Genomic DNA, 72,089 nt, shown 5'->3' with positions numbered 1-72,089 from the left:
TGATTCCGAACCTCCCGGCAAAAAGGCCGAGACTACTAACCAAACAAACCTTTTAGCTGTGGAAGGCACAACTATAGAGCTAACGAGCCAGAGTCAAAACCATCTACAGTGACGATAAATCAACTGCGCAAAACCTGCCAGGGAGTAACCCAAGACTCGCTACGTGGTCAGAGATGACCATCACTCAAACTTTCTCACAAGACAATCTAGAGAAAACACCGACCCAATCTAAAAGTCCCAAACGAGGAAAGAGTATTTCGTCCCAACTTTCGACAGCACATTGTTTGCAGCCAATGTACTTGCAAAAGAAGAGCAAAATATTCTAAGATCCACTACCAACAATAAGCTGGAAGCACGACACAATGAAGTATCAAGCCACCTGATACCTCTTTACTGAACCAAAAGTTCACAACCAAAACCGTCGAATCATTCACTTTGCAAGTCGACATTCGAAATCAGATCAACCCTGAACCGACTCACTACGAGTCCCTTAGCTTTCAGCATCCAAAAGTTGCTAGCGACACTAAGCCGCGAACCGCACAAACTAAGGCTTTAGGAAACGGTTTCTTTAACCGATTTTCACACCACAACCAAACTATACCTAAAGCTCCGAGAACTCCGACAATACCCTGGAGTATCTCGAGTCAAGACGAACCCTACTAAACCATCTACTATCCCACAACACACCAATTTAGGTGTTAGGATAACCGCATACGGTGTATGTATTAATAGAGACTTGACACCAAAACTGTGTCAACCCAGTTCTAGTACACGTCAGTTTGACGTATGAACTAGTTAAAGGTCAAAAGATCTGCACCAACGATTCCACCAGCAAACAAGAAGGAGGGGCAGGCATCACAACCCTACCCAAAATCTGAGAAAGCAACACCAATGTTGCAGTCGCCTAGATAGTCACTAATAACACCTTGGGCTACACCCTAGTAGCCCCACTGAAGTCGCGACCGTATCTGATCTTACTGTTGTCTCTATAGAGATGCTCGCAGTAGCTCTCGTGCTCCATGTATGGAGAGTTGCCTGGGCGCCGGCAGTTAAGACAATCGCCTAGGCCCAAAAATCACTTGGCCCTTCAAGGCCCCACCTGACAGGAGTGGCTATCCCTGGTAAACGTCACCCCGCCACTCGATGTCCGTACAGGTACACCGCCACTACTCCCGACCGAGACTCGAGTTTGTGCGAATCGTAGCACATACCGAAAACCACCATGCACCTCGAGATTATCAAACTCGACTAACACACCGGGACTCAAGCCCAAACCCCGCACTCACGTGCCTATACACCGTAAGTCTTCCTAAGGGTCAACCTAACCAATGGTTCAGTTTGTTTATTTTTCAAAACAAACTGTGAGTGGTGTCGTGGTAATAACTTGGCTCTGATATCACTTTAATCTGTCACACCCCGAAGTCCCTTTGGATTTAAAAGCCAATGCAGAAGTGCCCAATTTTTTTTTTTGAAAACCTTGACCCCAGAGTATGTCAAATCTGCCACAAATATAAGAAATTCACTGTTCACACGGACAGAGTCTCCCTGTATTTGCACGACGTTGCACAAGTACAAGATACAACCACAACAGTATGAACATTCACATACATACACCACATCACATTTACCATTCATTCCATCACAGATATTCATAAATCCACATCTATTAGTTTAAAATATTTCCTACCCGGAAACTAGTTTTGAAACATTAAGCTACCGTTTGGTTCGGGGTTAAGAAAAAACTAGTTATTTCAAGGATAGGGTTTAGTTCAGGGTTAAAATGGGGTTTGAGTATTTTTGTGTTTGGTTGAGAATTGGAGTTAGTCTAGGATTAAAGAAAATAGTATTTGGTTGGAATAGGTGGGATAAGAAGAATAGTGGGTAAAATAGTATTTTGTTTGGTTGGAGTAGTGGGGTGGGGTGGGGTTAGCTGGGGTTAGCTAACCCCACTCCAAATGGGCTATCCCGGGTTAGCCCATTTGGGGTGAGGTTAGCTAACCCCACCCCCCTAATCATGTTTGGGAATAAAACTGGGGTTAAGGGGTGGGATTATCCCACCCCTTAACCCCGAACCAAATACAAGCTAAGAGTCATGAAAACCAAGAAAAAATCTTTTGAAACCGTTCTCCACACGGAAACCTTTTTCTTTTAAAACACGCTACCACCAGAGATAGAAAACCGTTTAATAATCTCACATGAAAACCACAAATACTTTAGTTAACTTCACAAATTCATGTATATCCAATTAAAACAAAAGCAACTGAACTATAGAATATCTAAGTAGTTATCATGAGGAAATAGATTAGAAATTAACCGTAAATCACAGGGCCGAAATACTCTACGACCACTAATCACGCGCCTCACGTACCGTCTCAACTCGGACCAGCAATGTCACCTGAAAGAGGGGTGGGGGTGAGAACATGTACACATGTCTCTCCTCCCAATGGGTACCGCAAGCTGACGAAGGCGAGGAGTACTCACCGGCAGAAAGAGATCATCAATGTCATAAGTAGATATCACCAATACAGTAGCTATAATACCGGAAGGAAAAGGAATAGTAATAGAACATGTAACTACCACTACTGTAAAGTAGAACAGAATGCATACATGGATAACATAACTACAGTAGCAATGATGCAAGGGTAAATAACAACACAGAGGAATATAACTAATCGCTACTGTAATAGAGAACAAAGTGCAAGTATGCATCAGCTGGACATACGAGAAGTCCAAGATATACCCAATCCCTGTGGCCTATCATGAAGACTTGGCCTAAGCTCGCCAATAGGTCTCAAGGACCGCAAATCAAGTACCACTCCGGAGGGACACATCAACCCGCATCCAAAGTCTCTAACTCTGTCTAAGCATGACGTATATCAAGTTTGGGGGTGAGAACTCAGGATGGCGAACTCTGTCTATGAACACCTCACCTCCCACTGGGCTGGCAACTGAAGTACCCAGGTTAGTAACCCTGTTTAACACTCCTTCAGTGCCGTACAAGCTATAGTTAACTAATGCTAAAGCATATCAGGTATGAACACGAATGTCACAGACTGTGAAGTCAACTAAAATGTATACACAAGAACTAACCAATAGGTCACAAGAATGTCACGTCATGCATCGATACAACCTAGATCTAGCCGTCCTAGCCAACAATCCTACCCATCAGGGCACACCGACCTCATAGGTCATCAAACGACAAGAGTCACGAAACCGACCGACTAGGTCATCCGTCGGCAACTAGCCGACAATCCCACCTCTCAGGTTATACCGACCCCAAGCGTCATCAAGTAGTCCAACCGACCAAGTAGGTCACAATACCAGATGCAATGAACCGACCAAAAAGGTCATAATACGAGATACAAGAAACCGACCGACTAGGTAACAGATCTCACATAAAAACACAAAGCCACTCTACTTCTAAATCATGATGCTAAGTATGTAAAAAAGCCAAGTAGAGCTAAACGATATAGTATAGGTGCTAGGCTCAACACATAGTATGCAAGGTAATAAAAGGAAAGGGATAGAGAGGGTGTCACCGAGCTTGCACCACTGTACCGATTTCGGGTCGAAGTACCCACCTGTACGAATGCAGTGCCTGTCTTTCGACTGTGGAAGAGCATCAATCGGACCTACGGAGAGTCCACCGGATTAGAATTCACCCACATAAATGAAACACTAACTCACAATCCCACCTGTAAACCCACGGGAATCGGTTTCCCAAAACCGATTACCGTAACACGCCGGAAGTCCCGTAAATCGCACCGAAACTCCGCCGGGACCCACGAAATGTTCCGGGACTCACCAACTCGTGCCAAGAGTCACTCACTACCACCCAACACTATAATTAAGATGTCCTGGCAGCAAACACGAATACTCACATCGAAACGATTATCATTGGATAACCGTTCCAATCTAGGTTCCCGGAAGTGTCAATTTTGACACCGGAACCCACCGTCGCTCATCTGTCATTTTCGAACCCTCGAAATGACACAAGTGATCAGCGAATAAGGCTCAGCGACAACGTAAATTATAGTGAGGCACCGTCGGAAGAAATACGAACCGAAATCGCGTTCCGTCGGCGGATTTCGCCGAAAAACGTAACGGAAATCAACATTCGATTTCCGAAAAGGCTTGGGACCTTGGACAACCAGTCCAGAGGTCATTCGCAGCCCACACGCACTGCCCACAGCACCCGTGAAGTGCACAATTGCACAAAAACCCTTACTATTGTATAAATTTATTTCATGTGATTTACTAGGTTTTATGGGTCGATACAGCAAACCGAGCGCTTTCGAGGTCGGTCGAGACATGTACTGACAGGTCTCGACGTGCAGAAGGTCGTGCTCACAATTCAGAGCATGGCCGTCCACTGTGGGATGCGCGGGAGCGACTCGAAGTTCAACAAACACTGTGCGCTGAAATTAAAATGCTTGTAATTCCCCAATCCGAGGCCCATTGACCCCAAATGAGATGAGCACTGTGATCAGAACTGATCGACGATCACCGTGCTCACCTCTGGAGGCATCGGAACAGCCTCGGGGCGCCAGCATTGCGACCTAAACCGTAAACAGTGCACAAAACGACATAATAAAGCTTACCGGGCCAAGGGGAGTTAGGGCATGGCCGGCGGCGGCCTAGCGGCGGGCGCACCGACGGCAGGCGGGCGCGGGCGACATAGGGAGGCCAGGGCCGGCGTCGGCCGGCGGCGGCGGGCATTGATGCCCTAGCCGCAAGCACAACCAGGGGCATAGCTCAAATCCGGCCGGCAAGAGGCTCCGGCGGCGGGAGCGCCAGCTACAGTCGGGTGCTGCCAGCCTAGGGAAGGCGATGCACGGGTCAACCGACGACGGAGGGTGGCGGCGGCTGAGCCGGAGCAACTAAAGCCCGCGCAGGCTCGACTCGGGCTCAGCTGCCCGCAGCGGCAACAGCGGCGGCCGGGGAGCTACGAGGTGACGATAACCAGTCGCCGGAGGCCGAGGGAAGGCGACACGACTGACGGAAGGTGGCGGCGGCGCGCAGAGATGGTGCGGGCCCAAGCTCGGCACAATCCTGCACCGAGTGGCTGCAGGGAGACAAGGCGGCGGCCGGGGGCCCACGAGAACGGCGGCGTCGGCGGTGAGGGGTCGTCGGAGGCCCAGGAGGGTGGCGCGGCCAACCTCAAAGCGGCAGCAACTTGCGGCCGCGAGCTGGCTCAAGCTCAGCCATAGTTGCCCGCGGGTGGCCGCAGATGGCCCAGGCGGCGCTGGCGGCGCACGCGGACGGCAGGGGCCGGCGGGGACGGCGCCGAAGGTCGGGTCTCGGTCGAGGGAAGGGGCCTGACTCCTGTGGTTGGTTTTCCGGTGTCGACGGCCAAGATAGTGAAGAGAAAGGTGGAGGGAGACAATGTAGGCCATCTCCGGTGGCCGGAGAAGCTCGCCGGCGGCCGGGGTGCGCACGGTAAGTTACAGGGAGGTGGTGGAGGCTGCTGGGGGCGCAGCTAAGGTAGCTGGTCAGCTAGGGGTTAGGGTTTTATGCATGAAACCCTAACACCTAAATATATATAAGGTGTAATTTTTGCAGAAAAGTCCTCCAGAGCTGCATATTTACACTCTAGCCCCCCACAGCACGAGTATTTTGCGCATACACACCTCGATGTTCGAAATCGCGCAAACAGTACATAAAATATTGGGCTTTTCGCAGATTTTTCATTTTGCCAATTTCGACCCTTCAACGAACATTATGTGATTCCCGGAGATCCATCCGTCGGATTTTCGATCGGATCGTGCCAGCACGTTCAGCACAACTGGGGCATCGAATCTACAATTTTGTTTCGCCAGATAAGGTCATCAATTTGCGACGGAATCCATCCCCTCTCTAATTACCAAAAATCCCTTTTTGCGATAAAATCTCTTTTTCTCGAAAACCGTGCATCAGAATCCAAATCCGTCAGTGCCATTGGGTTTAGGACAGTTGAACCATTGAAAACAAGCTATTGGATCATTATAACCAGTGTCCAATACACACCAGAAGCCATCTCCACTGATTGGCCTCTCTGAAAATCTGGAGTTACTATTCACTTTAAGTGATTAGTACAGGTCGCGTAACTTCTTCATCCTAACTCGTTTTCTCTTGAAACTTAACGAGTGCTTATATATTAAATTACATACAAAAACATCGTCAACAAAGGTTTTATCTGCACAACAAAAATCTCAATCCTCACACAGGCTCTCATGCTGATAACTGTTGTGGGTAGAGCATGACTCCCTCACAAGGTCGATTAAGGCTAATGAGATGAGTCTCACATCACCTACTACTTGTGAGTTTGAGCCTGACGAGGATATCGGGACTTAAAGGGGGGAGAATGTGAGACCCCAAGTAGTCATATATATAAGATATAATAGGGCTAAAACTCTTAATCCGATTATAGCATTTTTTGCGATGGCTATGCCTAAGAGGTTAAGAGAGTTAAGCGTGCCAGGGCCATAGTAGGCCTAGGATGGGTGAACCCCTGGGAAGTGGAGCATCACATAATGGTTGTCAGTTCGATAGATAATTGATGCATACACTACAATGATAATCTGACTTAAGCATTAGTAGCGTAGTGGCATTGTAGCTGTATATTTCTTTCCACCTTTATTACTTTTACTCCTTTACTTACCTAGTATTTCTTTTAGTATCGTAGACTTAGTGGGCAGGCCATTAGCATCAGTGATGGTACCCACTGAGGACTACTCGTTTATAGTAGTTCTCACACCCGGTGTTACTCCTTTTTCTTGCAGAGCCTTCTATTCCCGCTACTGCTACTGATCGCGGTAAGGGAGCCGTGAGTTAGATCCCTACCCTTTGGCGAGTTATACTAGTAGAGTACCTTTTTGGAGACAGTTTTGGTTACAGACATCGTATATATAGATGTATATATTTTATATTTTAGAATTGCTAGAGATGATGTTTGTAGGTATGGATTTTCTTGCCATTGTGCTCTGAATCTTATGTATATACAGTGGACTATATTCTAATTTTAGTAATTTCTTTACAGCTTGGTTACATGCTTATAGTAGCTATTGTATTCTGTACAGGTATTTCTATCACTTTGTATATACAAGGCTTCCTATGTATGCGACAGATCTGTTGGCGAGCACGGGTTAGGCTGAACCCCAAGGCATGACACTAAATGCAAAAAAAAGCCCTGTGAATAAACTAGACTTTATTGTAAGTTATGTGAGTTGCTTGATTAAATTGATCGTTTGATTGGATTTTATAAACGGTCGATTTGTGACTTATTAATTGTGGATTTACAATTTTTAGTTGTGGATCGGCTTGTGGTTTATGGCAAAATGTATTATAGTATACCAAATTTCGATGTACTATACTGAACTTTGGCCAAATTGGACGAATTACAGTTGCAAGATGATTTGAACATATTTAGAAATGAGTTTTGAGGGTTTCAGAATGATTAGAAGTGAAGTAGGACTCCAAGAAGCGGAAATAAAAAATTTTGAAAATTTCATATCTAAGGTGCTGGGCTTTCAGGGTCTAGACCTTTACTTGAGGATCCGAATCTTGACATGGACCAGAGTATCAAAGTCTATACCTTAATGGAGGATCAATACCCTGGCTGCAAAATTCTAAAACTGCTTACAGGGTCCGGACCTTGCTTCAGGATCTGAACCCCCAAGGTCCGGACTCTCCGCTCGCAGAATATGTGTTTTGGGGGTGTTTTCGTAATTTCAGCTGAACCCATTTAAAAAGGACCTCAGCCTTTTTCCTCATTTTTAGGTCTTTATAGATATACTCTATTTTGTGTAATTGTAGAGAACAATGTAACGACAGGATAATGAAAATGTAAAGCTCATTTTGGATTGTATTTTGGAAAGAAATACTCATCTATGTAAATAAATAAAACATGTGATGTAATAGAAATAGTATTTACTTTTATTTCTTGATACTTTTCTTATGCAATCCATGTATTCAATTCCTGTCTGGAATGTGTCGTGTATATATGCTTGTGACGCTGTAATATATCGAATCCCCGTATCGTAATGCCAACTTTGGTCGAATTGATCAAAGTATGGTATAAAGGCGATAGGCAAAGTTCCCGTATAGCCTTGAAGGCATTGGGATAGTTAGAAGAGAGTTTCAGGAGTATTTGAGTGTTTTCGGCACAAACCAAGGCGGAAATGGAATCCGAAGTATTAAGTCTGCTGGAACAGCAGAATTTGTATTGAGTACCGGAATCAGGAATGGAGTACCGGTACCCAATACAAGTGCAAAAATACCAGCTCTCGGGTTGAGGTACTGAGATGGGAGTACCGGTACTGGAAGGCCGTGTACCGGTACTAGAGGTCGCGTATCGGTACTCAGTATAAAACCCAAATGACCTGCTCTTGGGTTGAGGTACCAGATAGCGGGTACCGTACTGTGGGGCTCGCATACCAATATGCCAGTTCGAGTACCGGTACTCAGCTCCGCGAAGTGCAAAAACTAAATGGTTGCAAATAGCAAAAGGTGGAGGGTCTAATTGCAATTGTTGGAACCTATAAATAGACCCCAATGCATTCTCTCTCTCTTTTCATGAGAAAACACTCTCATTCTCATATTTTCCTCAACTCCTCTCCTTCTCTCTCTAGAATCTCTCCAACAATGATACTTTGGAGAAGATTTAAATGGTGGATTGGAGCTTTTGGAGGAAAAGAAGCTCAAGAATAAGGAAGGGCTTGTGGTGCAAAGTGGTTAAGGTGAGTCTTTTTGCAAGTATGACTTAGGGTTTGGTTTTATTACCCTAAAATACATGTTTTTGGGATTATTGAGATATGAGAACTTAGTGTAGTCCATGAATCCCTAAGAGAATTTGATATTCTTGGTGTATGTAAACCCTAGGGCCAAAATTAGGGTTTTGTAGGAATGAGGTCTATGATGAAATTGATCTCTTGTATTCCTAATTGAAGGATAATTCGACGCGTTGGGCAACTCGGATTGGAGTTTCTACAGGCCTACGGCATCCTATTGAGGAAAAACGTCATTTTGCTATCGTTAGTATTGGGTCGAGTTAAATCGGCGATGATAAATGGCGGGACTTGGGTTCTCGCACCTTGGCATCACTATGAGGTGGGTGGTGCTATCCGAAATAGTTGGATTTCTCTTTATGTCTAAGTCACCATATTGATCATGTATGTATTTGTATAGAATTCATGCATTATAGGGTTAAATGGTAATATATCGGAACTTCTTGCATGTTTCTAAAGTAAAGTTATACTTGAATTGAGAATGGAACATCAGACACATGAGAACCCTATAGATGTATGAACCAAGATGTGAACCTTGAAAATGTAGTAAACATGGTGACATTATGACTAAATGAGTTGAGTAGCACCTTGAGGCATTGAATGCTAGAGAATGGTACACTTGAGAGTTATGACATTAGTTGACATGGTATCCTCATGGTTAGAGGATTGGATCATACTCACATATAGTCTGATATGCTTGAGGGTGGTCGCTCCACCTCAAGCGGTGAGCTCCGGAGTTGTCACACTTAGGCGGTAGCGGAATTCTCCCCAACAGACGGTCCCATCGGGTTGTAGCGGAATTCTTCCTGACAAAAAGAAATTTGGTTTGGTGAGTTGGGCTTAACCTATGGGTTAGCCAAGATGATTGGGTTATGGCAATGAAAATGATATGCATCATGAGCATAATGATATATTGTTTCAGTTTCATGTTACAGGCATAGTAGCTGTATTAGTTTTGAGTTATATATATCTATCTTTTCTACTTATGCCTGTTTAGACCTAGTGGGAAAGTCGGCGAGGTAGGCGGACGAACCCACTGGGAACTTCTTGTAGTTCTCACCCACCATTTTGCAGATCCTAGCGCGAGTGAAGCGGTCGAGGATCGCGGCAAGAGCATAGCACCCTAGGTAGAGGATCTCCTGGCATTAGTTGTACCCCTCCATTGTCATCTTTTGTATTTGATGAAAGAACTTGTAAAAATGTATCTTGGGAGATGAACAATGTATGTAATGACAAATGGAAAGGGATGTATTTTGGTTAATGTAATCAGAGCTCAATTGTATGGTTGTAATAGATAGAAATTTACTTTCACTTGCTCTTGTATACTTGCCCTCGTGCAAGTCACGTATATTAATGTTTTCTTAGGCACACTCCTTATACATGCTGTTGTTGTGGTTGAGCCTTGGACGGACAGGGAAAGCTCTATCCATTCGGCGGTTTGTGTGCGCGCCCGAACCGACCAAATAGGAGGTCCCGGGGCGTGACAGATGCCTTGGATGGATAGGAAAAACTCGGTCGGTTCAGGGGGAGAATCTATGACTTGTGGCAGAAGATAAATCAATTGGTCCAAGTAGTATATGCCACTAATAGGATGTTACAGATAGATTTAAGGCATGTTTTATTCTCAGCTGAGGGTGTTCATGTTGGCGGCCGACAATATAAAACCAAGTGAGGGGAATAAGCGCTCTTGTGTAACTTTCGCCGCGAATAGATTGCGGTCTTTTTCACATTTTGAGGTCTTTATAGATGTACCCCATTTTGTATAATGTAATTGTAGGGAACAATATAAAGACGGGATAAAGAAAATGTAAGGCTCATTTTGAATTGTATTTTGAGAAGGAAAACTTATGTATGTAAATGAATGAAATATGTGATGTACCAGAAGCAGTATTTACTTTTATTTTACTTTTCTTATGCAATCCATGTATTCAATTTCTGTTTAGAATATATTGTATATACATGCTTGTGACGTCTTGGACGGATAGGAAAAACTCTGTCTGTTCGATAGGTCTGGTGCACAAGCCCGATGAGTGCTTCCGCTATGTGCTCGGGGCGCGACATGTTTTCTACCGCATGTGGTAGCCGATTTTCAAAAAATGAGTTTTCGTATGGAAAATAGTTTTCAAAATGGTTATCTGGATTTATTGCATATCCTAGGTTTTTTAAAATAAAGTTTTTAGATGGAAAATACTTTCAAATAATAGATTGTTTGGCGTGTTGTGCATTCACATCATCTTTGCTACTTAAAGCATGCATCATCCTTAAGGATGATTAGCTGAATAAGCATATGCACATGTTCGCTGTTTGCTAGTTTGTCAGTGGAGTTAATTGTCATGTTGTAACTGATGGTACTCTGCAAATACAGAGGAGACTCTGTCCGTGTGCATAGAGGAATCTCTATATTTGTAATAGATCTGTCAGTCCTGTGGGCAAGGTTGTATTAAAAAAAATTTGGCATTTTTCGATGAAGCTATTTTCAAATTAGGCTTTTTTTGGAAAAGACTTTACAATACAAGCCCCGAGGCGTGACATGGGGACCTTATGACACGGCATCTTTGTCAAGTGCGCAATATTCCTAATCATTGTTGATAACTGCAGTCAAGAGACTGGCACTTTGAATAAAGGAAAAATATGAAACGTGCAGACTATTAATAAAGTTCTTTAATATGGTTAAAACTCAATTTGGGTGTGTAATTAAGGCAATTAAATCGGATAATGGTCGGGAAGTTATTTTGGGTTCAATATGGCAATGTTGCTTAGATAAGGGAATAATACACCAAACATCGTGCACTGACACTATGCAATAAAATAGGAGATTAGAACATAAGCACTAGCATATCCTAAATACAACGAGAGTCTTGCACTTTGAAGCAAGACTATCTACTGTGCTTTGAGTCGAGTGAATCCTAACGACTGTTTATCTCATTAATTACACTCCAACATGACTGTTTTATGGGAAAACACTTTATGAGGTACTCTTCAGGCAAAAATCCAATTATGATCATATTCATTTTTAGGCCCATATGACTTTCATAGTAGTGGGTCCGCAATAAATTTCACGAAAGGACTTGGAAGTGTCTCTTCATCAATTATCTTTATGCCCCGAAAGGATAGAAACTACATAAACTCGACACACAAGAAGTTTTTGTCTTGAGAGAAATAATTTTCAATGAAGGAAACTTTGTAGAATTTGAGGCCAATAGCGGAAGATAGTTTGATCTTGTTGCTAGCATTTGGAGAAGCCAATGCACTCAACCCAAGCCCAGTGCTTAGCACTCATGGATGCTCAATCTCTGCGAATAGGCCAGTACCTCAGCTAGACCCAGTTCCTCCTGTTGGGTCCATTGCAACCAAGCTCAATAAGGTACCAATAGTTTACAAGCCCAATACAAACCAGGCCAATAACCGAAGGAGCCCAGCTAAATAAATGACATTAGACAGGGAAGTAAGCCCGAGGCCTATGATGGGCTGAATTTGATAGAGACCTAGACCTCGCGGCCTAGAATAATGCACAAAACACTGGCCCACTTACGAGCCTATGCATGCCATGCCAGCAAGCCCAAAGATTCCTCATGCATGACACTCGGCTCCCGGGCAGCTTTAGGTTTGCCATCTTATTGAAAACTTTTTCTATTATGATAAATTGTCTAGATCTCACAAAACAATTTAGCAGCTCTTGATTAAAATGTCGAGAGCTAAGAAATTTCTTTCAGTTGATGAAAGATCCTAGATAGCGGGATGCTATGGCCCAAGATACAAAGGCTCTCAAAGACAACAGTATGTGGACTATGGAAGGTCTCTTATCAAATAAGAAACCCATCGGTCACAAATAGGTATACAAGGTGAAACACAAGGCCAATGGCAATATGGAGCATAATAAGGCTCGCGTTATCGTAGAGCACTCATACCGAGGGAATCAACTTTCATAAGACATTTGCATCGGTTGCTAAATTGGTGAGTGTATGTTGCCTTCTGATTGCCTCGATTTTCAAGAAGTGGAAAATTTATCAAATGGGCATACACAACATGTTTCTACATAGTAATCTCGAAAAGAAATATACCCAAATATTCCATCATGTCATGGGACATGGCAAAGCTTGCCATCTTCGAAAGTAACCTTACAGTATCCGCCAAACCTCTATAAAATGGTTTGAGAAGCTCACTTCTGCCTTGCATGACTATAGGTTCATTCAATTAGGGACTGACCGTTCCTTATTCAAAACAGTAAGGAGACCACTTTCATGACCATTCTAGTCTTTGTTGATGACTTAATATTGGTATGTAATGATTTGGGTGAGTGTCAGAGTTTTAAGGCTTATTTGGTCGCACGATTTCATTTCAAGGACCTCGGTCCTTTAAATATTTTTTCGGTATTGAGATCATGTGCAACCCGTGTTAGAAAATTACGTATGGTAAAAACGCAGCGGAAAAAGAAATCAAACAAATTTGATTTTGAAAACTCTCGAGATCCAATCTCACAAACCATGCAATATATTAGAATCCCTCATGTTCTTTAAGATTAAAGGAGAAAAGCAAGATCAAATCTTTACCTTTTTCGCGGATAGATATTCACCTCAACTTGATGATCGTGGAATCGGGTTCTCTTGAAGCCGCACACGCGTCCGGCCTCTATAGGTATCCACACGAGGTTCTTGGTTTGATCGATATCCTCACCGGGGTACTAGCTCCCTTGCAAAGGATGTCTTTTTGCTTGAATATGGAAGAAAGAAGAGAAGAGAGATGACGGCTAGGGTTTTTTAAAAGCTCCAGTATTATTATATAGAGAATATAATCCTCTTTTTAATAATATAATAACCATTAAGGATAAGTACAAATCTAGATTTAATTTTATCCTTTCCTTAATTAGTTAGATCGATCAAATCCTAATTTGATTCGACTTGAACTTTATATTAATTTGATCATATCAAATTAATAATGCAACATTTGCACATAAATCCTCTTATAATTTACTAACTATTAGTAAGTCCTCTCTTGTAACATTTACACCTTAATATCACTAATTTGTAATAATTACAAATTAGTCCAATTATCAACATATTGACAATTAGGTCCTCCGACGATTCAATAATTGCGATCTAGCTATCCGATCAATCACAACCTCTTATGTGTGTGACCCCATAGGTTCTATTATATCTGGTAGTGAGATATATTTTGATCACTATCAACAATATCACTGAAACTCCTTTCAGTGGATCGAAACAATTCCAACTCAGCCCAATGAGAATTATTGATCATCTAGATAATTCTCATGAGTCTCACAATCCACCAGTGACGCCTAGCAGCATGTAGTGGCATTCCAGTAGAATGGAATAATGAACCTCTTGTGCAGTTACCGTGTGATACAATCCTTCTATCATGAGTCCCGACTAGACGGAGGTATGGAATAACTCGTCAAACCCCATCGTCTGTCATATGTTAAATTTATTCGACTCGAGTTTCTAATATCGGAAACCCTTTTCCACTATTTATTCTGTCCTGGCCAAGGTCTTCTAAACTCGGTCTCATAAATCACATAGGACTAACACCCCTATCTACCAAGGGAGATAGATTCCATCTGAGTGCGCACCCTATTCCTACAATGAACCTTCTGCAGCCAACATGCACCGCAAGGACCCGAATGGCTAGAGACCAAGTGTATGTACAGTCAAACTACAGTAACCTCATTGTGAATAGCCGAGGCACCGCAGGTCAAAGGACCAGTCACACTACTGCAACATTGAGTAAGTCACTGACGAGTTGAGTAGACATCCAAGTGACTTCTCGCGTTGGTCACGCTTGGTACCCTTATTCTCTAACAACCACATGCATATTCGCTTCAGTGTCCCCACACTGTCGACTCGAGACTCGTCTACCCAAAAAGGGAAGCGACCTATACACCAATCTCACCGGATCAATCACCATCCCCGTGATGATCCATTGATCAGGAGCATTTAGGAATTAACCACCAATGACACATGTCTCAAATTCTCAACACTTGAGAATATATGTCATCATCTTATTAATTCCTTGGACGATTCATGGACACATACACAACATGAATAGAAATAAAAAACCAAAGTTATTCATAATATTTAAAAGTCAAATACAAATTTATGTCCTAGAAAGAATACATGTGTCGGCCTGGTTGGCTTCTAGGGCATACATCTAACAACCCGTTGGGATTATTCTTGTCTCCGCGAATATACACTGGATATATTCACCGTATGTAGCGTGCTCAGAGCTAGACCATCACTATTTCCTATTGAGCAAAAGCATTGTTTATCAACAGACTTCGATAACCCTATATCCTTCCAGGATAGTATCAACACCTGGTAGGACGTTTGATTTATTTGACCATCACATGACCGGAACTCTACTAAGTCCATATTCTGTCTCAATTCATGCAAGATCCCCAACAGTTGCACTGGGATGTAGCAATGCAAGTCCTTTGATACCTCAAGCGAAGTCCAGGGTAGGGATTCTTACTTAGTATGCCGACATCTTTGCCATTGATTGCATATTATGACTCAGATTTGGCTGGTTGCTCGACGACATGTTGTTTTGTCACCAAATACTTTGTCATGCTTGGAGTTTGTCCCATTTCTTGGAAGTCCAAAAGTAGACCACTATATCTAGGTCGTCAGCAGAAGTGGAGTATAGGTCCACGACAGCCACCACTAATGAGCTCTTATGCTTGCGTAGTCTTTTACGATCTCTCATAATCAATTATGCTCAGCCCATGCTGCTCTTCTGTGATAATCAAGCGGCACTCCATATTGCTGATGATCCCGTCTTTTATGAGCGAATGAAACACATCAAAATAGATTGTCATTTCATAAGCAATCACCTAAATCTTTACGACATCGTCACAGCTTATGTGCTGAAACCAAACTCCAGTTGGCTGACGTGTCCACAAAGGCCCTAGGATGTGTTCTTACATGACAAGTTGGGCATGATTGACATCCATGCCCCAACTTGAGGGGGAGTATTAGATGAGTTGTTAAGTTTGGGACCCAGCTATAAATATGGAATTAGTTGGGTGTGAGTTGTGTGATATATCTTATAGAGAGATTTTAGGGATTTCTACCAATTGTGCTTCTTAAAATCAGTCAACATGGTCTACATATGCTGATCTTGACCACTAAAGAATGCATCCTATTTTCAAATTTTATATATAGCATTCGCTAAATATGGACAAGATATTTCAAGGGCTTGGGAAATTGCTGTGTGCCATTCATTCCAGGTAAATCTATCATTCAAAATACTGGAGGACGAATTTGGAGATGCAAAATCTGAGGTAGGGAACTCCTGTTAGAAGATAAGGAATAGGAGGCCATCAACATCATCTACCATCCAAGTTTCCTACCACAAATGATGCGCTTCTTCATCTACCTTCCAAGTTTCCGACCGCACATGCGCATCTTCATCTACTTTCTGAGTTTCCGACCACACAAATGCGCTTCTCTCATCCTATCATCTGAATCCTCGTACGCTTGCCCTCCCTCTGATCAAGCACGTGCGGAGGAGAATTATTATTCTAGCACTATTGGACGGCCAAAAGAGCCAGATCTCTTCGTAACAAATAATAACCTATCCACCTCGTTTTATGTCCCTACGCTTATACTCTTCCAATTCAAATGCCGAGCAGATATAAATGCCATGCCTTATATTGCAGAACACAAATTAACACCTTCATAAAGGAATTTTCAGAAAACCTAATGAATATTTCTCATGCCAATGGTTATGTGATAATACAGAATGCAAAAAGGCTGCATACTGAGTTCCCATTGAATAAGTAGAAAATGAGGGTCCTACTAGTAAAGTACATGTAATACAGAAAAACACTTTCCATGCTACGCAGACGCAGTGTCTAATTTGTCTGGCTTTTAATACCGCTTATATGACTCTAACACCAACAAGTATTTATTTAGAAAATAAGAAATGTGGAGCTCTAGCTGTCGCATAAAATTTGAATCAGGTCTCCTGAATACAAAAGCTCCAACTTGACTGGGAAGTTGTTACAGTACATCAAAATCATAAATTTAGAAAAACATATCAAAAATAGCTTCCTCGAACAAACAACCCAACTCAAATAACACTTTTGCCCGAGGAGCAGTACGACCAAACAAGGACCCATGCGCTGCCCTTAACTTATAGGGTTAGCAAAAATGAGTCTGGCACAATAAATAAACAGTGACATCATCCCACACATAAAAATCAACACAAAAGCAAGCTGAATAAAATATAGCAGGTACAAAAAGGATTTAATACCACACTCTCAGTTATTTCATTTTTTTTCTAAAATTTGTCTGAAAGCATTAAAAACTCTTCTAGAGTAGCGGAAGATAATGTCTGGTGCAAGCACCAGTAGTGGTCATCAATAAAAATAGGGTTACCTTCACAAATCATAGAGAGGAAATAGAAAGGAGAAAAATCCATTAAGAGGTAGCCTTTGTTACAGGCGAAATGCTGGCTGCTTCTTCCCGTACAACGTTACTACAAGCAGGGCACGTGAAAGGCTCAGCAATGTATGTAATCCAGAAAGGGGAATGGTTATAAACTACTCCACCTTATAGGCTTTTGGCAGCTTCGATGACCTTCTCCGCAGTTAAACCGAATTCCTTGTATATCCTCCCAGCAGGAGCGCTTGCGCCGAACCGGTCGATGCCAATTGCCTTTCCCTTGCTCCCAACAAACTTCTCCCACCCAAGAGTTGCCCCCGCTTCAATGCTAACCCTAGCAGTCACAGCAGCTGGGAACACGCTTTCTTTGTACTCCTCCGATTGCTCATTAAACAGCTCCCAGCAAACCAAAGACACAACACGCACCGTCTTCCCCTCCTTCCTCAGTTCATCTGCAGCCTTAGCAGCAATTTCAAGCTCAGAACCGGTCCCAATCAGTATAAGATCGGGCTTGTTACCGGTTGAGTTGTCTGAAATGATGTATCCTCCCTTCTCAACTCCTTCAATCGAAGAACCCGCAAGCTGCGGAAGCTTCTGACGAGAGAGCGCCAAGATCGACGGCCTCTTCCTGTTGAGGACTGCAACCTTGTATGCCCCAGCAGTCTCATTCCCATCAGCGGGTCGGAGCATTAGGATATTGGGCATGGCCCGGAAACTAATGAGATGCTCAATGGGCTGATGCGTTGGACCATCTTCTCCGAGCCCGATGGAGTCGTGGGTCATGACATAGATGACGCCGGCCTCGCAGAGGGCAGATATGCGGATGGCAGCCCGCATGTAGTCCGTGAAGACAAAGAAGGTGGCACAATATGGGATAAGGCCTGGGCTGTGGAGGGCAATGCCATTGCAAATGGCGCCCATCCCATGCTCGCGCACTCCAAACCGTAGGTTCCGTTCTTCAGGCGTGTCCTTCTGGAAGTCACCAAACATCTTCAACAGTGTCATGTTGGAGGAAGCAAGATCAGCACTGCCACCAATAAGGCCGGGGAGGACTTTGGCCAGGGCATTTAAGCACTGCTGCGAGAGGTTCCTTGTAGCATCTGCCGAGCTCTCAGGGGTGTATTTCTGAGCAGAAGATGAATCCATGGTAATGAATATATCTCAACTACATGCATCTTTGAATGATGAAACTAGAAGCTGTGCCTCTACTTCAAATGAGATGATAATGTAGCCACCAATAAAGTTCTTACCGACAAGGAATCCACCATATTCAGTAAATCAGCAATTTCACCCCATTACCTCAAATGCTCCAATTTTTTGAGATAATCTTACACGCACTACTGGTATTTCTAACTATGATAATTATGCACAATATCAATTTATTGAGCTAATGGAACGAAGTTGTAGTGAAAAGATTTCATGAAGCCGAACAGGATGGACATGGTAGCTTCTTAGAACTATTGAGATTTAACTAACTAAAGAGAGTCCAACTCTTTAGCTCCTTAAAACTACAACAATTAACATATTATATAGCTCACATATGAACATAGGTGGAAATGATACGGTCAAATGAATAGCTATGAAGCACGAATACTTCAAATTTCATGTCGTGCCCGTATCGGATACGTATCGGATACCGATACGCGCCCGATATGCGCCCGATACGTGTCCGATACGGGAATTAAGTATCCGGCATTTTTAAAAAATAAAAAAATATCGGATACGGCTCGGATACGTGAGGGATACGGGGGGATACGGGGGGATACGTTTTTAGTCTAAAATAATCGAAACTTAAATTTTTTTTAAAAGCTCATGTCCAAACCTATTGGAAAGAAGGAAAAGAGTGAGAAAAACGCCAATCTCTGTTCAATTTATCATTTCATCTATCTTTTTGCTCTTGAATGGTAGGAGGCGCTCCCTCTCGTTCTATCTTCACACAGCATTTACACTCTTTCATCTAATTTGTCAACCTAGCATTAAGCAACAAAGGCTATAGAAAATATAATTTTTTTTCTTCTCTATTAAATTGTTAGCATATTTTTTTATTACTATTTTAATAATAGAACTAACAAAACAGACATATATATTGAATAGCTAATTATCTAGTTTGTGCGACTACATATCTATTGTTATCATTTGATCAAGTTGGATGATAGTTGGTTTGATACTTTTTGAATTATTATTTTATATAATTGATTATCTTTTTTTATGAACATATGTAGAACAATTATACAAGTTAATGCATATTAGAATATATTCCTTAATATAGTCCAAATATTTTGATTGTTCTCAATATATCATTACATATAATTAATATATATTTAAATATATTTAAAATAATATTTTATTTAAGTATGTCCCGCATATAGTATTCTAGAAGTTTTAGGAAATGCAGTATCACCGTATCCGTATCGTGTCGTATCCGTATCTGTGCAACATAGATGAATACTTACAGGAAGAGCATCAGCCCATCCAGCAGGCAATTCCCCCGAAATGATAGTCTTTAAATCTGCCGCATCCTCTGGGTACTTCTTTTCATACTCGCCAAATTTGGCATTCCACTCAGCCTCGAGAGCTGCGCCTTCTGGGACATGGCGACTCCAGTGACTGGAAAAAGCAAGAATTAGTGAGCTATTAGTTCTGTATAGCTCAATTTGACAGTGTTATTAAGGTGGGCAAACCAAATTAGGCATACCTTTTGACATCTTCAGGCACATGGAAAGGTTCATACGGCCATCCAAGGTTCTTCCTCGTTGCATCAACTTCCTTCGCACCCAAAGCACTTCCGTGCACACTGTATGTGTTTGCCTTGTTCGGAGACCCATAGCCAATGGTAGTGGTCACCTAAAAAGAAAAGCAATCAGTAAACAAGATTTTAGTAAGAAGAACACAGCATTATCCTATGATTAGATATAAGCATGACAATGAACATACCTTGATCAATGTGGGCTTATCTTTGACAGCCTTTGCTTCCTTGATAGCCGCACGGATATCATCGTATCCTGTGTTTCCATCCTTCACCCAGATAGTGTGCCACCCAAGAGCTTCAAATCGGGCACTCACATCTTCAGTAAAAGCAATCTCTGTGTCTCCATCAATGGAGATGTGATTGTCGTCATAGAAGGCAATCAGTTTCCCAAGACCCAAGTGACCAGCCAGAGAGCAAGCTTCATTTGAGATGCCCTCCATTTGGCAACCATCCCCTACTATGACATACCTACACCAATCGCTCTATCATTAAGAAGCAAGCATAAATTTTATAGATGTACACACAACGTCGACGACAAGGGAGCAAAAAAAATGTACGTGTAATGGTCGACAATCTCATTATCAGGCTTATTGAAACGGGCAGCAAGATGTCTCTCAGCAAGCGCCAAGCCAACAGCATTTGCAATACCCTGACCAAGAGGGCCTACAGAAAAAAACAAGCTAAGGCTTTAGTTTTCTTAATGGAAAAATAGGAAGTAACTTGTATCAGCTTAATCTCAGGAACTAACCGGTAGTAACTTCAACTCCAGGTGTTTCAAAGTTCTCGGGGTGGCCGGGAGTCCTGCTTCCCCATTGTCGAAAGGCCCTCAAGTCTTCATCCTGTTAAAATCCCACAGGAAGGATCAGAAGCTCGATGATGAAAGAGGAGCTTAGGATTCAGATATTCGTTTTATCATTACTGAACCATCAAAACTCTACGTAGGTAATAGCAAATGAAAGCGTAATTGTTCCGGAAACAAGTATATAACGGACAGAGGTAAGTAAACAGGGTCATCACAAAATATTAACACGATGGCTCGGGCGCATGGGCTAGCTCAGACGAACCATGCCACACAGGAGAGTTAACAGACTAACAAAGGAGAATGTATATACGTCGCTAAAATGGCAGATGTGAGAATTCAACTAAACATCTCCCGGAACGGAAAACTGAGGAAGCTTAGGACTAGCGTTAACTTCGACACCATGTTATGCAGATTGAGGGGATGAGATGGAAGAAGTAGCAGCTGCAGCAGTACGGCAGCGACGAGACAGAGGTAGAGATGCAGTGACGAGACAGAGATAGAGATAGAGATAAATGGATGGACAGAAGGGATGGGGGTGGGGGGGACCTTGATGCTGTCGTAGCCGGCGAGGTGGAGGAGGGCGTACTGGAGCATACAGCCGTGGCCGGCGGAGAGGACGAAGCGGTCGCGGTTGAACCAGTAGGGGTTCTTGGGGTTGTAACGCATGACCTCGTCGTAGAGGATGTGGCCCATGGGGGCGCAGCCCATGGGGAGGCCCGGGTGCCCCGAGTTGGCCTTCTCCACCGCGTCGATCGCCAGGAACCGGATCGTGTTCACTGACTTCTCCAGCACCTCTTCCGTCGCTCCAACTTTCTGCCCCACCGTCTCCACCGCGGCCGCCCGCACCCCAACACGCCTCCTCGGACGCGGCGGAGGCGGCGAGGCGGCGTTCAGGCGGCGGGCGGGCGAGGTGAGGGCGCGGCCGCCGAGTGAGCTGAGGCGGAAGGCGGCGGGGAGGGCGAGGCGGTCGGACGGGGTGGAGCCATGGGGGGCGCCGTGGGCGGCGACGGCGCGGCCCACCAGGGCCTGCGCAGCGGCGACGGACGACGACGCGGCCATTTCTTCTTTTTTATGTTTACGTGTTCAGAGTCGCCGACGACTTCGTTGCTGCTCCTGGTGGCGCTGGTGTTGTATTTCTCTCTTTCTCTCTCTCTCTCGCTCACCCACCCGCTCGGTAGGTGGGATCTAGAGGCGGGGGGGAGGTGGGAGTCTCCTTTTTCTTGGGTCTACTACTATAATAGGTAAGCAGAGAAAGGAAGAGACAGCCAATGGGGTTGATTGATGACAGGAGACGAGCTTTAGACCGTGAGTTCGGACCTGGGGGGATGAGGATAGGATCGGCTGCCTTCGGATTAGGTAGGTGGAATCCCGGCCGCTGGATGTGGGTAAGGAATGACTGCCTCTTGTTTATTTGACGATTGCTTTCTGTTGTCATGAGTGATGGATTCTGTGGTTCTTCCTCCACATCACCATTGTTTTCACACACAAAAAAAAACACAAAACACTATTATTTGTATAACTACTTACCGGAACAAATTTAATACTCTATTTATTTTAAAATTTATGAACTTGTTGGATTTTATAATTAAAAAAGGATTGGTAAGACTCTTTGAAAAATAATTACTTTTAGATGGGCAGAGTTTTAGATTTAGCATTGCTCTTTGTATTACCAAAATAGAGATAATTGGCTATATACCTCTCATACGTTTGGAAATATCCGATGTACCCTTAATTTTTTTTTCTTTCTAAAATACTCCTCATATGTTCCACCGTTATTGCAAAATACGTTATCTTCTGTTAAGTTAATCCGGATTAAACGTGAGTTAAAAAAAATTAAAATACCAATTTTACCCTTAACTTAAGGGCAAATAAGAAAGGTTGGTGACGGTAGAGGATATATTAGAAAAGACCAAAAGTTAAAATACTTTTTATACCCCTGACTTTAAGGGCAAATAAGAAAGAAAGTGATGGTGGAAGAATATATTTGAAAAGGCAAAATAGTAATTTTATAGAGCTAACAGAGTTACTTAACAGATTTTAACTCTAAGGGTATATTAGAAATAAGTTGGAACGTAGGAAGGGTATTTTCAATATTAGCCTTCTAAGATTGGTAAATCGGAAAGTCCGAAACTTTTCAAGGGTATATAAGCAATTGCCCCCAAGAAAATAATATCTGGGTAACTTGAAGGGCTTTTTTTATATTTTTCATTTTGTTTGCCAAGAAATGGAATATTTAGAACTAGAATTGGCGGAATTTTTTTTTTAAAAAAAAAGATAGCATACTACCCGCTTCATTTATTTCATTTAAAAATAAATTTAGTTGAAAATGTGAATCAACTAGAATTCAAATTTGAGTCTCGGATACCAACCACCAAACATTTTTGCCAATTGCGCTAAGGACGGTCGGTAATTGGTGGAATTATTGTCTTGGATTTTGCAAGGGTGATGCATGATTATACCGGGCTGGAATTTTTTGCCGACTAATCCTATAAAGATGTGTAATTGTAAAAGCGAAGCGTCCAAAATTTTTATTTTTTGTCATGTGGGACTATGCAAGCATCGGTAAACTAGTTACCACTTTACGGAAACCATAAATGGTGCACCGCTTTCAATTAAAAGTTTCTATAAGCTCATGAAAGCACAAAAACTGTATTTCATTCACCACTTCCGTTTAAGATTTTATTTTTCTAAGTCAGTCTTCAAATTTTGCCAAAATGGTAGAAAAATGTCATAGGGGTGAATCATTGACCTTATAGAAAAACGGCGAATGCTTATAACCTTACAAAAAATAGTGAATCATTCAACACTTTATTAATGAAGAATGTCATTCACTACTTTCTTTAATACTTATTTTTTATTTCTTAAGTACCCCCTAACCATGCAATCAAAAAATATCCTACAACATTATAATCACTATAATAAATTCTTAAATTTACATAATAATTAGAACAAATAAAATTTTTTGTTAAATTTTAGTTTATATTTATAGTTATCTAAATTGAAGATAAATTCTAATCTGATTAGAATAATATATAATTTAGATTTAATTTGGCTTATATGGAGTGTAAATAAAAGTCTAGTTCAATTATATTGAAGTTAGACTCTACATTGAAGCTATGTACTATATAAATCCAACGGCCTCGTTAGAAGAGGTCAAGCCATGCTCTAATTAATTGTGGAGCTTTTTTTTGCAAATAGCCCCCTCACAAATTTTTTTTTTTTAAATAGCCCTATCCAAAATTTATTTGCAAAAATGGTCCTGGCCCTGCCACGCAAGCGCCACGTCAACGCCACATGGGCGGGACTGGGGCAAGATGTTTAAGTTGAACACGGTGAACCATTCACCGTGTTCAAACACGGTGAATAGTTCACCGTGTCCAATGTATCATACAGACCCAAGTCTGGGTGTCTATAATACATAGGACACGGTGAATGGTTCACCGTGTCCAATACGCGGTGAACTGTTCACCGCGTTTAGACACGATGAACCATTCACCGTGTCCTATATTAATACCCCAACTAAGTCTCGAGTATTTGTATTGGACACGGTGAATNCCGTTAGTTAAGAAATGCCGGTGTTTATATAGCACCATGTAATAACAAGAGCTATTTTAAAGGTAGGGTTACCTATATCTTTCTTTGTGTTAGCGGTCTATATCTCAAGATTTCATTATATTATTTTACATGTTTTTACAATTTGAATTCTGTATGGTGTAAAGATTGTATGTTGTTTTCTCTCCCATTCTCTACGATAATGGTAACATGTTCGTGCCAGCCGCGCTGATGAAACGGTTAATTCTCGATTCCTAACTGGACACTGTTTCTGTGGCTCTTGTTAGTCACTCTCGTGAGACACTCCCCCCAAACGTATCACTCTCCGGAGTGTTTCCGAAGAGTGACATTCTTCGGAGACACTCTGAGTGTCTCCGAAGAGTGTCTCTCTTCGGTGACACTCCCCCCCCCCAAACACTCATTCTCCGGAGTGTTTCCGAAGAGTGACACTCTTCGGAGACACTCTGAGTGTCTCCGAAGAGTGTCACTCTTCGGTGTCACTCCCCCCCCCGTGTCACTCTTACTCGCTTCTCTCTCCCAATCTATCTCTTCACCCCACTCTGAGAGTCTCCCAATCGTGTCGCTGCTGCTGCGGCCGCTGCCGGCCCTCCCGGTGTCTCTCTCTCTGTGTCACTCCCCCCTAACGTGTCACTCTCCTGAGACACTCCCCCCTAACGTGTCACTCTCCTGAGACACTCCCCCCTAACGTGTCACTCTCCTGAGACACTCCCCCCTAACGTGTCACTCTCCTGAGACACTCCCCCCTAACGTGTCACTCTCCTGAGACACTCCCCCCTAACGTGTCACTCTCCTGAGACACTCCCCCCTAACGTGTCACTCTCCTGAGACACTCCCCCCTAACGTGTCACTCTCCTGAGACACTCCCCCCTAACGTGTCACTCTCCTGAGACACTCCCCCCTAACGTGTCACTCTCCTGAGACACTCCCCCCTAACGTGTCACTCTCCTGAGACACTCCCCCCTAACGTGTCACTCTCCTGAGACACTCCCCCCTAACGTGTCACTCTCCTGAGACACTCCCCCCTAACGTGTCACTCTCCTGAGACACTCCCCCCTAACGTGTCACTCTCCTGAGACACTCCCCCCTAACGTGTCACTCTCCTGAGACACTCCCCCCTAACGTGTCACTCTCCTGAGACACTCCCCCCTAACGTGTCACTCTCCTGAGACACTCCCCCCTAACGTGTCACTCTCCTGAGACACTCCCCCCTAACGTGTCACTCTCCTGAGACACTCCCCCCTAACGTGTCACTCTCCTGAGACACTCCCCCCTAACGTGTCACTCTCCTGAGACACTCCCCCCTAACGTGTCACTCTCCTGAGACACTCCCCCCTAACGTGTCACTCTCCTGAGACACTCCCCCCTAACGTGTCACTCTCCTGAGACACTCCCCCCTAACGTGTCACTCTCCTGAGACACTCCCCCCTAACGTGTCACTCTCCTGAGACACTCCCCCCTAACGTGTCACTCTCCTGAGACACTCCCCCCTAACGTGTCACTCTCCTGAGACACTCCCCCCTAACGTGTCACTCTCCTGAGACACTCCCCCCTAACGTGTCACTCTCCTGAGACACTCCCCCCTAACGTGTCACTCTCCTGAGACACTCCCCCCTAACGTGTCACTCTCCTGAGACACTCCCCCCTAACGTGTCACTCTCCTGAGACACTCCCCCCTAACGTGTCACTCTCCTGAGACACTCCCCCCAAACGTATCACTCTCCGGAGTGTCTCCGAAGAGTGACACTCCCCCCCCCTCCCCCCAACGGTTACTCTCCGGAGTGTTTCCGAAGAGTGATACTCTTCGGAGACACTCTGAGTGTCTCCGAAGAGTGTCACTCTTCGGTGTCACTCCCCCCACCACGCGGTGTCACTCTTACTCTCCTTCTCTCTCGCCAATCTATCTCGTTCACCCCACCCCCCACAAGAGCCTGCCCACTCCCGCCGCTGCCGCAGCGGCCGCTGCCGGCCCACCCGGTGTCTCTCTCTCTCTCTCGTCCGACGCAATATCTCATTTCGGGATTTAGAGATGGAAATATACAATGTTACTAATTATGATCGAGTGGAAGACCATCTACGCATCACAGTGAAATGTCCAATGGAAGGTAAATGGGAATTAGTTAACATATCAAATGACAATACACTATCTGGCGTGATGAGTATTTTTCCGTTCCATAGATGTATAAAATTATTCGTGGAGAAAGATGTGTCGACGACACACGACCATCCAAATACCGTTTATCAAACGGAAATGCGTCGTAGTTGCAATGATCAAAGGAATTAAGTCAATCGCGAACGAGTTCGTACATCAAAGTATAAAGTAATGATCTTTATAAATCTTTTTTGTGATTTCTCAATTAGTTTAGGTGCGCGAAATTAATAACTTTGTCTTATAAGGGTTACAGAGAGTTTAGAGTCCCATCTCTGCCAGTTAGTGCAGCATTGCCATCTGCTATGATGGATCCGTCTCCGTTGGTTGATCAAAATGAGTGGTAGGTGATTGTATGATTTAGTTACATGAAAAACCAATGTGAATAGTTAATCTTATATATCTCTACAAGTCTACTGTCCCTCCTTATCAAAGTGAAGGTCCATCATCTTATGTTCATGAATGGACGGATTGGGAAGTCAGAACCACTATCTCTCCTTATCAAAATGAAAGTCCATCATCTAGTGTTCACGAATGGCCGGCTTGGAAAGTAAGAAATACTGTCCCTCCTTATCTAGATGCAGGTCCAGGACCATCTAGTATTCATGAATGGCCGACTTGGGAAGTAAGAAATACTATCCCTTCTTATCAAAATGAAGGTCCATCATCTAGTGTTCATGAATGGCCGGCTTGGGAAGTAAGAAATACTATCCCTTCTTATCAAAATGAAGGTCCATCATCTACTCATCGTGAATGGACCAATCGGGACGTGACTACAACTGATAATGAGAACGTAATTTGAAGTGATGAGGAGTATGTTAGTGAAACTGATGAAGAGGATCAAGGGCGAATTGATACTGATTCTAGTGATGACCAGGAATTCTTTGTTCCGTGTTCTTTGGATCCTAATCATGACGGTGGCTTAAATGCACTCGCATGCACCATTCGAAATGAAGGTGTTGAATGGATTGATAACTCAAATGTCAACAATGAAGATGTACCGGACCCAGTGGAATTCGAGGAATGTGAAGATCAACGACAACGGTTTCGTCTGGGTAATGAAATAATTAATCAAACGTTGTTGATGCATATAATGAACAAAATATTGATCATGGTCCTCCAAGTGATGAAGCATGGGCTAATCGGACTTTTTCTGATAAATCATCTCTAGTGAACGCTTTGGATGCTTGGCACATTGCACATAATGTGCAACTTAAAGTTGTTAAGTCAAATATAACTAGATATACTGTGAAATGTGTGGTCGATTCTTGCCCATGGAGATTACATGCCTCTCAACCAAAAGGTAGTTCATTTTTTAAAGTAAAGACTTATAATGGTCCGCACACTTGTTTGGTTCCAATTCTGAATACAAGACATCGAAACTGTACATCATCTTTCATATGTCAATTTATACTACCTACGCTAAAGCAAAGCTTACAATGAGTCCTATGAAAATTCAAGCTTAAGTTCAGAGCGAGTTACACGTTAGCATATCATATAGCAAAGCTTGGCGGGCACAGAATAAAGCACTACAAATTATATACGGTAGTTGGGAGTAATCATACTGCGACTTTCCTTGATACTTCTCTATGTTGGAATCAACAAATCCAGGAACTATTACAAAGATTGATTATATTAGTGTGGCGAGCAATACAAAAATATTTTCACGAGCCTTTTAGGCTTTTGGACCGTCGATTCATGGTTGGGAGTATTGCCGGCCATTACTTAGTATCGATACTACCCATTTGTATGGAAAATATGGAGGCAACGCATTAATTGCCACAGGTGTCGATGCCAATGGTGGTTTATTTTCGCTAGCTTTCGTAATTTGTGAAGGGGAGAATGGCTCGAGTTGGGAGTGATTTTTAAGTTGCCTAAGAAGGTATATAATAAGATCTTGAGTTATTACACTAATTTCAGATCGTTTTAAAGGCCTAGCGAACCTCGTTGCACTTGTATTCCCACCATCTGAAGATCATGCTCATCGATGGTGTTTGCGACATATGAAGGCCAATATGAATATTCATTTCAAACCAAAACACTTACTTAAAATATTTTATCGAATTAGGAATGCTTCAGAAGAACGACAATATTACGCATTAAAGGAAGAATTGAAAACTATGGATGAAGAAGCTTGGCTTTGTGTTGACAATCTTCATAACGATAGGACATACTGGGCTAAAGCTTTTGATGGTGGTCGACGATTTGGTATTATGACAACTAACCGATCAGAAAGTTTAAATGGGGTGTTCAGGGGAGTTCGCGCCTTACCAATTACAGCTTTTGTGATCGCAACGTTTCATCGAGTGGTTGAATTTTTCTAAAACATCGGGCGGAGGGCGCTGCAATGTCTACGCAATTTGTATCGACTGTTGAAAACACCATCAATAGCCGGATGAGAATTGCTAGAGCATACACAGTTCGACGATTTGGATTTCACGAATTCGAAATACTTACTGGCGGTGATGATCAATACCAAGTGATTATCAATGGAAGCAGTTCTACATGTTTATGTTTGTGTTTGCAACTCATTTATCTCCGGATTTCATTCTCACACGTCCAAAATTACTCGGGAAAGATGCCCAACTAGCTCCAGCTTCACTTCGATCCTCTCGCTCAAAGTTGACATCGCAACCTAAGGTTTCCATATATTACAACACCAATATATGTGCTTTCCTTTCAATACTTCGTCATATTTTCATAGTAATCATATATATTTTTCACAATAGTTCATTTTTGATAACACGAGATCAACATAGTTTAATTTTGATAACTAATCATATATATTTTTCACAATAGATTACATGGAGGCCTTATGACGACACAGTGTTAGAGACGCTCCCACCTTTTTGTCTGGCGAGGTCCCAGGTTTGGCAATCGAGGACTAACTTAGTCTGCTTCCACATTATTGAGCTCCATCATTCCGATCGTGTGCTTTGACAGTTTGGGCTATTACAGCATATACCTGAAGCAGTGCTTGCCATACCTCGCATCAATTCACGAGGCAGAGCAGATGAGGATTGGGCGGCATACCATGCTTCATACATTCAGCGTTGGAATGATAGATTGGTAGATATAGCAGAGGTGGCCCCTAGGACAGATCCAGATCCGATACGAGCTACTACTGTTTACTTGCAGTGGTATTGGACGATCACCAGGAGGTGGATATCTACACCTGTACAGCGGCCACCACTCGCGTATCAGCCATGTGGGCACGTCGAGAGAGTATTGGTATGATTGTAATATATAATATCTTTTTATATTTAGTTTTATATATAGAAAAAAGTTTCGTATAATCTTTTTGATTGTTCTTTTATTTCAGGTCAATATCGTGCAGAAATCATATTATACGGTCAAACGTGTCCTGCCAGATATTTAAGGAGGTAGAGTATTAGATTCCCTATCATAGGTTGCCGATCAGATGGAAGCAGTTTTGGAGAGTTTGCCTACGCTTCCACACTCTGTACCTCCAAGGCCAGCAGACTATGGTGGAGCATCGACGTCCGGCCATTCACCAGTATATAGTCCACTGAGGCCATCATCACCTATAGAGGAGCCACCTTATGCTGATGTTATGAACTCGGTATCAGCACCAGTACCACAGGATCCACCTCGAGCAGTTGATATTGTTTATTATAAGCGCCGACGACATATGAGGTCTATCCGTACAGATCAGCCCTCCTCTTCAGCTTCTCCACGGCCAGACATACTACCGACACCTACTACTGTTGTGATTGAGCCGGTTATTGAGGGTGCTGCTATCGAGCATCTGGACCAGTTGGAGATCTTAGAGCCTTTTAATGAGTATGGTGTTGATCGTGGTCGCGAACGTGGTAGGCGACGTGGTCGAGGGGGTAGGAGGAAAATGTAATATTATATTTCTATATTATTATAAAACTTGCTTTAATTTTGAATATTCTGTTGTGATTTTCTGGTATTGATAATTTATTGAGATTCTATTGGTAGTGATGTTATATTGTACTGTTGTGTTGTGATGCTATGATGTTGTATTGTACTGTTGCGTTTAGGTACCTGTATTGTATTATTGTGTTGTGATGTTATGATGTGTATTGATTTTATTTTTTGCTCCAAAAATATGCTGATGTTGTGAAATGTATTTTGATTTGGTTTTTGGCACCAAAAAAAGGGCTAAGGCTGGCTAGTTGTATTGGACACGGTAAATCATTAACCGTGTCCAATACAAATCGTCGGCACTTAACCAAAAAACGGCTAAGTGCGGGAATTTGTATTGGACAAGATGAACTGTTCACCGTGTCCAATACAAATTACCAGGCCGTACTTGTATCGGACACAGTGAACCATTCACAGTGTCCAATACATACCCCAGATAGCCAAAAAATGGGGTATTAGAATAGGACACGGTGAATGGTTCACCTTGTCTAAACGCGGTGAACAGTTCATCGCGTATTGGACACGGTGAACTATTCACCGTGTCCTATGTATTATAGACACCCAGACTTGGGTGTGTATAATACATTGGACACGGTGAACCATTCACCGTGTTTGAACACGGTGAATGGTTCACCGTGTTCAACTTAAACACCTGGTCCCAGCCCCGCCCGCGTGGCGTTGACGTAGCACTTGCGTGACAGGGCCAGGGCCATTTTTGTAAATAAATTTTGGATAGGGCTATTTTAAAAAAAAAATTTGTGAGGGGGCTATTTGCAAAAAAAGCCTTTAGCCCAAGTTGATGGTGGTGCTTGGCTGAGAGGACTCTAGTAGTGCTCTAATTAATTAAACAACCAGGGTGAGAGGTGTGGTATGTGTTTCTTTTTTGTGTGAGCTGATCCACCGGATCCCATTGTACGGACGTGCTAAATTGCAGATGCTATGCATGTACGCGTCAAATATATATTTTATTTTTGGGATTGTAATTTGGGAGAGATATCTTCTTTGTATTCCACTTTCGATATTAATAAAATTTTTGTTCCGTCTTTGCTCGTAGACATAGGCCAATGGCTGTGGACCAACAATTTCGCAATATAACAAGTTAAGATGTGTGTTATACTAATATAGTAAGGATTGTAGAAGACACTGTTGGAAAATGAGAAGATGTCGATTTGTTGATAGTGGAGCAGAAGGAGATTATGAGACAGCTCTTATGGCAATAAAATTATGTTGATCTAATGACGTATTACGCGAGATCTTGAATGAAAAGACCGTTGCACTATTGTGGCTTAAATTGAAGTCTCTCTGTACGATGAAGTCTCTCACCAACAAGTTGTATTTGAAGCAACGTGTCTTCATGTTACGTATGGCAAAAAGTACCTCTATTAAGTCTCATTTGAATAAATTTAATTCTATTATTATGGATCTTTACTCTATAAATATCAAAATCCAGGAGGAGGATGAGTCCCTTTTATTATTATGCTTTTTACTGCCATCTTATAAAAATTTTTATTATACTTTCTTATTTGAACGAGATATTATGTGTCAATGATGTCAAGTCTTCTCTACTTTCAAAAGAAAGGATTGACATGCAAATAAGTAATGAGACAGGTGGAGTTTCAAGAGAAGACTTGGTCACTAAAAGGAGGTCTCGGAAGAAAGGTTCCGGTAATAGAGGTAAATTTAGATTTAAGTCAAAATATAGAAATCTGATTTGTAGTTTAAGAAGAGGGTCACATAAAAACTGATTATTTTAAGTTAAAAAAGGGCTTTTTTTGCAAATAGCCCCCTCACAAATTTTTTTTTTAAAAATAGCCATGTCCAAAATTTATTTGCAAAAATGGCCCTGGTCCTGCCACGCAAGCGCCACATCAGCGCCAGGCGGACGGGGCTGGGGCCAGGTGTTTAAGTTGAACACGGTGAACCATTCACCGTGTCCAATGTATTATACACACCCAAGTCTGGGTGTCTATAATATATAGGACACGGTGAATAGTTCGCCGTGTCCAATACGCGGTGAACTGTTCACCGCGTTTAGACACGGTGAACCATTCACTGTGTCCTATTCTAATACCCCATTTTTTGGCTATCTGGGGTATGTATTGAACACGGTGAATGGTTCACTGTGTCCAATACAAGTACAGCCTGGTAATTTGTATTGGACACGATGAACAGTTCACCGTGTCTAATACAAATTCCCGCACTTAGCCGATTTTTGGTTAAGTGCCGGCGATTTGTATTGGACACGGTTAATGGTTCACCATGTCCAATACAACTAGCCAACCTTAGCCCTTTTTTTGGCGCCAAAAACCAAATCAAAATACATTTTACAACATCGGCATATTTTTGGAGCAAAAAATAAAATCAATACACATCACAACATCACAACACAACAATACAATACAAATACCTAAACGCAACAGTACAATACAATATCACAGCAACAACACAACAGTACAATATAACATTACTACCAACAGAATCTCAATAAATTATCAATACCAGATAATCACAACAAAATATCCAAAATTAAAGCAAGTTTTTCAATAATATAGAAATATAATATTACATTCTCCTCCTACCCCCTCGACCACGTCGCCTACCACGTCCGCGACCACGATCAACACCATGCTCATCAAAAGGCTCTAAAATCTCCAACTGGTCAAGATGCTCGATAGCAGCACCCTCAATAACCGGCTCAATCACAGCAGTGGCAGGTGTCGGTAGTATGTCTGGCCGTGGAGGAGCTGAAGAGGAGGGCTGATCTGTACGGATAGACCTCATATGTCGTCGGCGCCTATAATAAACAATATCAACTGCTCGAGGTGGATCCTGTGGTACTGGTGCTGGTGCCGGGTCCATAACATCAGCATAAAGTGGCTCCTCTATAGGTGATGATGGCCTCGGTGGACTATATACTGGTGCATGGCTAGACGTCGATGCTCCACCATAGTCTGCTGGTCTTGGAGGTACAGAGTGTGGAAGCGTAGGCAAACTCTCCAAAACTGCTTCCATCTGATCGGCAATCTGTGATAGGGCATCTAATGCTCTACTTCCTGAAATATCCGGCAGGACACGTTTGATCGTATAATGTGATTTCTGCACGATATCGACCTGAAATAAAAGAACAATCAAAAAGATTATACGAAACTTTCTTCTATATATAAAACTAAATATAAAAAGATATTATATATTACAATCATACCAATACTCTCTCGACGTGCCCACATGGCTGATACGCGAGTGGTGGCCGCTGTACAGGTGTAGATATCCACCTCCTGGTGATCGTTCAATACCACTGCATGTAAACAATAGTAACTCGTATCGGATCTGGATCTGTCCCAGGGGCCACCTCTGCTATATCTACCAATCTATCATTCCAACGCTGAATGTATGAAGCATGATATGCCGCCCAATCCTCATCTGCTCTGCCTCGTGAATTGATGCGAGGTATGGCAAGCACTGCTTCAGGTATATACTGTAATAGCCCAAACTGTCAAAGCACACGATCGGGATGATGGAGCTCAATAATGTGGAAGCAGACTAAGGTAGTCCTCGATCGCCAAACCTGAGACCCCGCCAGACAAAAAGGTGGGAGCGTCTCTAACACTGTGTCGTCATAAGGCCTCCATGTAATCTATTGTAAAAAATACATATAATTAGTTATCAAAATTAAACTATGTTGATCTCGTGTTATCAAAAATAAACTATTGTGAAAAATACATATGATTACTATGAAAATATGACGAAGTATTGAAAGGAAAACACATATATTGGTGTTATAATATATGGAAACCTTAGGTTGCGATGTCAACTTTGAGCGAGAGGATCGAAGTGAAGCTGGAGCTAGTTGGGCATCTTCCCCGAGTGATTTTGGACGTGTGAGAATGAAATCCGGAGATAAATGAGTGTTTGGGCGCGAATTGGGCACGAAACAAAGTGAGAAAGGAATTTTCGGATTGCGACGCTAACTTTGATTAAATAGATCAAAGTAAGGCTTCAGGATAATATGTGGTATCCCCGAGTTAATTTGGAAGTATGGGGCTAGTTAACTATGAGTTTAGAAAGTATTTAGAGGGGTTTGGAACAAGATGGAAGTGGAGGTGAAAAGAAATGCAACAGCAAGAAACAGCAAGAAAATCCAAGGTAATTATACACTATTCTTTTGTTAAGGATGATGGTATTGATCCTAAGAGGCATTTGACATGAGTTTCTTGATTATTAAGTCATGTTTGTTATGAAACCCAGAAAAACTATATATATATATATAGAATTATGCTACTATACTATCAATAGTACCAAGCCCTTGGTACTATTGAGTTTTTGGCCGTTGGATGAAAGGATGTGCGGTTAGGATGATAGTGGTCCCCTAGGGTTGAGTGGGTGGTTGGTTTAATAGTATAATCTAACGGGTGGAAATGATCAAAGGGTACATCTAACGGTAGAAAACTCAATAGTACCAAAGACTTGTTACTATCAATAGTATAGTAGCCGGACTCTATATATATATATATATATATATATATATTGGTTTTGACAGTTGGAAGTTGAAACTAGTTAATTAGCAGTTGGAACTTGAAACTAGTTGGAAGTTGAAACTCTGTTATCATAAATAGTTGAAACTAGTTAGAAGTTGAAACTAGTTGAAACTAGTTGGCAGTTGGCAGTTGGAAGTTGAAACTAGTTAATATGCAGTTCGAAGTTGAAACTAGTTGGAAGTTGAAATTATGTTATCATAAATAGTTGAAACTAGTTGGAAGTTGAAACTAGTTGGAAGTTGAAACTAGTAAAGTGTATTCACTAAGTTCGATAATGCAATTTTGCAGGATTGAGACCCTAACTTGAAATTGCTCGTGTACAAACCTAATTGAGGTAAAGCGAACACGTTGGCTAAGTCGGTTCGGCAATCCGTCGAAACGTCAAATCACTTAATAATGAAACCATATTTTGTTGACTTGATGCAGTTTTTGAACTAGTTCCATATCACGTCAGAACCATATCTTCCTGTAGTTTTTGGACTAGTTGCCTCTATGTTTGTTCCTTAAACTACTGTACTGACCTCCTAGAATTCAAACTAAAACAAAATTTCAATCCAAAAAATAAGTAGATTAGCATTGAATACAAAATTCGACAGATTGAGTAACTTTTATTTACCTGAGACTCTAACTGCTGATCCAGCTGATCACGATAAAACTCAATGTCAGTAGTCCTGACATTGTCCCGAAAAACCAGCCTAGTATTCCACCTGATTTATTTATATCATATTTGTTTTGCATAAATAGTATATAGAAAACTTAAAATGAAAAAATACTTACCGACACCCTAATGGCATGTCGACAAGCTCAGGCTGCGCTCCTACTACCTCAGGGCGGCCAATGTGCAGGTGGTCCCATGCCCAGATCTATACAAATAAAACATTCTTACTAGAAATGAAAACAAAAATCATGACTTAAATAGAAGTATTGTAAGGGTCCGTGTCGCAAATTGTACCTGAACTAATGTCCCAAAACAATAACACTCGACCTTCCCCCTGATGCAAGCATTTCCTAGGGCGCGATAAAGATGAGCTAGCGCGGCTGCACCCCATGCCAACTCACCACAAAGGTCAAAATCCTCTAGATGTGGCAACCATTTCAAATGCACCCTATTCCTGCTTGGATTTGAAAATAAACTATATCCTATCTCAAATAGAATATATGCTCTCGCTGTAGCTCGAACAATAGCGGAAGGTGCATCTAAGGGGATATCATAGAAATGCTGATATAACCAGTTGATCTTAATCTCACCACCCCTAATATTCTGCGGAACCATCCCGAGAAGTAACCCGCAGAGCTCTGTCCACTGATAGGATCCCCCTCCAGTCACAGCCCCACCATCGACGCAAAGTCCCGTAATAACTGCGACGTCCATCAATGTAATACTCATCTCTCCGTGTCGCAAATGGAAACTCTGCGTCTCCCGCCGCTACCTCTCGACTAATGCTCCCAATAACGACTGATCGAGCTGTAGGCGGCGCAATCGTGAAACGTAATAAAATCCTGCTCGTCGCAATAAGTCAAACACCGTAGGATGCTCGTATTGCCATCTGTTCTTTTTACGGACATGCTCCGTAAATTGAATAGAGAATAACCCTGCATGATTGTGAATGTCAGCTCAAAATTAGTACATAAGTTAAAGAAGATCTACGTAAATTAGAAATGTTTAAAACAAATTCACCTCCTCTCTGATCANAACACTCGACCTTCCCCCTGATGCAAGCATTTCCTAGGGCGCGATAAAGATGAGCTAGCGCGGCTGCACCCCATGCCAACTCACCACAAAGGTCAAAATCCTCTAGATGTGGCAACCATTTCAAATGCACCCTATTCCTGCTTGGATTTGAAAATAAACTATATCCTATCTCAAATAGAATATATGCTCTCGCTGTAGCTCGAACAATAGCGGAAGGTGCATCTAAGGGGATATCATAGAAATGCTGATATAACCAGTTGATCTTAATCTCACCACCCCTAATATTCTGCGGAACCACCCCGAGAAGTAACCCGCCCCCACTTATAGGATCCCCCTCCAGTCACAGCCCTACCATCGACGCAGAATCCCGCAATAATTGTGACGTCCAACAATGTAATACTCATCTCTCCGTGTCGCAAATAGAAACTCTGCATCTCCCGCCGCCACCTCTCGACTAATGCTCTCAATAATGACTGATCGAGCTGTAGGCGGCGCAATCGTGAAATGTAATAAAATCCTGCTCGTCTCAATAAGTCTAACACCGCAGGATGCTCGCACTGCCATCTGTTCTTTTTACTGCCATGCTCCGTAAATTGAACAGGAGAATAACCCTGCATGATTGTGAATGTCAGCTCTCTGATCATAGTAGATCTACGTAAATTAGAAATGTTTAAAAAAAATTCACCACCTCTCTGATCAAAGTAGATCTATGCCGTGGCTGCTCAGTCAGCACGGATATATCAATAGGTCCCAGTTCGTCATGATCGTCCATCTGCAATTGGCAAAATAAATCTGAGTTAGAAACAACATGATATAATATTAGTGTGTAAGCATAAAATATTAAAGAAGCTAAGTGTCATTTTCATATAGAAAAACCTATCGATGACGTCTCTCGGTCCTTCTTTGCTGATTTTCAGGATAAGTGCTTTTATAATGTCCAGGCTGTTTACAGATACTACACTTGCCCCTCTTATTCCCAGCAGCTTCGTTCATAATATAACGGATACGCGTAGATCTGGGTCGTCTCTTTTTCCTTCTCCCGCGTGGTGGCAATATAGGGGATTCATATGACGCGACCCAATAACGACGATCAGGAACCGGGTGGAACTGCGGTTTATAAGCCTTTCAATAGGATACGACAGTGTACCAAGGAGAACATAAGCCATAATAATCTATGTTCATGTGTGAAGAACTACAACATGACAAAATGTGTGAACAAGGGATCCTGTGAGTTGCAAACACAAACATGAACATGTAGAACTGCTTCCATTGATAATCACTTGGTATTGATCATCACCGCTAGTAAGTATTTCGAATTCGTGAAATCCAAATCGTCGAACTGTATATGCTCTAGCAATTCTCATCCGGCTATTGATGGTGTTTTCAACAATCGATACAAATTGTGTAAACATTGCAGCGCCATCCGCCCGATGTTTTAGAAAAAATTCAACCACTCGTGAACTCCCCTCAACACCCTATTTAAATTTTCCGATCGGTTAGTTGTCATAATATAAAATCGTCGACCACCATCAAAAGCTTTAGCCCAGTATGTCCTATCGTTATGAAGATTGTCAACCCAAAGCCAAACTTCTTCATCCATAGTCTTCAATTTTTCCTTTAATGCGTAATATTGTCGTTCTTCTGAAGCATTCCTAATTCGATAAAATATTTTAAGTAAGTGTTTTGCTTTGAAATGAATATTCATAATGGCCTTCATATATCGCAAACACCATCGATGAGCATGATCTTCAGATGGTGGGAATACAAATGCAACGAGATTCGCTAGGCCTTTAAAACAATCTAAAATTAGTATAATAACTCGAGATCTTGTTATATACCTTATTAGGCAACTTAAAAACCACTCCCAACTCGAACCATTCTCCCCCCTCACAAATTGCGAAAGCTAGCGAAAATAAACCACCAATGGCATCGACACCTGTGACAATTAATGCGTGGCCTCCATATTTTCCATAAAAATGGGTAGCATCCATACTAAGTAATGACCGGCAATACTCCCAACCATGAATCGACAGTCCAAAAGCCCAAAAGGCTCGTGAAAACATTCTCGTATTGCTCGCCACACTAATATAATCAATCTTTGTAATAGTTTCTGGATTTGTTGATTCCAACATAGAGAAGTATCGAGGAAGGTCGCAGTATGATTGCTCCCAACTGCCGTATATAATTTGTAATGCTTTATTCTGTGCCCGCCAAGCCTTGCTATATGATATGCTAACGTGTAACTCGCTCTGAACTCGAGCTTGAATTTCCATAGGACTCATTGTAAACCTTGCCTTCAGTGTAGGTAGTATAAATTGACATATGAAAGATGATATACAGTTTCGATGTCTTGTATTCAGAATTGAAACCAAACTAGTGTGCGGACCTTTATAAATTTTTACTTTAAAAAATAAACTACCTTTCGGTTGAGAGGCATGTAATCTCCATGGGCAAGAATCGACCACACATTTCACAGTATATCTAGTTGTATTTGACTTAATAATTTTAAATTGCACATTATGTGCAATGTACCAAGCATCCAAAGCATTTACTAGAGATGATTTATCAGAAAAGTCCGATTAGCCCATGCTTCATCACTTGGAGGACCCTGATCAATATTTTGTTCATTATATGCATCAACAATGCTTTGATTAATTATTTCATTACCCAGACGAAACCGTTGTCGTTGATCTTCACATTCCTCGAATTCCACCGGGTCCGATACATTTTCGTTGTTGACATTTGAGTTTTCAATCCATTCAACACCTTAATCTCGAATGGCGCATGCGAGTGCATTTAAGCCACCGTCATGATTAGGATCCAAAGAACACGGAACAAAGAATTCCTGGTCATCACTAGAATCAGCATCAATTCGCCCTTGATCCTCTTCATCAGTTTCACTAATATACTCCTCATTACTTCGAATTACGTCCTTATTATCGGTTGTAGTCACGTCCAGATTGGTCCATTCACGATAAGTAGATGATGGACCTTCATTTTGATAAGGAGGGATAGTATTTCTTACTTCCCAAGCCGGTCATTCATGAATACTAGATGATGGACCTTCATTTTGATAAGAAGGGATAGTATTTCTTACTTCCCAAGTTGGTCATTCATAAACACTAGATGGTCCTGGACCTGCATCTAGATAAGGAGGGATAGTATTTCTTACTTCTCAAGCCAGCCATTCATGAACACTAGATGATGGACCTTCATTTTGATAATGAGGGATAGTGGTTCTGACTTCCCAATCCGTCCATTTATGAACATAAGATGATGGACCTTCACTTTGATAAGGAGGGACAGTAGACCTGTAGAGATATATAAGATTAACTATTCACATTAATTTTTCATGTAACTAAATTATATAATCACCTACCACTTATTTTGATCAACCAACGGAGACGAATTTATCATAGCAGATGGCAATACCGCACTAACTGGCAGAGATGGGACTCCAAACTCTCTGTAACACTTGCAAGACAAAGTTATTAATTTCGCGCACCTAAACTAATTGAGAAATTACGAAAAAGAATTATAAAGACCATTACTTTATACCTTGATGTACGAACTCGTTCGCGATTGACGTAATTCCTTTGATCATTGCGACTACGACGCATTTCCGTTTGATAAACGGTATTTGGACGGTCGTGTGTCGTCGACACATCTTTCTCCACGAATAATTTTATACATCCATGGAACGAAAAAATTCTCATCATGCCATATAGTGTATTGTCATTTGATACATTAACTAATTTCCATTCGCCTCCCATTAGACATTTCACCGTGTGCGTAGACGGTCTTCCACTCGATCATAATTAGTAACATTGTATATTTCCATCTCTAAATCTCGAAATGAGATATGGCTTCGGACCGCAACCAATTCTTTACGGCCACAAATATATCGTGGTACATTATTGTTCTCGACAAAATTTTCATCCCAATGAATATAGAAAGGAACACAATCGCCAGATATAGAGTTCTAAAGTAATATAATAAAATGTACAAAAATATTAAACTCAAGACATACCACATTTCTAACATACAACAAAAGAGAGGGTAAGAGATGCTATTACCATTGTACAAGTACGGTCGGCGCGACTGCTTTGCCAATTAAGAGCTAAGGATTGACATGTGACAAAGACACCGAGAACAATCAGTGAGAGGACTCTGTGAGGGGGGTTTGCACAATGAGAGGCCTCACAAAGGCTTCTCACCGTGAGAAGCCTCTGTGAGACTCACAGAGGCTTCTCACAGAGAGAAGCCACTGTGAGCGGGGGGGGGGGGGTTGCCAATGAGAGGCCTCACAAAGGCTTCTCACTGTGAGAAGCCCTTGTGAGACTCACAGAGGCTTCTCACAATGAGAAGCCATTGTGGGGGGGGGCGTTGCACCACAGTGAGAATGAGAGGAAAAGAGAGCGGTTAGAGAGAGCAAACGGGACAGGTGAGGGCGGCGCCGGCGCCGGCGGGGTGGGCCACAGAGAGAGAGAGAGAGAGAGATGGGGGGTAGGGAGGGCTTCTAAGGCTAGAGAGAGAATGAGGGTGGGGAGCTACCTCGGGCAACAAAGGGCGGCGGCGGTGAAGGGCGGCGTCGGCGTCGGCGTCGACCAGAGAGAGAGCAAGAGGAAGAGAGCGAGAGAGAGAGAGAGAAAGAGAGAGAGATCGAGAGAGAGAGTTGGGGGGAAGAGGAAGACAGCTCGGGGGGTGTATTCTAAAAGAACACGGTGAATGCTTCACCGTGTCTGGACACGGTGAATCATTCACAGTGTCCAATACAAATACCCCAGACTTAGTTAGGGTATTAGTATAGGACACGGTGAATGGTTCACCGTGTCTGGACACGGTGAACCATTCACCGTGTCTGGACACGGTGAATCATTCACTGTGTCCAATACAAATACCCCAGACTTAGTTGGGGTATTAGTATAGGACACAGTGAATGGTTCACCGTGTCCAATACGCGGTGAACAGTTCACCGCGTATTGGACACGATGAACCATTCACCGTGTCCTATGTATTATAGACACCCAGACTTGGGTCTGTATGATACATTGGACACGGTGAACCATTCACCGTGTTTGAACACGGTGAATGGTTCACCGTGTTCAACTTAAACACCTGGCCCCAGCCCCGCCCGCGTGGCGCTGATGTGACGCTTACGTGACGGGGATAGTGCTATTTTTGCAAATAAATTTTGGACAGGACTATTTTTAAAAAAAAATTTGTGAGGGGGCTATTTGCAAACAAAGCCCGTTAAAAAATAAAGAACAACTGAATAATAACGGTGATAAGAATCAAGATTAAAAAAGTACAAATATTCAGACAGGTGCAAGTGATGTAGTAGAAGAATCAGATGGAATGATATTGTCTTCACAGTTACGTATAAGACACGCAGACATAATAAGTGGCTTATGGACTCTGCGTATTCCTACCATATCTGTATGCAAAAAGAGTGGTTCTCGATATATAAGCCTATTCAAGGTGGAGTTATGTTGATGGAAAATCATGCTAAGTGTATAGTTATTGGTATTGGCACTGTTAGGATACGAATGTTCAATAGAGTGGTGAGGACTATATTTGAGGTTCGGTATGTTCCAAATATGAGAAAAAATCTGATCTCATTGGGTACACTTGATGCTAAAGGCTTTATGTATTATTCGGCTGACGGATTGATGAAGGTCACTAAAAGAAATCTTGTAGTGATGAAGGCCAAGTTATTCAACATGTTATATATTCTACAAGGTTCCACTGTGATAGATTATAGCACAGGCAATTGGACCATATGAGTGAATATGGTATGACGGAATTGAGTGAGAAAGGTCTACTTGGTAGTCAGAGTTTAAAAAAGTTGAATTTCTACGAGCATTGTCTTCTTAACAAATAAAAGAGAGTCAGTTTTAAGGCCGCAGTTCATCGATCAGAAGGTACTCGGACTATATTTATTATGATCTTTGGGGACCCTCTCGTACTCCTACTCACGGTGGTGCTAGGTATATGGTAATTTTTATTGATGACTACTCATAAAGTGTGGATATTCTTTTTGAAAAGTAAGGATGAGGTGTTTAATTATTTCAAGAAGTGGAAGGCTATAATTGAAAAGCAAACTGAAAAAAAGATCAGAAGATTAAAGGCTGTCAATGGTTTGGAATTCTGTTCAACAACGTTTGAAGAATTCTGCAAAAATGAAGGAATCGTCAGACATAAGACCGTTAGGCATACTCTACGGCAAAATAGGATGGCCGAACGGATGGACATTACTCTTTTGGAGAGAGCCTGCTCTATCTCTCTAATACTGGTTTGGCAAAGAGTTTCTGGGCAGAGGTGATCTCTACGACATGTTATATGGTAAATTGATATCCACATTCGGTATTTGATTGCAAAATTCCAAAGTAAATATGGTCTAGTAGTCCTTCTGATTATTCTAATTTACGAATATTTGGTTGTCCTGCTTATACTTATGTAAATGAAGGTAAATTGGAACCTAGGGCTAAAAAGTGCATATTTATTGATTATGCATTGTAACATACTGAATCCCCAATAGGTTGTACTGAACTTCCGTCTAATTGACCGGAGTGTGGCTGTGGACGAGGCGTGAGGTCCGTTAATTTTCCGAATGCTTCGGAACACATTGTATAGGTGGTTTGGACATGGGAAAGCAAACTGGGAAGGTTTCAGCTCATTCTGGGCTGGAAGTGCTCTTGGGGTCCGGACCCTGAGTGCAAGGTCCGGACCCCGTACGCGAAAATTCTCAAAGATGGTTAAGTCCTGTTGTGTAAGGGGGCTAGGTGCAATTATGCCATGTGTAAGTGTTTATATGTGGGTTCTCTTGTGGTGAGCCTTCATTTCCCTCACACCACCAACACTTGAGAGAGCTCTCTCTTTCTAGATCTCTCTCTCTCTCCTTGGGATGGCTCCAATGGTAGAGAGATGGTGGAGTAAAGCTTACTTGGAGGTGAAGCTACCTCCTTCTACAAGCCTTGCATGGAGAGAAGCTTGGATTGAGATAAGTATTATATGATTTGAGGGTTTTGTGATTAGGGTTTGGTTAGTTTCCTTCTAGTTGTTGTATCTAGAAGCTATTATGGTAGATTAGTTCTTGTATCTCCATGTTTTGGGGGTTATTTGGTAAAGATAAAAACCTTAGGGTTAGAAATTGAAATTTTGTAAACTATGAGATCTAACTTTGGTTTGATATCTTGTAGCCCTAATTGGCGGATAAACTGACGCGTAGAAAGACTCGGTTCGGAGTTCCGTTGTGTCTACGTCGAGATATGTGGGAAAAACCTCATTTCGACTTCGTTTGCTATAGGTCGAGGAAATAGGCGGCCATAAATCGCGGGATTTGAGTAGTAGTCTTCTGGCATCACTACAAGGTGGAGGGTGCTATCCGAAATCATCGAATTTCTCATTATATCTATATCGCCTTTCTTAAGCATATATGTGTATTATGGCATTCATGCATTGTAGGGTATTGGGTTATGGTTGGGAATCTCTTGTATGCTTCTATGTACGAGAACATATAAATTGATATTGGACCATGCATGTAGAACCCTATGAATGTATGAAATGAATGTGGACTATGATATTAGTAAACAAAGGTGACATTGACACTAGCGGGTATGATTTATATGGTATGCTAGACAAGGTAAAATCTTAAGAGCATTATGGAATGTTGGACAATGACATTAGTAAACATTGTGATATTGTGATATTGTGACATTGTGACATTGGCATCGAGGATAGGTATACTGGATAAGGTCAAACCTTAAAGAGCATTGTGGTAAGTGGCAAGAATGGCATGAGTGGCTATACATCCTCAAAATTGAGGATTGGATCATACTCACATTGAGTCTTGGCTTAAGGGCGGTAGCTTCCTCTCAAGCGGTGTGCTCCGAAATTGTCACCACTGGGTGTAGCGATATTCTCCCCAGAAAACGGTCCCTCGGGTGTAGCGGTATTCTCCCCGAATGAAAGGGATTTTGGTTGTGAGTTTTGGGGTTAACCATGTGTTAACCGGGATGATTGGGTAAAAGCCAAGGTAAGTGTGGATTGTATTATATATCCCGTTGGGTTGTAGCGGTATTCTCCCCGACAAGTATGGGATTTAGTTTAGCAAGTGAAAGATATGCATGCATCATCATGATTATATCACGTATTGATTCATTACTTGTTCAGGCATTGTAGTAGCTTTGCATTAGTTGGCTTGCTATCTATCTATCATTTTCCTACATATGCCTGAGTAGATCTAGTGGGCGAGTCGGCGGGGTCCGCGGCCGAACCAACTGGAAACTTTGTTGTAGTTCTCATCCCACTAACCATGCAGGTCCTAGCGTATGCGGGGCGGTCGAGGATCGCGGCATGGATATCGTGCTCTAGATAGCGGACTGCCGTTGAGTATAGAGACACCATATGTATTTCATCTATTATAGTTGATGAATGGAAAATGTAATAAAATTCATTTGAGAGATGATTATGTATATTGGAAGAATGAATGTAAAGAAAATGTGTAAGCCTTGTATTTGATTCAAAGTGATCAAGTTACAATGTATGGATGTAATAGTTAGATTACTTTCACTTGTGACGGTTGTTGCTTGCCCTCGTGCAAGCCATGTATACTCCAATTCTATCTTGTTTGGATTGCTATACATGTTAGGTGGAGCCTTGGGCGAACAGGGAAGGTTCTGTCCGTTCAGCGTTTGTGGACGTGCCCGAACCGTTCAAATTGGAGGTCGCGGCGCGTGACATGCATCGAGGGTAAAAGGATATATATTGTGGTGTTCTGAATTGTCTAAATTACTCATTAATAGGGATGTCACATTTGATGAGTCTGCTATATTATATCCTAACCATATTTCTTTTGATGAGACCCGAAGTGCTAGTAAGCAGGTAGAGGTAGAGACCGATAGTATAGTTCAATTGTAAGGTTCTTTCCAGTCAAAATAAATTCAGTTGCCAGATACCTCAGTTAATAAAACCCCACAAACTAAAAAGTAGAGTATTGCTACAGGTAGAGCGAGAAGACATATCAAACAACCATAGAGATATGGGTATGAGGATTTAGTGGCTTAAGCTCTTTCAGTGGCATAAGATATAGAAGACGAAGGCGAACCTTCCGTATATAATCAAGCTATTTCTAATCCCAGTTCTATAGAGGGTTGATGGCGATGAATAAGAAGATTGAGTTACTCCATAAGAATCGGACATGGGAGTTGATAAAACTGCCTACAGGCAAGAAAATTATTGGCTACAAGTGGATCTTCAAAAAAATGATGGAATCCCCGGTGTAGAAGATATAAGGTACAAAGTTTGTTTAGTTGTTAAGGGCTACAGTAAGGTAGAAGGTATTGAATTTAGTGATATTTTTCCACCCGCTGTGAAGCATACTTCTATTTGTGGTCTTTCATCGTTAGTAGCTATAAATAATCTGTATCTTCAGTAGCTTGATATCAGTTAAGACAGCTTTTCTACATGGAGAATTTGAGGAGCAAATTTATGTGAAACAGTTGGAGTGATTTATTGTTGAAGGAAATGAGGGCCACATTTGCTTGTTAAAGAAATCATTTTATGATTTAAAGCACTCTTATTGACAATAGTACAAGCAGTTTGACTCTTTCATGACAGATCACAGATATTCTAGAAGCAAGCGTGACAGTTCTGTATGTTAGAAAATTACATATAGTAAAATCGTAGTGGAAAAAAATCAAACAAATTTGATTTTTGAAAAAACGAGATCCGATCTCTAAAACCACGCAAACAGATCTCTCATGTTGTTTAAGATTAAAGAAGAAAAAGAAAGATTTAATCTTCACCTTTGCACGGGTAGATTTTTATCGCAATATGATGATCGTGGAATTAGGTTCTCTTGACGTCGCACACGCGTCCGGCCGCTATAAGTATCCATACGAGATTGGTGATATTATCGATATCCTCACCGAGGTGCTAGCTCTCTTGCAAAGAACATTTTTCTTACTAAAGATCGAAGAGAAGAAGAAAGAGGGAGAAAGATGACAACTAGGATTTTCCAAAAACTCCCATATCTTATAAAGAAGGATAAAATTTCTTTTATAATAATATAATTACCATTAAGGATAAGAATAAATCTAGATTTAATTTATCTTTTCCTTAATTGATTCAATCGATTAAATTCCAATTTAAATCGACTTGAACTCAATCCTAATTTGTTCGAATCAAATTAATAATACAACATTTGCACATAAGCCTTCTCACAACTTACTAACTGTTAGAAGTCCTCTTTTGCAATATTTGCACTTTAATACCACTAATTTGTAACAATTACATATTTGTCCAATTATCAACATATTGATAATTATGTCCTCCGGCAATTTAAAAGTCGCGATCCAGCTATTCGATTAGTCGTAACCTCTTATGTGTGTGACCCCATAGGATCTATTCTATCTGGTAGTAAGATATATTCTAATCACTGTCAATAATATCACTAAAACTCCTTTCACTCGGTAGGAAGAATTCCAACTCAGCCCAATGAGAATTATCGATCATTTAGATAATTCTCATGAGTTTCACAATCTACCAGTGATACCTAGAAGCATATAGTAGCATACCAGAAGAATGAAATACTGAACCTCTTGGTGCAGTTATCGTGTGATACAGTCCTTCTATCATGAGCCCCGACTAGACAGGTTATGAAATAGCTCGTCAAACCCATCATCTGTCATATGTCAAATTTATTCAACTCGAGTTTCTAATATTGAAAACCTTTTTTGAAAAAAATGGATGTCTATAGTGGAAGCGGAGGACTTGAACCGATAAGAGGGGTGCGGGGGATTTCGCCCCCTGCAGTATAGATCAGATATGTAAATTAAAAATTTACCCGTATATTGAAAAAAATATATATTATATTATATTTTTTTTGACTTACTTAATAAATAGATCTTCGATTTGCAATGTACTTGGAGGGTGTGGGATGCTTCATGGTATCCCAGAGAACAAAATAAAAAGAAAAAAAAAGCAAAAAACAAAAAAACAAATACAGTGCCGAGGCACGGACTTGCGTATCGCTCCGTATCGCTCTGTCTCGCGCGAAACGCAGGTCCGTGCCACAATACGAGGGTGGTCCGAAACTCCCCCTGTACCATGCCACCTTCTTAGTGGGGCACTGTACATGCCGCCCTATGCCATACGGCACGGGGCGACACTTTAAACCTTGTACATAAGGTACTTTGAACCAAATTGTAAATCCACCTGTTTCTTTGAAAAGAGAGCAAATAATTTTGTTTTTAATTATAATCTAATTAGTTAGGTCAATAATCCTTGACCACATTTCCAAAAGAGCACCCCTAAATTTTGGATTCTAGAGGGAACAAATGCTCAGCAACACCTTCAACAAGACAAAGGCTTGGCTGCAGAATGATGGGAGGGATCATCAGATACTGATCAAGGGTGCTCAAAATAATATTGACTTGCATTCACAATCACATACACTAGGACGAGGTATGCAGTTGATATTCCACAAGTAGGGCCAATCAATTTTTATTTTCATGCTTGTCAACTTTGATGTGCTATGTTCGCTATGAATTGGATGCTTGTTTTCTGTCATCAAATATATTGATCCAGTGAACACTAAAATTTATTTTGTTTAACTGTTTAAGTAATTATTTATTTAACAATGAAAAACTATAATCAATAAGACGATGAGAAAAAAATCATTATCAAATTGGTTAGTCTATTTATATAGAATTTAGAAATAATTTAAATATAAAAATATGATTATATTTAGATAACACAAAACTATTTGTAATATATAACTATTAATCTAAACTTTTATTTATAACAAAGTACTAAATTAAAGCACATTTTATTTTTTGTATTTTCAAATACTTCATTAAATATTATCAAAATATCCATAATTATGAATATACGAAAATTACATTCATATCCATGTTCTAAAGTACCATCTCAAACCAATTGATTAACAAAATCTCTTTATAATATTTTTACACAATTACATTCAAAATCCACATCTGTTTGCTCTTCTCGATATATAAGTTCATCAAATGAACAAATCTTCTCTTAGCTATTACTATTCCTTATTGTAAACTATATATCATGATAAAATATTTAACTTAGAAATATTTATTTATTTGGATATTTAATCTTATGAGATCAATTAGATGCAAGGGTTGTATCACATTACAATGCAAGTCGCTGAGTAATATAGCATTTTTATTGCCGGTTTTATATACCACAACAGCAATCTACAGGATGAATCTCTATAAGTGAGAAAAAACAACATTCTCTGATTCGAACACAAGGCACTGTGGAAGTGAAAGACGGAAAAGGTAAAGAGTACAGACCAACAATGTAAGAAGCTACACAACAACATCTACTTCTGACGCCTGGTTCTTGTTCTCAAGATCTTCTCAGGCTTCAAGAAAGCTTCAGCATGGCACAAAATGTTAAAATTTTGGTTTTAAATTCTAAATGAGATCCTCTCAAAATCCAGTATTTTCATACTTTTTCCTCCTACAGTTACTGATGACAAAACCCCACCAGTCAAAAGCTTTTGAGAAATCCAGCAATTTAAAGAGTTTAAACTATCAGTTATATAGAGTTTACGTTTTGATTTAAATCTCCATTTTTCAATACCACTATTCCAATAGTTGTGCAATTAGCTCAACCTGAGTATTAGTCCCTTACATCTTACATGCACCTGTGGAGATGTATCACTTGACGGTGGATCTATCACAAAATAGTCCCAATGTAAATACTTCAAAGTTAAGGAGCTTACTAACTTGGACTTTCTAGATGCTTTTCAAATATTCATCCTATAAATGATTTTGAGAATAAATAAACTAACTTTAAAATAAAGAACATAAAATCCTAAAATACATAACAGAGTAAGGTGGTATAATGGGAAACAAAAGTAACTATCAAAGGAAGAAAAACCAACTAGCCTGAACGGTTACTCCCTTGACAACATTAATATAGAAGAGGTTTTTCGATGTAGCCACAGTAAGGGCAACCTGTGTACTAGATGCTAACACATTTTCGCCAATCAATACCAAGAGCCAGCAACTCGAGCTTGCAGCCTATTAACCTTTACAAAGGAGCACAATGAAGCCCCGAACAAAATGAAGCAGTTGAACGAGAACAACGCGCCAAATATACTTTCATGCAGTTGTAGGACAGACATGACTCCCAGCACTTCCTAGTTCATAGCAATATCTTCTGCCTCAATTCAAACCCTCAGCCAATATGTTGCTAACTCTATCATCAAAATAATTTTCGTGGGATTCACCGGTTTCGTCAGACTCTTCCAGGTTGACATTCCCCACCAATAAACCATGTGTTTGTGGATCAGGCACCCAACCATTTTCAAGCATCTGGTCCAAAAACTTAGAAGCCTCATGCTTATAGCCTTCTTTCACGAGGCCATAGATGATTGTGTTACATATTCTAGGATTAAGCAATCCAGCTTGATTTATTACTTTAATTAAGCTATGCACGACCTTATTCAACAAAGAAGATGCTGTTGTATTGAAGACTACCATCTCAAGCATTTTAGAGTCGGGGAAAAAGCCATCATGTATCATTTTATTAAACAGAACAGCACCTTCCCGAATTGTGCTCTTTGTGCAGAAACTACATACAATAGTAGCATAGGTCGGTCCATCCAGTATACAGCCCTTTGTAAACATCTGCGCCAGGAGTGGTAGTAAATCCTTTTCTTTCTTCAAATTCAACAGTCCAACCATGATCGTAGCATATGCCATAGGCGTGCAAAATATACCATTTGAAGTCGCTTTAGAATGCAATTTTACGGCTTCACACACTTTTCCAACAAGACAAGTCTCCTGAATTAACATACTGAGAGCCCACGGAGATAGACTACAGCCTTTACCAGTAAGATAGTAAAACATCTCAGTAGCTTCTTCAATCCTCTTCACACCACACAAACCTTCAATAAGTTCTGAGGAAGTTTCTGAATCCATACACATGTTCTTGGCTTTGGCCTGTTTGAAAATATCTAAAGCTTTCTCTAATAAGCCCATCTTACAGTAAGCAGTTATAACAGCTGAGTAAGTTCTTTCCTCAGGCATGAAGGAAGAAACAATCATTCTAGCAATAACTTCAAATGCACTTTTAACATTTCCCTCATTGCAAAATCCTCGTATAAGAAAATTCCAAGAAAAAATATTAGTAAGGCCCCTTGTAAACATCTTTTTGATGCAAAGAACAGCCCCATGAAATCTACCCACGTCACATAAGCCTCTGAGCAATGCATTGTATGGCTCAATTTCCCAAACATTGTTTTCATCCAGAAAGCTCATAGCTTCGGAAAATTTTCCCAATTTACAATAGCCATTCACGATATCAACATAGATAGAAGACGTAGCAACAAAGCCAACTGCTGACAATTCTTCGAAAATCCCAACAGCATCATTTAACATTAGATTTTCACATAGACACTGAATCATCATGCTATATAAACCCATCTCTATTTGCAAACCAGTATCTTTCATCATCCGAAACAATTTAGTTGCTTCGTCAAACTTATTTGACCAACAAAATATAGGTATAACTCTAATATAAAACTGACGATCGAGAGTACAGCCTCTCTCTAACATCTCATTCAAAATTTTGACTGATTCATCCACCTTGTCATTAGAGCAAAGAGCTGCTATGAGAATTTCAAAGGTCTCGCTGTTTGGAGTACAACATTTCTTATTCATCCTATGAAGCTGGTCTAGTGCCAAGTCAAATCGTCCAATGCCACAAAGAACTTTTATTAAAAGATTCAACGATTCAACATCAGGAATAATTCCCACTTTCACCATCTCCTTATATACAAGCATAAATGACGGAAAACTTCTCCCTTCCAAGACAAAACCACGCAATAAAGCATTGCATGCTAAGAGCGATAATCTAAGCTTCAAAGAACTCGCATGTTGAAAGACCTCTAAAGCTTCAGTGAATTTATGATTCTGGGAAAAGGAAAGAATCAACTGATCAAGCATTGGTTCTAAATTTGGGGGCCGCATTTGGACCATCTCCCTAAGAAGCGCCTCCATATTTTGGTGGTCTCCCATTAAACCGAGCCTCAAGATGATAAGGGAGTAAGTCTCAGCACTATGGTGAAATCCTTTTTGGAGCAAAGCCCATTTGAAGATTCTAAGTGAAGAGTTCAAATCAGAGGTTGAATTCAAAACATCAATCAACCTACCTGACTGAAGCCTGTTCTTGAGAGAGAGAACAACAGATTCATATTTGCGTGAGTTCAACATATGCTGACCAGTTTCTAGAGAATTATGAAGAGGAGCAATAACCGTTGTTGAGTACAAATGAAACTTGAGAGGAAACAACACGAGCGTGTTTGGGGCCCGGGATAGGATTAAATAGGACAAGAGGTCGAGATTGGATCGGACTGCATTGAGATATGAGCTGGCAAGAGGTATCCCGATCTTGCGTCTGGTGATGCACAGTACTAAGTTTGTAATTGAACTGCTAGTCCAAATCATATGTTCGATCCTATACAAAAAAATAAGTTTTAATCAAAATTTAAAATCAAGGGCACTTAACTATCACATTTGTAGTCTAAAATGTAAGGAAACAAACCAAACCAGATCATGTGCTGCATTAAGGCATTGAGCCAAAGTATCAATATCTCATAGGGCATGTTTGGTATCTATGGAGGTGTTTGGCCCAGCTTCCTAAAAGTGATTTTAAGCCCAAAAGTGATTTTGGGCTCAGTAGAGCGTGTGGCAACAAGAGTTGGAAAATCTGATTCTGCTTTTTAGAATTAGGGGGTGTTTGGCCTAGCTTTTAAAAAGCGCTTTTGGACTGAAAAGTGATTTTCGGCTCAATAGAGCGTTAGGCAACTCATTTTTAAAATCTAATTCTGCTTCTTAAAATCAGAAAATTGATTTTGAAGGCCCCAGAATTAGAAGCAGAAAAAAGCTGCTTCTTGAAATCTGATTCTGATTTTGGATTTAAACTTTCAATTTTTATTTTTATTTTAATTTCAATATTTAAATTTAAATTTAATTTTAAATTTTAATTTTCAGATTCATTTTTGAATTTTTAAACTTTAACTTTTAAGTTTTAAATTTTGAAAAATAGATTTCAAACTTTAAATTTTAAATTTTAATTTTAAATTTCAAATCTCAAATTTTAGATTTTAAATAAATTTAAATTGATTTAGATTTTAAAATTTATAAAATTTTTAATGTTTAAATTATAATTTTATTTCAAATTATATATTTGAATTTGTAAATTTTAATATTAAATGTTTCAAATATTCAATTTAAATATTAAATTTTAATTTCACTAATTATTTTAAATTTTTAATTCACTAATTATTTTAAATTTTTAAAATTTAAATTTTGAATTTAAAATTACAATATTTTGTTAATATTAATTTTTATATTTTAATATTCATATATTTCATTATTTACATTTATTTAAGATTAAATTTTAAATTTCAAATTTAAATTTCGATTTTAATTTTAATTTCTATTCTAAAAATTTAAAAGTTTTGAATTTCATTTAATTAATTTTATATCATTAAATTTTATATTTACAATTCATAATTATATATTATTTTAAATTTACTATTTATATTTTTATATGTTAATTCCAATTAGTTTAATTTTTAAAAAAATTTTTAAGATATTTAATTTATTTATTTTTTAAATTAAAATATCAAATTTTAAATTTTGTACAATTTTGAAATTTAAAAATTTTAATTTTAATTCAAATTTAAATTTAGATTTTAAATTATTTTAAAATAAAATTTACTAAAAATTTTAATTTATGCAAACATCAAAAAAAATTTGCCAAACAACTTTTCAAAATCACTTCCAAAAAGTCACTTTTATCTAAACTCTGCCAAACGCTCCACAGCTTTTAATTAAAATCACTTCTCCAAACCAAAATCACTTTTTCAAAAATCACTTTTTCAGAAGCTAGGCCAAACAGTCCCTTAGAAAACCGATTTTTCAAGCCTCAGAATTAGAATCGGAAAAAAACTGCTTCTCCAAAACTGATTCCCACAAAATCAATTTTCCTACTTAAAATTTTTATCAAAATACCCAAACTACCCCTAAGCAAATAACATAATTCTACTCTATCCTTCTATATTCAATTAATATTTTCAACTACCCTCTTCCCAACTCCTCTCCAACCAAAAAAAAAAAAATCACCTTCCTCTCTTCTCTAACTCCTCCATCTCTCTCCCTCCTCCATTTCTTTAACAGATTTCTCTCTCTCTATCTCTCTCTTCCTCTATGGCTCGGTGGATCCGGCCAATCCGTGCCGACAGGATCCGTCGCCGCCGCAGCTACCGCCACCATAGCCGCCCGCCCAATCAGCAATTCGACGTCTGCACAGCCGTCTTGCAGCTGCTGTTGCACCTGCAACAATTGCTGCCAATGATGGTGATGATGATGTGGCCACAAAGACACTGCGACTACGGTGGCAGGCAAGAGGAGGAGGGTCATGGCTGTTTCTACTATCAATAGAGCTATTGCAGTAGAAGAAGAAGTGTCGGAGTTGCCCGGTGTGGCACTAGACGAGGGACATGAAATCGAAGGGGGCGGTGTGGATGACCTTGGGCGACACCGCATGGATGATCACAGATGAGCAATGCTTGATGGTTTTGGTTTTGGTTTTGGTTTTAGATGAGAGGTTCTTGATGTTGTTGTTGCGGTTGTTGGGCTTGGGGTTGGGGGTGGGGGAAGAAAGCGGGCTTTTTGGCGATCTTGAAGGAATCCTTGCTGACCTTTAGAGGGCAGGGGCAGGGGCCCTGCAGCTCCCGCCGCGAGAAGGGTTTCAAGTGCTGCCGGCACGATAAATGGGAATGTGATTATAAAAAAATTAAAGGATTAATTTCATACAGCTCCCTGCAAACATAGTGACTTATAAATATATCCCTACAAAGTTCAACTTTTATATGTTGTCTCTACAAAAGTCTTAATATTTTCAAATATGTCTCTCTGGTTTGTTACCGTTAAAACACTATTTATTTTTTAAGTGAAACAACCATTTTGCCATCACAATATGTCCCTCCAAAAGTCCCAACTATTAATTAAAGAGGGGTAAAAAGGTCAATTCATCTCATTAACTAACTAGGGTTAAGTATTTTACCTATGATTAACTAATTTTTTCTAACGAATCCTAACGGCAGGGACATATTTGAAAACATCAGGACTTTTGCAGAGACAACATATGAAAGTTAAACTTTGTAGAGATATATTTACAATTAACTATGTTTGCAAGGACCTATATGAAATTAACCCAAAATTAAAATAACGGATTTGGGTCGATTAAAATTTTTATTTATATTCCAACAGAACTTAAAATTGAATTTGTATTAAACATATATTTTATATATAGAAAAAGTATAATTTTAAAATATTTTAATTATTAATATACATTAATAAATTAATATAATATTTTGTATGTAACCTTCTTTGATGTTTAAACCTAGAAAATCACTTCATTACAAAATAAATTAATAAACTAATGTTAAACAGCATTACAAAATCACTTCAGCAAAAGAATTTGCCAAACAGCTTTCTAAAATCACTTCAGCAAATCACTTTTCTATCAGACTCAGCCAAACGCTCTTCAACTTTTAATAGAAATCACTTTTCCAAACCAAAATCAATTCTACAAAAATCACTTTTCCAGAATCTAGGCCAAATAGGCCCTATGATTGGATTGGATTGGATTATAAGTACCAGATTGGATTGGACTGGATTGGCATAGGACAAGATTTACTCAATCCCAATCTTGTGTTTGGTGCAAACTAGGATTGGCGTAGGACTGGACAATTTAATCTCATTCCCACATGTGGTGTACACTAGATGATATGGAATTGGACAAAATTTTTCTTCAATTTTGATTTGTTCCTCCTCATCTTTTTCTTTTTCTTTTTCTCAATTCACATCAAGCCCATCCCAAACTTTTACCTCATCAATCATGGCTCATAAATTACAAAGAGAACAAATAGCAGATAAATAGTGAATTAATAATCATAAAATAACTAAAATATAATAAAAGATTAACACGGGAAAACTAAAGAAACATAGCAGAACAAGTAATTAGTGAATAATGGCCGGAAAAAAGCTATCATAAGCTAACAAAATTTGGATAGTCAAACAAAACGAAAATACCAATAGAAAATCAGTAGTTTAAACTCTCCAAATTAATCTAAATATTTCTCCAAATTGGCAAGATCTTGTTGATATGAAGGTACATATCCTAAAAATGAAAATGATAGAGAATGATATAAAAGTACAGATCAGTATATTTCATTCCAAATTTACCCATTTGAGCATGGATTTTGAATAGACGAAATATTTCATTCCAAACAAAAAGCACGATGCATCTAAATCATGATTACGAAAAATTACATGAAAATATCTAAAAAGGTAAATGGTGGGTTAAGATACTTAGAAAGAGTTTTTGAGTAAGTAGGCCAATAAAAAATTTTAATTGTAAATGTGGGCATATGAAATCTTTATTTCTAAAATTAGGCTAAAGAGGTAAATGGTTTACCACTTTTAGAGAGCGGTGAATCATTTGCATAATTTATATATTTCCTCCGTCTGAACTCGGAATTATGTATACCGCTTTTAAAAGCGGTAAACGATTTACCGCCTCTATAAGCACTGCACACAATTTTAATGTTTTGAATCAAGCGGTGAAAGATTGGCCACGTTTAGAAAGCGGTTGAACGAATTCACTGCTTAGGTCTAATTTTGTAAATAAAATTTTCGAAGGACTTCTTATAATTTTTGGATAGAAATGCTGCATTGAAGCCTGAAGGATTGAGCTAAAGTATCATCAATTCCTCATAAAGACGCAAGTTAAATATTGACTAAACATCCAACGAACCTATACTGGACCCAAAAGAAAAATCATAAGAAAAGCTTAAAAAAGCAGATTTAACTTAATGGTAGTAAACTCTAAAGAAAATTTTGTTTGTTGATATGTGTGTGAAGAAAAAGGATTATTTTTCATGAAACATGGTTTGGAAAGGAAAGAAGAAAAATAGATTCTTATAGAAGAAGAAAAGATCAAATATGATTATCTGTCTTTGGTAGAGACTACAGAGTAGGGATGAAATCACAAACAAATCAAATATAATTTGCTGCCTAATGCCTATTATGATTCAAACTAATCATACAATGTGCGAAAAAAATTAAGTAGAGGAAGCTTTTCTTGATGAGAAGGCAACTAAAATCCTTGATAAGGTTGATGGAAGAAGAAGACGAGAGGAGAAGGTATGTTGAGACAGCACCTTTCTTGAGAGGAGAACGTCGGCTACGGGAAAGCGAGAGGAGTTGAGGAGGGAAGGAGGAGAAGCGTTGGCATAGAAAGTGATAGCGGCAGCGGCAGCGGCAGCGGCTACGGCGGAGGCGGCGGCAGCGACTGCGGGAGGAGAAGACAAGGAGGGAGGAGGGAAAAGGTAGGGGTTCCGATGGCGAGCGGCGCGCGGCCCGAGGCGGGGAGGTGTAATGACCCTGAAGAATAAATGGTAGAGTAGTAGCAGAGAAGGTAGTAAAAATAGCAACTTTACTAGTAAAATAGGAGAATAAAAATGGCAGCAGCAGAATGGTGAAGGAGCGATCTCAGTGGGGTGAACCGGAGGCAAGGGCGTTCAGGCGGAACTCAAGCGGGCGACGAGGAAGGGCGGCGTTGCGGCCGCGACAGCCTCCCCGGCGACGGTCTCCCTCAGAAAAGCAGGCGTGGGCCGCGCTATGGAACCCGCCGCAGGCCTGCTTGAGCCCCGCGGCGATGGTGCGATCGGCGGCGAGGGCGATCTGCGAGTAGACGGTGGCGGTGGGGGAGATGGGAGAAACGCGAAGGGAGAAAGAGGTCCGACAGGATCTAAGATTGGGGAAGATGGAAGCCTTGCGGGTCGGATAGACAGATCTCCGGAGCGGAGGCTAAACGCGAATCCAAGACCCACCGGGCAGTGGGTAGTGCGGAGAAGGCGAACCCGAGAACCGTTTACCCGTTTGCCAGACAGTTGGACCGGTCAAGCCCACTCGGCCCATCAACTGGCTTAAAATCAGCCCAGCAAGCCTCGCTCCCACTTGTTTGCCTATTTTGCAGTTTAGCCCTCATAGGATAGTTTACTTTGATTTCAATACTAAGTGTAGCAAGTATATATACAAGAATGTAATTGCAACAGAGGTATGAATGAAAATGAATTAGTCTATTTCTCCCCCAAAATTCTTCTCTACTACTTCTCCTTCTTTGCTAATTCTCTCCCCAATTCTCCTTTTATCTTATCTCTTCTCTATCCCTAATCTCTATTTTCCCTATCACCCTCTCTACCACTTACCTTTCTTTTCCTCGGGCGTCGCTGCCGGAAGCACCCATCATCCTCACCGCCATCCGACCTCAGAGCAATTTCATCATCNGAGGGTTCCGAACTTCCGATGGCGAGCGGCGAGCGGCGCGCGGCCGGGGGTTCCGAACTTCTGATGGCAAGCGGCACGCTGCCGGGAAGGGGGCGCTGGTGGGGGGTGGGGGGAATGGGGGTGGAGGCAGGGGTGAGTGGTCAGTAGACTAATAAGCGGAGCGTAGAGAAATTTTTTTTTGAGCGAGGGGATTTTTGTTTTCTTCTTTAGGAAGAGCAATTTTTTGAGCAAGGCATTTTTTCGCTTTTTAAGGCGAGCGAGCAAATGGATAGGTCTTTTTTATAAAATTACCCTTTAGAATTTCGTATTTGACAAAATAACTCTCCCAAAAAAATATTTGTAAAACTAACCCTCCTTTCGCCATGTGGATGCCACGTGGGATTTTTCTCCCAAAGACGGTGAACGATTCACCGTCTTCGTAATTCTATTGTAAAGGCGGTGAACCATTCACCGCCTTTCGTGCAAAAACCCCCCGCTTCCCTTACAAGGTGTCACGCCCCGGGACCCAGCGGAAGCCCGCCCGGCACGTGCCCAGACCCGCCATGCGTCTAAAACGCATAAGGCGTCTAACAACAACAATAATAAAAGCAATGATAAAAGACATCTAGGAGTATCAGAGTATAAAGAATGTCTAACAGCTACAACAAGAAATAAGGATGAAACTATAAATCCACTAAGTAAAACATAAAGTAAATACAATGGGAATCCCATGACAAGTACTAAAAGTAGATACACAGGTGGTCTCTATACATGGGTACAAAAAAAATCTCTCACTCTCTCAACTACAAAAGGAAGAGTAAACCACCTAGGCAAGGTACCGCTCCTCGCTAGCTAGCTAAGCGATCCCCTTGCCGCGATCCCGTGCCTCCGCCGGTGCCGAAGGCTCTGAAAAGTAAACCATAAAACGGGAGCATGAGAACTATTAAAAATAGTTCCCAGTGGGCAATTACTGACTTCAGTGAATGCACCATAAGGCCCAAAACTACAAAAGATGTCAGTGACTATAAAAGTAAAAAGGTAAGCAAAAATGTAACTTACTACGACATGATATCTCTACTTAGCATAATTAGCATAAGTATGAAAGCAACGATNGATCTCGACAAAAGGGGCCGCAGCGGAATCACACTGATTCTGAGTTTTGCACAGATCCAGCAGAGCTAATTTCTGCTCAATTGTGAAGCTCCCACCTGGTTCCTGCCTGCGAACAAATTCTCAAGCAGGTAGATCCCACATTGTATAGCTTAGCAAGTTGGTTCAGCACGAGGCAACGGATTTAAATCACTAGTAGCTTGTACAAGGCAAGAGAAGAATTAGTTACTGTCCAGGGATGGTAGGCAAAATGGCTATTGGAACAAAGTGGCAGCAACAAACTACTAGTTATAACCAAAGCTTTGAAGGAACGTTGCAAATTGCTAGGGATTTCAATCAGAATTTAGATATTTTGGCGCAAAGGATTGAAACCCTGCGGAAGGAAGAGGCAAGGAGGTACGAAATTATGATGGAGGAGGAGGCCCGCAGGCATGAACAACTCCTAGAGTTGATTAGAAGCCGATTTGTGCATGCTAGAGAAGAAGAGATAACAGTGCAGGTCCCAAAAGAAGAGAAAAAGCTAATACCCATACCCATTCCTCTAGAGAAAAGAGTTAGTTCACTGACTAATTCCGTAATCGACCAACCAGCTGCAGTGAAGGAAGTAGAGCAAAAGCACAAAACGAGTCTACAGATTGAGGCCAACAGGATGTGTAAAGTGAAGTTGAGGGACAGTGTTAGCAAGCCGGAGGAGCTGCTGAAGCCGCTTGCAGCACAGCCACCTCTATTCAAGCCTGCCCACAATGCCCTAAACGCCTACGCGGCTTCAACAAAATTTGGAAGTACTGCAGAAGCTGCCAAGAACATAGCTCACAATTCTAAAGAAAGCATTGATTATTATCTTATCGAAGGGGCTGTACCAAGTGAGCAAACGAAGACGCAAGGGCTAAGCGACGGAGAGGAGTTTATTACAGGGAAGCAATGCGAGAATAGCTCCTTGCATTTGTTACCAGCACAGAAAAAAGGTGCACTGGGTGCTGAATCTGAAACAGCAAAAGAAGGATGTGAGCCACAACAAGTAGAAGAAGGAAATGCCTATGACGCTGTAATTATCAAGGAGTCAAATAACCAAGCCCTTCTAAGTTTGGTTGATGATAGAAGCCTACATAGCCTTATTGACTTCGGAGCGGCAAAAGCTACCAAAGTGGGGTCTACTACTTTTGCACCCTTGATAGTGAAAGCAGGTCCCGAGAAGCTAGACAATAGTTATTACCCTCAGTTTGCAAAGAAGGAGCAAGGTCACCAACCCCTTGCTGATTCAAGGAAATCGAGGCTCAAAGGTTCAGATACAGCGCTGGGAATTGATGAGATGCAGAAATATAAGCAAGTGCCTTTTGATCCTGGACCCAATGAGGGGACCACTCATAGCATTGAAGGAGTAAGGCAAGACCACAATGTCTGGGCCAAACTAAGAGAATTGAGGCTTGAAGGATTGGATCGAGTGCCTAGAACTGACTGGTTGAAGACATATAAGCCAGTGCTATGTGATCTTGAACAAGACAAGGTAACAATTCCTAATGTTGAAGGAGTTTCTCACATTCCTATCATCACAAGTGAGCTACCAATGGTAATCAAGCATAGAGCACAAGTAATAGTAGTTCGGCCCTATTGGATTAAACCTGAAGCAACAATGGAGAAGACACACGCTTGCATACAAAAGCCACATAGAGAAATTACAGATTCCACTCAAAAGAAGGAAATTGTTGCAATTCTTTTGGAAGTGAACAGCCAATTCCATGCCAAATCTTTTCCGAGGATGGACTTTCTTATGTTCAGTGGAAATAACCTTCGAAATTGGATTGGGGGCTATGAGCAATGCTTCGAGCTACACCAAATCAATAATCAACAAGAGGTGGAATTTGCACCAATGTTGAGGCAGCAAGAGAGATCACAAGACTTGCGGAATCAAATGCTAAGTCCAATTATTAGTATGACAGAGGCTTGCCATGTGTGGAATTATGTGAATTTGTACAAGAAGCTAGGAACAGTGCTTAAGATGCCGCACCCCTGCTCGCGATTTCTGGCCTATGAACAAGACAAGCTGCAGGAATCGGATGTAAGTGGTTGCAACTTCCATAATGCTAACTGTGTCCCCAGTGTGATGGTTAAAGGCAACAGCTTTCTAAGCCTAGTCGAAAGTCAAGCTTGTTGGAGAAAATCCAAAATTTTATTTATTTAATATTTATTTTTTTATTAACTTTTAATTATCAATTAGCGAAACGGCCGCATCAACTGCGGCCGCTCCGCGCGAGGGGGGGATCGTGCGCAGATCCGTTCCACTAATTAAGACCTTAATTAGTGCGTTGGAACGTTGTGGGCTCCAACGTTCCATACTTTAACCCTTTATATTTTATTACCTCGTCCATAGTATTGGAGAGGACNTCTCTACCGGTAGCGCTATGTATAAGCGGCACGCCCTAACCCGCGGCTTCACCTAACGGCACCCGGTCCGAGTAAGGATCCCACCCCTACAACTGATGGTGCCCCGGTAATCCGAGCCGTGGCCGGTCTGTCGGATGCCCACCCAGAGTCCCGGTATCTGTCATCTCCGGAGTGCCGGCTTGTAGGGAGCGACCCTCACAAGCATGTGCGAATGAGCACAATGGCAAGTAGTCAAACGATCTGTCGCAAGTACCAAATCCTCATGTCTAATAACATGGAATGTGTCAAGTATCTCACTGGCCTATCCCTATGTCATTATGTCTCTAACATGGAATATAGCAGATATGTAGTGGCCTATCAATATGTCTCTATATTGCAGTTTCATAATTCTCTCGGCCAAGTGCCTCTTTATGACACTATGGCTTATTTTGTCCCAACATGGATACTAAGTTCACGCGCTTATAATTCTAGTCAAAATCGAAGCAAGAAACTTGATTTCCTACCATCTCATAGAATGTTCGCCGCATGCATGTTAACAAAGCACATTGTCTCTCTCTACTATATAGAGTAAATTTTCTTGATGCATAACATATGAGTTCTAAGCATTTCAAAAATTCTCATAAATGCTACTAAACATGAATATGCATGAACTTATGGTAAGTGAAAGCATTTAATCGCATAGGAGGAATTTCCTCCCATTTCAAAGAAGCCAAACCCACCGAAAGAATCGACTTCTTCGTTTCGCCGAACGAAGATATCCACAAGCTCCCTAGTACCCTAGAAACATCAAAAATAGGGTCACCCAAACGAAACGAAGAGCGAATAGCTCAAACATTAACCAACTCAAGCTAGGGTTGGGAAAAACTCACCTTAAGTGGAAAACCCTCTCCAAATTCTCAAATGGAAGGTAGAGGTCTCCCAATCTAACCTATTTAAAGGTTCCAAACCATTCAAATGAGATTAAGAAGCCTCAAATCCAAAAACCCCCAAAATAAACCCTAAATCCCAAAATCTAGGGTTTATCTACTAAAACCTAGAAATACCTGTATTAAGTAGGGATTATAAGCTACCAACCTCAAGAGAAGCTCCAATTCAAGCTCAAAACCAAGTAGGGTTGAGGTTTGATCCTTCACAAAGCTCCAACCGCAAGTGCAAAGCCACCAAAGGTGAGAAATGAGGAAGAAGGTGATGCTCCAAGGCCTCTATGCAAGCTCTTCTCCTCTTCTTCTCCTTCTTCTCCTTCCCTTTCTCTCTCTAGAAGCAAAAGAAATGGTGAAGTGAGAAGAGGAGAAGGAGAAGTGGCCATATAAGCCTTCTCTTGTAACAAAATCCAGCTAGGCCCCTCAAAAAGTCCAATTTACATCAGCCCGAACTGGGCAGTTTCCGCCCAGAGGTACCGGTCTCTCCCCAGCAGGGACCGGTCTCTCGCTGCGAACCCGAAAATCTAGCGTTCGGGAACCGGTCTCTCCCTGCACGGGACCGGTCTCTCACTACGAGAACGCGCTCGGGAACCGGTCTCGACTGCCAGGGACCGGTTGCCTCGTCGGCTACGCAGCACTGTTCACTGGGGGACCGGTCTCTCCTATCAGGGACCGGTCTCCGAGAGTAAAACTCTCAGGACTCAGCCGAAACTCTAGAGATCGAACTTTTAGACCGGTATGCCATCGACGGCCCTCCACCAAGTGTGGAAAAGTTCGGAATACATCCAAACACTCGAACCTCGCAATTTGCAAAGGTCCAGTGTGTTACACAAGGCCACCTTTCCAACAGCTTAGCATGCGCCATTCTTGTGCCCTCGAAATGGCGGTAAATGGTTCACCGTCTTAACTAAGACGGTAAATCATTCACCGTCTTTAGTGTAAACTCCCCCCCCCCCCCAGCCAAATTTGGCTAAGTCCTGGAGGCGGGGCTAAAATGCAAATAAGACGGTGAATGGTTCACCATCTTATTATTACTGCCTTATGAAGACGGTGAACTATTCACCGACGTCCTATAGAAGGCGGTGAATAGTTTACCGTCTTCATAAGACAGTGAACGATACACCGCCTTATGAAGACGGTGAACCATTCACCGTCTTCATTAGGTATACCTAGGGCCCTGACCTACCCTGACACCTCTCCCTCCCTCTTCGCTCTCTCTCTCTCTCTCTTTCTCTCTCTATCTCTCTGTCTCTCTCTCTCTCTCTGCCCATCCCTCTCCAAGAGCCGCCCCCGGTCGCTACCGCCCCTGCCAACGTCGCCGCCGCCGGTCGCCGTCGACCCACGCATCCACCGCCCGTGCCAACCTCCCTCAGCAACCCACATTGCAGGTAGGAACCTCCCTTAATAAGTGTAAACTAGGTTTAAACCTAGTTTAAACTATGTTTATCTCACCTTGCTCTTTCAGCTGCAGTTATTAGCACACTTTATAGTCGGTTTAAAACCTAGGTTAAGCTTGGCTTGCATAATGCTCAAATAATCCGTGTGGGGTTTGAAAACATACTACAGCCAAGGTCGAAGGCAGTTTCCGTTGACCTTACGTGTCAGCTTGGTTGATTATTCTGCTATGAGAGAGAACATGAGATTTTCTCTTATGTCTCTGTCAACCATGGTCTAAGAATGGTGACTGTCTAGTCGTCGGAGCTACAACAGCCAAATTATTTCAAAAGGAAGCAATCTGGCAAAATTAGCTGATGGACTCTTGACCACGGGTGTTAGGACAAGCAGTCGCAGGATGTGATTTTTGGTTTTTTTTTTCATTTATGTTTGCAATGGCTAGTTTCCTCTAGAATATTTTAAAAAAAGCTTCTATTATCTTCGTCCATCCCTGACAATCACATTATAGTGACTAAATTTATTATACTCAAGCGAGAGTGAATTCTTGTGAGAAAGTGTACAAGAAAGTTAGCAAGCATTACAATTCGGCCTTCTTGCTTGTAATTTTTAGGACCATAGTAACACTCCCTTTATTTGCTTGTTGCAAACTTTCTATCATTTCTTTATCATTTCACTTAGATTTAGTTTTCACAAATGAGAACATGGAGAATGTTGTTAAATTTTTTTTCTATGTAGTTAAAATGGCTAGTCATCGGATGTCTCTTAGTGTTCATTGAGATGGACAGTTAGTTATGGATGGAAATGGTCCCCGATATTTCGGTGGTCGAAAGAAATTGATCGCGATTCGTTCAGATACGACCTATACGAATTTTGAGAGAAGAATGTATCATTTAGTAAATTGTAATAGAGAAGAATGTTGTCTTAAATACACAATTTGATGCCCTACGGGAGCGAATGAATATATTGCTCATGATATAGTAGATGATAAATCATTGGAGGGATTAATTGGATTGTTTGAACATTATGGATGTGTGTCACTATACATCGAGAAAGATTTATATCCGTTAGAGACACAATATCAGTCGCAAGGCTATTACACAAATCTGCTACATAATGATATCGATGTGGGTTTTCCGGAAAATCCAATTGGTGACCGTGAAGTTGGTAATGAACCAGGCGTAAGAATGATAAGGTCAGTAATATCTCAAGATTGCGGTGAATATTTTCTTTAATTATGAAATATTTTGATAAATTTTAATTATAAATACTGTAGATAGAGTCAGTTTTCACGTGCACAACCCTCGACCTCACGTGCTCAACCCTCGACGTTACGTGCGCAACCCTCGACTTCACATGATGAACCTGTTAGTTGTATGCCCTAGAAGCCTATCAGGCTGACGCATTTTATTTTCTATGGGACATATATTTGTACTTAATCTTTATTATTTATATAATTGGNAAACAGTTTTTCAAAAGTTTAAGTTTAATTTATACTATTTTTCGAAAAAAAAAATATATATATTTTACTGTTTTGGTTTTGCTACAGTAAATTTTTGTTTGAAAAAAAAAGAAAGAAGAAATTGCTACAATATTTTTGAAAAACTGTTTCAATTGGGATTTGAACCCACGATTGGCCTAAATAGCATCTTCAAACACTACTCCCTCTAACCAGCACTACCACTTTTACTTTCTATTCTTTTATTATTGCAGTAGATTCTTAACTCTATTTGCTGTATAAATATTATCTCATTACATATATTATCTGTTTAAAATTAGTTAATTGAAATCAAATATTTAAATTGTTTGGGCCATCTGTTTGCTGCTGAACGAACTTTTCATAAGAGATTAAGTTTAAAAACTTAAACCCTAAAATATTCTGGTTGACTAGGGTAGAAACCTTAACAATATGTTTATTTTTCTAAAAAGGTTTATTGAACATTTTTTTGCAGCTCTTTTCAATCATCGTTAATTTCTTTGTTCCCTCAACTAGATTGTTTAGAATGGGTTTTGATGACACTTCTAGTCTTAAACCAGAAAAATTTAAAGGGGTAGGTTTTTTGAGGTGGCAAGAACAGTTAGAGGCTTGGCTTATCACCTTATACCTCATAACTGTAATTGGAAAAACACCTCCTTATCCTACTTCTAAAAATTCTTCTGATCCATCTATTGAAACTCCTCAATCTGATTCTTCTAAATCTACTACCAGCTCAATTACATAATCTAGATTAGATAAATCTTCCAAGGAAATTGAATTTCACTGTAGATTTAGAATACTCAGCTGCCTATCTTCTAAATCTACTACCACCTCAGTTACAGAATCTAGAGATAAATCTCCCGAGGAAATTGAATTTCACTGTAGATTTAGAATGCTCAGCTGCCTATTTGACCAACTTTATGAAACTTATAGGAAATATCAAACTGCCAAGGATTTATGGTTTGCTTTAGAAGATGCCTACATTAGAGATAATGAAGGTGTCGCCAGATTTACTATTACCGATTTTAACAATTTTAGAATGGTAGACAACATTTCTATAAACGATCAAATCCATCAATTTCAGAATTTTGTCCAAGAGATTTATAGGAATGGATCAACCTTAGATGAAACCTATCAGGCAACCTGTCTATTGGATAAATTACCTCCTTCCTGGACCAAATTTGCCCAAGAGCTTAGACGAACCCAAGAAACTCTTAAACTTAGATCGATAATCCAATCCATAAGAATAAAAGACCAATACCGACTTAGAGAGATTAAACCGTCCAACAACCGATCAAACATAAACCTGACCGAGATTCAGAGCTAGAACCATGAGTCTAAAACCCAAAGGTAAAAATTTTAAACCTAAGGGTAAAGACTTTAAAGGTAGGAACCCAAATCGAAACCGGAACCATACCCAGAAACTCAATACCAACCAATCTAGTGGGAATAAGAAGAATGATGGTTTCTGTTATGTATGTGGCCGTGACAACCATTTTGCTTCAAAATGTTTTTATTGGAAAAAAGAGAAGGTTGTCTATAAGAAGGGTCAAAACAATCAGAACAATTATCCTAAACCTTAAGTCAACATGATTGAGGGTGAACCTTCCAACTCCACTTTTAGGTCAGTATCATTTGTACCTAATGTTAACCTTACCTATTATAATTTGGATTGGTAGTTAGACTCTGGAGCCAATGTCCATGTTTGCACTAATAGGTCCCTATTCTCCTCTTATCAGGACACAAGTGGAGGATGTGTGACTGTTGGAAATGGAAAAGCTGTCAATGTGTTGGGGATCGGAACAGTCAAGCTGAAGTTAACTTCAGGAAAGACGTTAATCCTTCACAATGTGCAGCATTCTCCTGAGATCCGACGGAACCTGATTAGTGGATCTTTACTAGTGCAATTAGGATATAAGATTGTTTTAGAATCTAATAAAGTTGTAATTTCTAAGGAAGAAATGTTTATTGGAAAAGGTTTTGTATCTGAGGGTTTGTTCAAACTGAATGTACTTTCTTTTGCTGATAATAAAAATTCTTCTTCTTCTACTTCTTCTACTGTTATTTTGAATACTGAATCTTGTGATATATGGCATGGCAGATTAGGGCATGTGAACCTTAGATCTATTCTGAAACTATCCAATCTTAATCTTGTACCCAAATTCAAGATTGATCCTATGTCCAAATGTGAGATTTGTACCCAAGCTAAGCAGCCTAGGAAATCTTTTAAATCTGTTCCTTATAGGGATACCCAGATTCTTGAACTGATTCATAGTGATGTCTGTGATTCCAATAGAGGTCCTACTCGTGGAGGAAGTCGTTTCTTTGTGACCTTTATAGACGACTATTCTAAATTTTGTTACACCTATCTCTTAAAGACCAAAGATGAAGTCCTGAAGGAGATTAGAAGAAGAGACAATAGAAGACAGAAAAGATCGATTGTTTCCTACTGTTTCACTCTCAACATATTATTCCTTTCGTGCCTGTTCTTTTCTTTGTATAATTCTTATAACATGCAAAATTGAATTTACTATAAATCTAGTTTGACTTCGTTGTTTTGTAGTATGCAGGGCCTCACTCTAGAGGATTGCTGAGTAGTTCAAGAACCTCATTGTCTGCACAAGGTGATTGGGACACTACAAGAAAATTGACAATTAGTGGCATATATAAATGTTGCTATATGTGCAAGAAATGCATCTAGATCTTTTAGCAACATTTAAAGTTTAGTGTTGCTTATGCCCATGTTGCTGAATCATTTAGCAACATATAGAAAAATTGTTGCTAGTTCTGAGTAATTAGCAACACTTAATAAATGTTGCTATATAATGCAATTAATTTGAAGAACAATATCAAATAAAATGATATCCAAAACCATTAGGTATCCAAAAACATCACAAACTGTTTGATACATTAAATATCCAAAAATATCACAAACTGTTCAATACAAAAGATATCTAACAAAATGATATATAGTAGTATAAATACTATCATAACAAAATGAAAGCTTAAATTGCTTCACGAACATTTCTTCAATTTGAACTTCTCATGTGCATTCAGCTTTACTTGCACTTAACCTGTACAAAAGAGTATACAAAATTAAAATTTGATTTGCAAAGTTATAAAATATAGTAAGAAAATTTAAAAGAAAAATTAGTATTTTGTGCATACATAGGTATATGGCCAAGCCACCGTTACACCTACGGCATCTCCAATGGTCAAATAATTTCCATAAGGTCTTAATAATGGCTCATTGTGAAGTATTGCTACGTCTATTTGAACCTCCCAATATTGTGGTCCTAACTCGACTCCTCCAACTTTCGTCATGGGATCCTTACTTAATATGTAACCTCGTGCCACGTTACCATGAGGTTTTTTTAAACTTTTCAAGTATACTTCATTTCCACCCTTCAATCAACAAAGAAACAAATCAAATATTTCATATGTTTTGATAAAAGAAATATATAAAAACAACAAAAAGAGCAATAATGAAAAAATCTAGAAGATAACCTGAGCATCTGATGGGATAAGAAAATTCTTCACAATATCTTTAGCTCGATGTGCCTGTAACAAAATTGTCTAATATAGTTAGTCAACATTATGTTTGAATATTATAAATATGCAAGTTTATTTTCTTAGTTATGCTACTTTCTTTCTTTACTATTGCTTTAGACTTGAAAATGTCATCTTTAGATATATTGTAGTTATTGGAACTACATGGTTGCAAATGCTAGTCGAATCGGCAAAATTAGATAAATATACAAGCATTTTTAAGTTGCATTTGAGACGAAATTTCTAATTACACTTGACAAAAAGAGTCTTAAGAGACATAATATATAAAAGAGATATCATTTTGAACTAAATTAAANGAGTAGCAAGGTGATCGACTAGCATGCTCCTAGCAATGTCTAGCTAGACGCGACTCCCTTGCCACGATCCCTAGCCTCTCCTGTAGATGGCTCTGAAAAAAACAACCATAAAAAGGGCGTGAGAACTATTAACAATAGTTCCCAGTGGGTAAGCCGCCAGCCTCGGCGAATTACACCACTAGGCTCATGATGTACTAAATGAAAGTAAAAGTGATAATTGCATGATATATATATATATATATATATATATATATATATATATATATATATATATATATATATATATATATATGCAATGCTAATAGGCAATAGGCATGTAATCAATATATAATCATGATTTTTGCAGTAATGAATCAACTGAATAATAGAAGCATAGCACTACTATAAACATAAACATAAATATGGATGTGTAAGTAAATACTATACACTATAACTGATGAGCATTCATTACTGTCTTTTGTCATTTAATACTTTCATTTCATTCATAAGGACCTACCCAAGGTAGTCCAGCTTGCGCCGCGCCTAATGGCCCCGTGGTAGTATACACTCCCCACGGCAATCCACTTCGGCACCCAATCCCGCACAGGCGAGCAACTGTCGCGTAGGCCAACTCCGGAGTGCCGGCTTGTAGGGAGCGACCCTCACAAGCTTGTGCGAATGAGCACAATGGCAAGCAAGTATAATTTATTGTTTAACTGTTCTCAAATAGCATGTCTTAACATGTAAGGTTCTACTCTCGACCTTTAGGTCGAAATTCAATCATAGGTAACATACTACTAACCTCTAGATTCAAGATGTACATGAAAGCAATGCAAGTGTACATATATGTCATTAGTCTTCAAACTTGTCAATACAATTATATTACTTACCAAAATATAATCTAACCTCCTTGTTCCCTAATTCATAAAATATAACCAGCATTTAATGTCCACGCATTGAGATTCAACAACAACTCGTGTCACAAACATATATCTTGTTCTTACTTACAGAAGCATAGTAGAGTCATAATTTAGAGAAATCAAGATTAGTTAATACTCAGCGTATTGCCTCAATCATTCTTTATTTGTCACATACTAACTCCATTGCATGACATTAACAGTTCTATAGTATCATATAGAATATAGAGGAGTTTCACTTGCTCTGGTGAGGTCAAACCCACCTATGAGTCAATGGCTTCAGCCCAAAAGAGTCTTGAAGTTCAGCTCAGGGTGAACTTCGCACCTGTTGCGAAGTAGTCAGGAAATTGCATTAGATACTAATCAAACATCTAATTTCAGCAATCTCTCACCTTGCTTACTGCTGTAGTTTGAACCCCTGCTTTGGTTCAAGCTGATATGCCCAAATAAGCCTCCAAAAGCTCCCGACAGTCAGCCGAGAATAATCTGACGAGCTGCGACAAATCTGCTGCGCATTAGCATTACAAACTACATTGACCTCATCACTAGAACTGTCACGCCCCGGGATCGGCGGAGGCCCTCCCGGTGGCGTGTCCAGACCCGCCATATGTCTACACATATAAGGCGTCTACAATAAAAGCGGAAGTAAAAGTAAGAAATAGAACAAATAGAATAATAACAACTAATGATATCAGAGCGAGTAAAGTTCTATCATCTAAACCAGAGTAAAAGAAATATAACTAGACAATGAAAGTAAAGCACAAAGTGATACAATGCTATCTCCTCAAAAGGAATACAAAGATCCAAAAGAATGATGGTCTCTATACATATACGGGTACAACTCACAACCTCTCACAAAATAAAACCACGAGAGGTAGACCACCTATCAAATCGCCCTCGAAAGAAGCTAGCTCGAAGCAACTCCCTTCCCGCGGTCCCTAGCCTCTCCCGGCGTGGAAGGCTCTGAAAGAAAACATAAAACAGAGGGCGTGAGAACTATAATTTGTAGTTCCCAATGAGCAATTACTGACCTCAGCTCAATGCACCACTAGGCCCCAAAAGAAAATGGTAAGTCAAGAAAGAGCAATAGTAATGAATAAAGTGCATTTATGAAAGCATAATTAAACATGCTAAGGTACTACATTGTGTCAAATATGATGTACACCTATTTCATTATGAACAAGCACGTCCTGACATGACCACAAGTAATAATCATTATTTGCTTTATGAAATTATGAAGATCATGCTTTATCATGGCAACAATGTATATATGAATGCGATAGGTAACATCTCCTAGCATGCTACATGTATGTATGTATATTCAAGTATCCAAAACTATGCTAGAAGCAAGTCCAAGTAATCCAACTACTATTCTCTATCTAGTAGTGATTATAATAAACCCAACACCGTGTCGATTTTCATTTCCAATTAAGAACCTACCAAAGGTAGTCCAGCTTGTGCCGCCTAAGTGCCTGTGGTAGCCCAACATTCCTACTCTTGGAATGTGTCTGTCCCACTCGACCCCGTAGGCTTCTCAATACCGCACGAGCGAACATAGGTCGCGTAGGCTAACTCCAGAGTGCCAGCTTGTAGGGAGCGACCCTCACAAGCATGTGCGAATGAGCACAAATGGCAAGCAAGCATAGTCCAAGTCTCAAGTACCCAAACCTCATGTCTCTAATATGGTATCGTCACTAGCATCCCGAAGATCTAGTAAGTCACAAAGCGAAGTTCAAAACACTCACTACGCCTAGTGCCCTTTGATGACACTTAGGCAATTTAATGTTCAACATAAACCAAATCCCGCAATGGCTCTAATCACTAGGTTCACACATAATCCGAGCTCAATGCCGCTTAATGACATTAGCTCACCAATTCACATGTATTCTAGTTCGATACCCCTATATGGCAATTTTGTCATCTTTCATGTCTTAAATAAACTTAGGTTTAAATGGATGAATCCAAGCTCATTTACACTATAGAAGTATAAAACTAAGTCCCATATAGAATGCTAAATGCAACCATAGATCTCCCAAGCAATTCTCTACTACATAGAGGTCCAAAATTTTATCATATG

General features: G+C 40.6%; 4 protein-coding genes across 9 annotated transcripts; 1 reads left to right on the top strand and 3 right to left on the bottom strand.

Annotated features, from left to right (window-relative positions):
• LOC109727709 (transketolase, chloroplastic) lies at nucleotides 16,977-21,943 on the bottom strand. The gene is made up of 7 exons (XM_020257893.1): nucleotides 21,265-21,943; nucleotides 20,665-20,755; nucleotides 20,474-20,579; nucleotides 20,102-20,384; nucleotides 19,863-20,011; nucleotides 19,621-19,774; nucleotides 16,977-18,292 (listed from the first exon to the last, which is right to left on the bottom strand). The coding sequence occupies exons 1-7, from the start codon at nucleotides 21,775-21,777 to the stop codon at nucleotides 17,336-17,338; spliced, it is 2,253 nt and encodes a 750-aa protein (XP_020113482.1). The 5' UTR covers nucleotides 21,778-21,943; the 3' UTR covers nucleotides 16,977-17,335.
• Nucleotides 32,915-35,779, bottom strand: LOC109727032 (serine/threonine-protein phosphatase 7 long form homolog). Of its 2 annotated transcripts, XR_002220695.1 has the most exons (4): nucleotides 35,662-35,779; nucleotides 35,501-35,591; nucleotides 33,552-33,983; nucleotides 32,915-33,460 (listed from the first exon to the last, which is right to left on the bottom strand). XR_002220695.1 is itself a non-coding variant. In XM_020256892.1 (3 exons), exons 1-3 carry the CDS (start codon nucleotides 35,676-35,678, stop codon nucleotides 33,843-33,845), a joined length of 249 nt encoding a protein of 82 aa, XP_020112481.1. In that variant the 5' UTR covers nucleotides 35,679-35,770; the 3' UTR covers nucleotides 33,452-33,842. The 2 variants fall into 2 exon arrangements, 1 of the variants encoding a protein (XP_020112481.1); XM_020256892.1 differs by having other exon boundaries at nucleotides 33,452-33,983; nucleotides 35,662-35,770.
• Nucleotides 49,296-57,693, bottom strand: LOC109727006 (pentatricopeptide repeat-containing protein At1g12775, mitochondrial-like). Of its 3 annotated transcripts, none has more exons than XM_020256854.1 (3): nucleotides 56,862-57,693; nucleotides 53,758-54,392; nucleotides 49,296-52,084 (listed from the first exon to the last, which is right to left on the bottom strand). In XM_020256854.1, exons 2-3 carry the CDS (start codon nucleotides 53,781-53,783, stop codon nucleotides 49,789-49,791), a joined length of 2,322 nt encoding a protein of 773 aa, XP_020112443.1. In that variant the 5' UTR covers nucleotides 53,784-54,392; nucleotides 56,862-57,693; the 3' UTR covers nucleotides 49,296-49,788. The 3 variants fall into 3 exon arrangements, with proteins under 3 accessions (XP_020112443.1, XP_020112444.1, XP_020112446.1); XM_020256855.1 differs by having other exon boundaries at nucleotides 53,758-53,967; XM_020256857.1 differs by lacking the exon at nucleotides 53,758-54,392 and having other exon boundaries at nucleotides 56,862-57,692.
• On the top strand, nucleotides 59,089-67,994 carry LOC109726957. 3 transcript variants are annotated; one of them, XM_020256783.1, is made up of 2 exons: nucleotides 59,089-61,135; nucleotides 67,814-67,994. In XM_020256783.1, the coding sequence occupies exons 1-2, from the start codon at nucleotides 59,318-59,320 to the stop codon at nucleotides 67,949-67,951; spliced, it is 1,956 nt and encodes a 651-aa protein (XP_020112372.1). In that variant the 5' UTR covers nucleotides 59,089-59,317; the 3' UTR covers nucleotides 67,952-67,994. The 3 variants fall into 3 exon arrangements, with proteins under 3 accessions (XP_020112372.1, XP_020112373.1, XP_020112371.1); XM_020256784.1 differs by having other exon boundaries at nucleotides 67,821-67,859; XM_020256782.1 differs by lacking the exon at nucleotides 67,814-67,994 and adding an exon at nucleotides 66,990-67,776.

The sequence above is a fragment of the Ananas comosus genome, linkage group 22, assembly GCF_001540865.1.
Source record: "Ananas comosus cultivar F153 linkage group 22, ASM154086v1, whole genome shotgun sequence".
Taxonomy (NCBI): domain Eukaryota; kingdom Viridiplantae; phylum Streptophyta; class Magnoliopsida; order Poales; family Bromeliaceae; genus Ananas; species Ananas comosus.
Note: the sequence above shows the minus strand (reverse complement) of the source record. Positions and strands in the feature narration are given on the sequence as shown.

Coding starts and splice junctions, on each gene's coding strand:
- LOC109726957 (XM_020256782.1), top strand. CDS start 59,318: ATGGTAGGCAAAATGGCTATTGGAACAAAGTGGCAGCAACAAACTACT. Junction 61,136..66,989: donor ACAAGCTGCAGGAATCGGAT/GTAAGTGGTTGC, acceptor TCCTCTTATCAG/GACACAAGTGGAGGATGTGT.
- LOC109727032 (XM_020256892.1), bottom strand. Junction 33,984..35,500: donor ATCAGCAGTTAGAGTCTCAG/GTAAATAAAAGT, acceptor TTTTTACAATAG/ATTACATGGAGGCCTTATGA.
- LOC109727006 (XM_020256854.1), bottom strand. CDS start 53,783: ATGGAGGAGTTAGAGAAGAGAGGAAG. Junction 52,085..53,757: donor GAGTTAGAGAAGAGAGGAAG/GTGATTTTTTTT, acceptor TTTTTTGTATAG/GATCGAACATATGATTTGGA.
- LOC109727709 (XM_020257893.1), bottom strand. CDS start 21,777: ATGGCCGCGTCGTCGTCCGTCGCCGCTGCGCAGGCCCTGGTGGGCCGC. Junction 20,756..21,264: donor CCGGCTACGACAGCATCAAG/GTCCCCCCCACC, acceptor GGATTTTAACAG/GATGAAGACTTGAGGGCCTT. Junction 20,385..20,473: donor GAGATTGTCGACCATTACAC/GTACATTTTTTT, acceptor CGATTGGTGTAG/GTATGTCATAGTAGGGGATG.